Source organism: Theropithecus gelada, chromosome 7b, assembly GCF_003255815.1.
Source record: "Theropithecus gelada isolate Dixy chromosome 7b, Tgel_1.0, whole genome shotgun sequence".
In the NCBI taxonomy this organism is placed as follows: Eukaryota; Metazoa; Chordata; class Mammalia; order Primates; family Cercopithecidae; genus Theropithecus; species Theropithecus gelada.
In genome coordinates, this window is record NC_037675.1 from 20,888,876 (window position 1) to 20,941,350 (window position 52,475).

Here is a 52,475-nt window from a genome sequence, read left to right on the forward strand (position 1 = left end):
AGGGGAACATCACACACCGGGGCCTATCATGGGGAGGGGGGAGGGGGGGAGGGATTGCATTGGGAGTTATACCTGATGTAAATGACGAGTTGATGGGTGCAGTAGACCAACATGGCACAAGTATACATATGTAACAAACCTGCACGTTATGCACATGTACCCTACAACTTAAAGTATAATAATAATAAATACATTTAAAAAAATAAATAAATAAAAAATAAAAAATAAAACAAAAAAAAAAAAAGAAAGTCAAAGTGATTCTCTTTTATACCTGTTGGCTTTCAAGTGTTTTTGCTTAAGTGGCAAGTATGCCAAATTAGTTGAGAAGTTTTGGAAAAAGAGAGCTTAGCTTAGAGGAGGATAAGGAGGAGTAATTGTAGGAAACAGGAGAAACTCAGCTAGATAGGAAACAATGTTTTTTAGTGATGGACTCTTTGATCCTGAATGAATTTTTTTTAAAAAATTGAGTGTTAAGATACCAGTTGAGAAATTAGTCTTATTTGAAGTGCATGATTTTATGGCTGTGGTCAGTTAGTTTTAAGAACAGACTGTTTGAATAATCCCCATAATGTTTGAACATGTTACTACCTAGAGTGCTAGAAAGTATCTTAGCATGCCTTTAAACATGGAGAGCCCATTGGTAACTAAACTTATGTAGATAATTCTGTTTAATGCTGAATACACAAAAGTCAATTAAAATGCATGTGTTGAATACACAAAAGTTAAGTTCAAATGTAAGTGCCAAATAAAAAATAAAGTACATGCTTACCGGGGAGAAGGTTAAACATTCTCTTTATGAAGAGGAAAATCCCTGCCTACAAATCTCATAGCTGAGGTCCAAACCTTGAAGCTGAGTTCAACAGGAGACAAACAAGCCTCTCCAACAGAAGATCTCCCAACCAGCAGGGGGAAAATAAATTCCTCTCAGGAGGGGGAAAGACCTATTTTCTAGCCAAATACCAAATAAAACAGAACTCTACAAAAATTAGAAGTTTTGCACAAGATAGCCTCAAAAGAGTGAAAGCGCAGGATCTACAGAAGTGCGACCTCAAGAGTCCTGAGTATGGGTACTTCTAGTGATAGTTTCAAGGGCCAGTAACCACTCTGAAGTAAATCGACTTTGGATCCCCACCTCTGACACCAAGTATTTTGAGGTCAAAATAAAACATAGAGATAAATCTCTGAATTTATCATTTCATTTTGGGAAGCAAGTATTGCAATTTGGGGTGTACATACAGACCAATTGGTCTTAGGTATGTCTGAAGAACAAAGAGAAGGTTAGGAGTTTTGTTATGAAAATAAAAGTTATGCATTTATTTCTATTTTTATTTTAGGTTCAGGGGAACGTATGTAAGTTTGTTTCATGGGTAAGTTGTATGTCACTGAGGCTTGGCGTACAAATGATCCCATCACCCAGGTAGTGAGGATAGTACCTGATAAGTGGCCTGTCAACCTACATTCTCCTTTCAGTCTCTTCTCTCAAGAAGTCCCCAATGTCTATTGTTCCCATTGCTGTTTCCATGTGTATTTAGTGTTTAGATCCCACTTGTAAGTGGGAGCATGCAGTATCTTGTTTTCTGTTCCTGTGTAGTTTGCTTAGGATAATGGCCTCCAACTGCAGCCATGTTGTTGTGAAGGATGTAATTTCATTCCTTTTTATGACTGCATAGTATCTCCAGATGTATATGTATCACATTTTCTTTATCTGGTCTACCATCAATGGACATTTTTCATTGATTTCATGTCTTTCCTATTGTGAATAGTGCTGTGATGAACATATGAGTGCATTTGTCTTTTTGGTAAAATGATTTCTTTTGTTTTAGGTATATACCCAGGAGCGAGATTGCTGGGTTGAATGCCAGCTCTGTTTTAAGTTCCTTGAGAACTCTCCAAAGTGCTTTCCACAGTAGTTGAACTACTTTGCATTCCCACTCACAGTGTATGTGTTCCCTTTTCTCTACAACATTGCCATTTTCTGTTGTTTTTGACTTTTTAATAATAACAATTCTGACTGATGTGAGATGGTGTTTCAGTGTGGCTTTTATTTGCATTTCTCTTATAATTATTGATGAGCATTCTTCCATATATCTGTTGGCCTCATATATATCTTCTTTTGAGAAGTGTCTATTTTTGTCCTTTGCCCATTTTAATGGGATTGTTTCTTGTTTGTTGAATTGTTTAAGCTTTTCATAGATTCTGGATATTAGACCTTTGTCAGATGCATAATTTTTATGCATAATGAGTTATGCACAATAAGTTAACTTTTGTGTATTGTGAAAGGGAGAGGTCCAGTTCCTTTCATATGGCTAGCCAGTTATCCCAGCACCATTTATTTAATAGAGAGTTTTTTCCCCTTGTTATTATTGTCAACTTTTTCAAAGGTCAGGTGGCTCTAGGTGTGAGGATTTATTTCCAGGATCTCTGTCCTGTTCCATTGGTCTATGTGTCTGATTTCGTACCAATACCATGTTGTTTTGGTTACTGTAGCCTTGTAGTATAGTTTGAAGTCAGGTAATGTCATGTCTGCAGCTTTGTTCTCTTTGCCTAGGATTGCTTTATCTATTTGAGCTTTTTCTTGTCTCCATATTAATTTTAGAATCATTTTTCCAATTCTTTGAAAAATGACCTTGATAGTTTAATAGGAATACCATTAACTCTGCAGATTGTTTTGGGCTTTCCAGGAGCTCACCAAGACTCAGCTCACTAGAATGAAAGATGCTCCTATCACCCAGAAAATTTCAAGAGATTTGGGAGGTCCATGTCAGGAACCAGGTCAAAGATCAAATATTAGAACAACAGATTCTCTTTACTCCCTTACTGTCCAAGAAATTACAAGGGTTTTAGGAGCCTTCTGCCAAAGGCAGGGGGGCATAGACCAATATAAATCTTTCTTATTTCACAGTCCACCTCCTGATTTCTGGCCAGCGACCCATTACAACAAAAGGATCATATAAGTCAAAAGATACTGCTACATTGCTATAATCTCATTCAATCATTAATAATTACATCAGTGCATCATCATATTGTAGGAAAATGTCTCTCAGCGCAAGGCCACTCAGGTTTGTAGGCTTCCTTCAATCTTGTCAGGTTCTATAAGCAGGAGTGGCCTTGGCAAACATATCTTCACCCTTTTAGGCATCTGGTATAATTGAGCTAAGTGATGCTGTCATCTCTTTGTTTGAGCCTTTTTGTAGGGGTTAATGTAATAATGGATTTTTCTCAATTTATAATTCATTCATTCATTTCTTTAACCTCAGCTACCAGGCCCCCTTTTCTTCAATAAACCCAAACCTTTTCATCTTTGGAAGGAATATTAGGTTTGATCATTGTGCTGGTTTAAATTGTGGGCAGTAATACTAATCTAGCAATTATCTCCCCCTTGGTTTGCTTCCATTCTTACAGGGCACAATTGCATAGGTGCAGAACTAATGGAATATTTTTACCATCAGGAAATATAGCTGCATTTACTGTTAACCTCAATTTTGCCAAATAGGATGTAGGTAAAACTGACCCTCACCAGAGCCTTGGAAATTCCGATATAAGTTTTAAAAGCATAATTAAAACTGCTTGCCAAGAAATCATCCCTGCTTCCAACACTTGTAGTTCTGGTCCTGGTTCTGTGACCACTGCATTAGGTATGGCAAGAATAGAGGTAAGAAGAAGAAGAAAGTAAAGAAAAAGTATAGTCATTTTACCAGAAAACTCCTCCTTTGGAAGACTTGAATAGTTTTACCAACATCCTCTCGCAATCCTTCTTCTCCAGGTGCACCAGAAAAACAGTTATATTTAGTAGGGACACTCCTTTAGTCTTACTCATGTCTAGTGTGAGTGCACATGGGTGATGGCATGTAAGCCAGCCCTTCAGGTCTACATATCCCCTTATTTTAGATAACCAATGTTTCAATTGCTCATTCCACTTTCCTATGGAACTATTATTCTGAGGAGAATAACTCTCTGCATGTTGTCTGACCTTGTGGGTTGGACAGTGTGTTTCATGGTCTTCCAAATCAGTGCAATATCTTCTGTTCCAATTATTCTCTAGCACTCTGAGAATTTGAGTCTTCCACCAGGCAGGCAAAACCCAGTCCATAGACAGTGTCTATTCCTGTCAAGACCAATTAGTAGCTTCCCAGAGCTACCAGCATCAGTCTGACTTGCTAACTATGTTTAGGGTCTTTTTACAGGGAAATGTGCCACATATCCATCTTCAGAGTCTCTCTCTTTTGCTGGCAGACAGGATAGTTCTTGGCATTTTGTGCCCTGGTGCAAGAGGAATATGCCTAGATTCAGCCAATATCTACATTGCTACAGCTCTCAAATATCACTAATTTCATGGACCCATGTGACCAACTCAGGTAAGCATGTGGGGATATCTGCTTATTAATTCCGATCATCTTTTGAACCCAGAAGGGAGCCCTAAAGGGCATCGACATGTACTGCTTTAATACCCCCTTCAAACTGTCACAGGACTGTGCCTGTTGCAGACATCCCTTCATTAGGCTGGGTTTCCATTGACTTCCTGCCTACTGTATGGCTAGGACATTGGCTGCTGTCCATGAGTCAGTAAAAACCCAAACATAGGAGCTTTACCACTGTTCAATTCTTCCATCTCTGCTAGGGAAACATCATGCAATTCAGCCCACCAGGCTGATTTGTTATTACGCTATTCAATCAGAGTGGCATCTTTTGAAATAGAATATTGTCTGTTCACCTCAAAACTTCCAGCCACAAGCCAAGTATCTGTTTATTGGTCAGTGGAGGATTGTTTATAGGGAACTGTCCAATTATGTTTAAACCCAGCTGCTCCTCGCACAGTTTCAGAGTCAGTCCTGGGAGAAAAGAGGCTTCCTGCTTGTGAATATCTCCTTGCATTTCTCAGGTAGTATGATCTTGTATAAACTGTTCCCATTTTGTCATGATAATCTTGTGGGTACTACCATTCCTATTAGAGCTTTTGTATGACATCCTATTGACATCATTGATATTTTAGATTTTGAGATTATTTTATGTACTTCAGTCATAGGGCTAGCTTCAATTAATGCCCCACAGTAAGGCTGTAAATGCCTCCAAATGGATATTTTCTGGTCCAAAGTCCCAGTAGTTTTCTAGGGTGGCTCACAGAACTCAGGGAATTACTTTACTTATGTTTACCAATTTACTATAAAGGACATTAAAAAGGAAACAGATGAACAGCCTGCTGGAAGAGATGCACAGGCCAAAGCATATGTGAAGGGATGAAGAGCTTCCATACTCTCTCTGGGCATGTCACTGTCCAGAAACTTCCTTGTGTTCAGCTATCTGGAAGCTCTCTGAACCTAGCCCTTTTGGGTTTTTATAAATGCTTCCTTACACAGCTGTTATTGTTTAAATCATCAACCATTGGTGATCAACTTAACCATCAGTTCTTCTGACCTACATGGAGGTTGGGGATTAGGGCTGAAAGTCCCAATGCTCTTAACTTGCCTAGGTCCTTCTGGTGACTAGCACACATCCTGAAGCTATCTAGGGCCCCCAGTCACCAGTAATCTCATTTGCATATAAAAGAGATTCTTATCAATCTGAAGATTCCAGGTTTTAGGAACTGTCAGGAACCTGAAATAAGACCAGATAAATATGTATTACGTCACAATCTCACACTATCATATGCAAACAGGCTCCCTGAACCCCTGGGTTCTTTGCAATCTCAGGAGGGTGGTTCTGGCTGGTTCACTCCATTAAACTTGTTTGCTCTCATGTTTTATTTGCAGCTATCAATATCGTAAAGGTTCTAGCACCCCCTTACTTACTCTCCAAGGTATCCGTGGTTTTTCACAATGTCTTTAGGCATAGAACTCTCCATGTACAAATGAAGTCAGCCTCTTTTGGCAGATATGTAGAGCTTTATGTCTTTAAAACTTGTTGTTCTCCTTGATCATAATCTCTGCAACACTGCATAAGAATTGGGAGAGAGAATCTTAATTTTCCCCACGTCCATTAGTGTATTTTACATTCCTTTCCTTCTTGAGCTACATAATTCTGAATTCTCTCAACTATCCCTCATATAATGCCATTCTAAGTTTCCCACTCTCCTTTAGTGAACTTCAGAGACCAGCCACTATGTGTGATGCCCTAAGTATCAACTGAATAGCACAGAGTCATAAAAGATGGGAAAGAATGGAAGAAAATAGGTAGTAGAAGAAAACAGTATAGAGGTTTTTATTTTCTTACCTGAATAATCATAGTATTCATGACTTAGAAAGTAATTGCACAAACCTTAAACAAGCCACATTCTCCACTGTTTATATGAAACCAGATAGGAGGTACATAGATATTTTCCTCTTGCAAAATATTTCATCTAAGTACTTCATTAATGTAATTGTTTTAGGTTAACAATATAATTAGCAAAATATCCTGTGATTATCTCGTGGAGGCATCCCAATACAGTTGACTGTTGAACAACATGGGGCTTAGGGATGCCAACACTTTGTGCAGTCAAAATTCCCTGTATAGCTTTTGACTCTCCTGAGACTCAACTACTAATAGCTTACTGTTTATTAAAAGTTTTACTGATAACATAAACAGTTGATTAATATATGTTTTTCTGATGTTATATGTATGTATTATATGCTATATTATTACAATAAAGTAAGTTAGACCAAATATGTTGTTAAGAACATTATAATAGGCCAGGCACAGTGGCTCACACCTGTAATCCTAGCACTTTGGGAGGCTGAGGCAGGTAGATCAGGAGGTCAGGAGATCGAGACCATCCTGGTTAACATGGTGAAACCCCGTCTCTACTAAAAATACAAAAAATTAGCCGGGCATGGTTGTGGGTGCCTGTAGTCCCAGCTGCTTGGGAGGCTGAGGCAGGAGAATGGTGTGAACCCGGGAGGCGGAGCTTGCTGTGAACCGAGATCACTCCACTGCTGTCCAGCCTAAGCAACAGAGCGAGACTCCATCTCAGAAAAATAAATTAAAAAAAAAAAAAAAAGAGAAAATAGATTTACATTTTAGTAAGCAGAAGTGGATTATCATAAAGGTCTTTATTCTTGTCATCTTCACAATGAGTAGGCCAAGGAGAAGGAGAAAGGGGAGAGGTTGGTCTTTTTAGAACAGGTAGTTAGATATGAGCAGGGCAGGAAAAGGCCCCCTAAAATGTCAGGCACTTGGTCAGATGGTCAGGTGGTCGGTCATAAAAATATCCCTCGGAAATGATGAGCAGCCATGACTGGTGCTAAGAGGAAGGGAAGTTCCCTGACAGATAGACAACATCTTGAGCTAGCAAACTGCAATTGCCTGATAAGGTCTTAAGCATGTGTAGTAACGGGAAATATGGCAGAGTTTAACTGGTATATGACCTTCCTCTGGGGTGATCGACTGGTAAGGGAAAATTGTCACAAGTGAGCACGTGCACAAATTCAGCTAACCCAGGATGAATGCATATGACCTCCTAGATACAAGTTACTGTGCCTGTGGTGATTAAGCAACAGTTCATTCCAATGGAGGGACAAAGGAAGGAGAAGAAAAAACTAGGAACCAAGCCAATGTATAAAATCCCAAGCCACTATTGTAAAAGGGGTTCAGTTCTTGATATGATTCTCTGCTTGGTGGCTGTTGGTGTATAGAAGAGCTACTGATTTGTGTATATTAATCTTGTGTCCATAAACTTTGCTGATTTTTTAAATCAGTTAGTTCTAGGAGCTCTCTGGAGGAATCTTTAGGGTTTTCAAGGTAAACAATCATATCATCAGCAGTGACAGCTTGACTTTATTCTTTACCAATTTGGATGCCCTTTATTTCTTTCTCTTGTCTGATTGCTCTGGCTAGGATTCCAGTAGTCAGCAGAGTAAACAGAAAACCCACAGAATGGGAGAAAATCTTCACAATCTATACATCTGACAAAGGACGAATATCCAGAATCTACAATGAACTGAAACAAATCAGCAAGAAAAAATGCAAACAATCCCATGAAAAAGTGGGCTAAGGACACGAGTAGACAATTCTCAAAAGAAGAAATACAAATGGCCAACAAACACATGAAAAAATGCTCAGCATCACTAAAGATCAGGGAAATGCAAATTAAAATCACAATGTGATACCACCTTACTTCTGCAAGAATGGCCATAATCAAAAAATTTAAAACAAAACAATAGATGTTGGCATGGATGTGGTGATCAGGGAACACTTCTAAACTGCTACTGGGAATGTAAACTAGTACAGCTACTATGGAAAACAGTGTGAAGATTCCTTAAAGAACTAAAAGTAGAACTACCATTTGATTCAGCAATCCCAGTACTGGGTATCAACCCAGAGGAAAAGAAGTCATGACGTGAAAAAGATACTTGCACATGCATATTTATAGCAGCACAATTCGCAATTGCAAAATCGTGGAACCAACCCAAATACCCATCAATCAAAGAGTGGATGAAGAAACCATGGTATATGTGTACAATGGAATACTACTCAACCATAAAAGGGAATGAATAAACAGCATTTGCAGCGACCTAGATGAGATTGGAGAGTATTAGTCTAAGTAGAGTAACTCGGGAATGGAAAACCAAACGTTGTATGTTCTCACTGATGTGTGGGAGCTAAGCTATGAGGGCACAAAGGCATAAGAGTGACACAATGGACTTTGGGGACTTGGGGGAATGGGAGGAGTAGGGAGAGGGATAAAAGACTACAAATAGGGTGCAGTGTAGAGTGCTCAGGTGACGGGTACACCAAAATCTCACAAATCACCACTAAATAACTTACTCATGTAACCAGATACCACCTGTACCCCAATAACTTATGGAAAAAATATTCCAAGCCAAAGTCAGAGTGGGGCACTTAATCTCTCAAGCTGCATGCTTGACCCTTTTCCAAGTGTACTTTGCTTTTTTTCAATAAGCCTTTACCTCTGCCTTAAACCCACCTCTGCCTTCTCGGCTGAATTATTTCCTCTGAGAAAGCAAGGACCCAAATTGGTGCACATTGCTGCAGACTCGCTGCTGGTAATAGTCTTACAGTCTCAGGGGTGGCAGAGGCAGGAGAAAATCCATGTATAAGTGAATCTGTACAGTTCAAACCCACGTTCTTCAAGGGTCAACTGTACTTACATACTTGTGTTTCTAAACTTGCAGGTACCCATCTCGTGTTTGTACAGTTAATGAATGTAAAATATTAAAAGGTTTATATATATGTTTATGAGTAAATAAATATATATAGCATCTTTATTAAAATATAAGTTACATACTGTCTGTCAAATATATATTCTGCAATAATGTTGTTCATCCCTACATCCCACAAAATATCATTCTGATTTATTACATTGGTATGGTAGTTCTTACAGGATGTAATAATGAGGAAGAAGGAAGTATTCTTTTGGAGGCCTTAGACATATATGAATCAGATTGGTGATAAACCACCTCGGTAAAGGTTGTGGAGGTCCAGAGGTCATCATTGTACCAGTCTCTGGTAGATGACATATGGCTACACTTGGACAGTAAGTGATTATGTGACTTATACTTCCCATTTGACTTAGATACGGTCATACTCTTCAAGCCAGGAAATTGAGATACAAGAACAGCATTCTGTCATCAAGTGAAAATGACATATAAGACATCACATTTAGCAGGTCCAGGGCCATACATGAGTTGCATTAGCTTATGGCTCAACACCTTCAACAACTGCTCCTACTGAATTGCCTTCTCTCCCTCCATGCACACCTGTGGCTACATGGAGATTTCCTTATAACCGAGGGATTGAAAATAAAAACTTTGGCTTGAAGCTACAGATGGTTTTTATATAATATGTTGGCAGTAATTAGAAGTGAAGATCTGCAGCTTTACAGTTCCAGTTAGGTGTTTATGTCCAAGTATTAATATAGTTAGTATTATGGTTGTGGTCCTATAGACATTGGTAAGGAGAAATTCTGTATCTGGGAAGAAATCAAGGTACTGCATTTGGTTGCTACCCTGGTTTGGCTAGAAAGTAAGCATGGATCTATACTGATTCATGGACAGTTGATAATAGTTTGTTTAGATGGTCATGGCTTAAAACAAACAGAATTGGAAAATTGGTGACAAAGAAAGAAGCCAAGGAAAGAATTATGGTGACAGACCTCTAACACTGAGCACAGATTGTCAAATATGTGTCTCATTTGAATGCTTACCAAGGGACGTCTACTGGAGAGAAAGCTTTATTAATAAGGTATATAAATCACAAGTCCTTTGCTTGTTAGCCTATTTTTTCAGCCACTGCAATGCTTACTCAATGGACCCCTATATAGGGAACACATGATCAGGGTCTGAGGCTATATGCTGCAAAACCATAGGGAATTCCTCAAAGGATTATCTGGCTGTCAATGCTGAAGAGCCTTTTTAATACTGAGCCACTGATATTACACGATATTCTGTGGGGATCTACTTGCCACTTAGAGGCAGGTTTATAGTATTAGAATCCTTCTGTCATGGAATATGTACAATTTCTGCCTCATTGGAATAAACATGTATTCTGGATATGCATATTCTTCCTAACCATAATACTTGAGGTTGCATCACCATCTATGGATTTAAGACCATATCCACCATAATGGTATTCTGTACAAAATTGCTGCTGTTCAAGAAATTTATTTTACAGCAACACAGATGAAGCAATGGGCTCATGACCATAGGATTCACTGGTCTTAACACATACATGATTACGCATAACCAGAAGGTGTAATAGAATAGTGGAATAGTGCATATTGAAGACTCCTATGTGGCTCTTATGGGAGACAAGGTCTTCATTCCCTGGATTTGGAATTGAAGATGTGACAGTAGGAATAGCTTCTCTCACTGTTGTACCGACTTACCCTCCAAAGTTTTGCTTTCCTTTTCCACAGCTTTAAACCCTGTTGGGTTGCAGGTATTTGTTCCTAAGGAAGATATGTTTCCACCAGAGTAGAAAACAGTATTTTCATGAAATTGAAAATTAAGGCTGGCTTTGGCAATTTGAGTTAGTATTTGTAAAGATGATTCTCAAAGAAAGCAGAGGGAATTAATGTATACATAATTTGCTCAGATAGCATAGTAAAAAGTGTCTAAAATATTTGAGCTGAGAGCATTTACTACTGGGATTTTGTCATGACAAATTATGTTACAAAGACAATATAAAGTGTATTTTTCATTCTTATATGCTTTCAGAATTTTCAAAAAATTTGTACAAATAGTACTTAACTATAAAATTTACCTTGTAAGGAAATATGGAGTTATAAAGATATTTGGCACTCTTGGTAGGAAAAAAGTTGCTTAAAATGTAGACTGATGAAAATGCAATGATTGAGTGAATATCTACTTGGGTATGAATTGAGGCTTTAACTGCAATAGAGGTATACTTGACTGCTAGTGCTTTAATACTATCAGTATGCAGGCATGTACTTAGAAGGTGTATCATTTGTTTACAATATACACTACTTGATCACAACTAGATTGCAAATTATGTTATTTACAATAATTTTTTTTAATTCAATAGAAATGTTCCTTTTAAAATTCTTGATACGAATTACTCTTTCACTTATTTTGTAAGAAACAAATTTTCGATTCCATTGTGCTGTGCCAAATGATAAATAAACACTTGTGGAAATCAACTTGATCTCTAAATACTTTAAGAAAAACAAGACTGTGTTACCTTGAAAAAATTTAATTCCTATTTCTGAGTCTTGTTTGCTTATTCACAATTTGAGGATAATAATAAAGGCGTTTAAGGTAACACCCATAACGTGATGGCATAGACTAGGCAGTCAAGGATAATTGCATTATTTTTGTTCTGCCAGTTGTTTTATTCCACTTCCACATTAAAATAAATTAAAACTACAGATGCATCATTTTTATTTTAAGATTTTTATTGTTTATTCTTACAACTGAATTTCAATCCACTTAATTTATAATTCTGGAAAAACAAAAGAAATATTTATTATTTAAAACTTTTCCCATTCTGTAGATTGCCTGTTCACTCTGATGGTAGTTTCTTTTGCTGTGCAGAAGCTTTTTAGTTTAATTAGATCCCATTTGTCAATTTTGGCTTTTGCTGCAGTTGCTTTTGGTGTTTTAGACATGAAGTCTTTGCCCATGCCTATGTCCTGAATGGTACTACCTAGGTAGGGACATGGATGCAGCTGGAAACCATCATTCTTAGCAAACTATCACAAGAACAGAAAACCAAACACCGCATGTTCTCACTCATAGGTGGGAACTGAACAATGAGATCACCTGGACTCGGGAAGGGGGACATCACACACCGGGGCCTATCATGGGGAGGGGGCAGCGGGGAGGGATTGCATTGGGAGTTATACCTGATGTAAATGACGAGTTGTTGGGTGCTGATGAGTTGATGGGTGCAGCACAGCAACATGGCACAAGTATACATATGTAACAAACCTGCACGTTATGCACATGTACCCTAGAACTTAAAGTATAATAATAATAAAAAAATAAAAAATAAAAAATAAATAAAACTTTTAGGATAATTTTTAAATACCAAAAAGCTTATTTATATGTAAAATATAAATTTTATATTTATATTTACTATAACAAATAAATGTCATAGATACTTTAATTAAAGTTGGCTTCTAATGATTTATTAAAATTTTTAAGTACCTATTATATATTAACCATTATACTATTACAGTTTCAATAATTACAGTTTCAATAAATAATGTAAGGCATGGTCCCTGCCTCATGGAGATTACATTTCAAGAATTTTACAAAAGTGGTTAATAATTTAAAGCACAAATGTCAGTATTTGAGACTGAGATAACTAAGGGAAATATCAATAGAATTTATTTTATTTTCTTTTAAGATTGTTATTGAGTGAATAAAAACTTAAGCAGAGAGTAACCTCACTGATATTCCTTATGTACTCTACCACTTTCATTTTATTATTTCTATGGTTTTCTCCTACTTTTTACCATTAGTAGTTGGGTATGAAGCTAGATTAAGAAAAATTATAACAATATTTTGCTTTTTGACAAAAGGTAAGTAAAGTTTAGAATAAGGTATCAATGTTACAGAAACACTTTTGTTTTTGTATTTTTTTTCCAATGGGGTTAAGAGAAAATTCAGAAGAAAGTCATTAAGATGCAATCCATCAGAATGGATGTATGGCTTTGTGAAATAACTTAGAGCATTTTGCTTAATGTAGTTAAAGGCATAGGAAGATTGATTGGATAATTCCCCCATAACAAAAGATCTGTAGTGTCTGGGTTTTAGAAAAAGATTTCCTGGTGTTTGCTGGTTGATTAGGAAATATTGAAATTCTCCTAATTTTATTAACTCTATTCCTGTGTCTGAAGCCAGGACTAACATATAGATAAGCTAAATGCTCTGAATTCTCAACCTATTTTTCAATGACAATATAGTCAATTTGAAGTACTCCCATTGAGGCTTGTGGGCATTAAATATTTACCTTGGAATCTATGTAATAGCTTCTAAACCTCTTCATAGCATTTTTCATCTCCTTATTTCTCAGGGTATAAATGGCTGGATTTAGGAGAGGGGTAATAACAGAGTAGAACACAGCAAGAAATTTGTCCACCCAGGTGATGCTGAGTGGCCACACATAGATGAAGATGCAGGGCCCAAAGAAAAGCACCACCACTGTGATGTGGGCAGTGCAGGTAGAGAGTGCCTTAAAAGCCCCAGTTTTAGAGCCTCGATGGACAGTGAGAAGAATATATGAGTAGGAGGTCAGCAAGAGAATAAAGCAAGTCATGGCCAGAATTCCACTGTCACCATTCATTAACATTTCCAAGTTAGAGGAATCCACACAGGCTAGCTTGATTACCAGTGGTATATCACAGAAGAAGCTGTCTATTTCCCTGGGGCCACAGAATGGCAGCTGAACAATCACAACCAGTTGACTCATGGCATGCACAAAGCCAATAGTCCAGGAAGTCAACACCAGTCCAATACACCTTTGCAGGCTCATAATGGTGGAGTAGTGGAGTGGTTTGCAGATTGCCACATAGCGATCATAGGCCATTATCACCAGTAGCACCATCTCACCTCCTCCAACAAAATGCACAAAAATGATCTGGGACATGCAGCCTCCAAAGGAAATGGTCTTTTCCACCCTGAGAAAGTCTGTAATCATCTTAGGAGTGGTGATGGAGGAAAGCCACATATCAACAAAGGACAGGTTGGCCACTAAGAAGTACATTGGTGAATGGAGATGCGAATCACTGATGATTAAGATCATAATGACAGTATTTCCAGATACAATGATCAGGTAAAGCATAAAAAATATTATTAAGAGTATAACCTGAATATTCCATGAATGGCAAAGTCCCAGAAGCACAAATTCTGAAATTACAGACTGATTTCTATTATCTATTTTATTCAGTGTGAACCTAGAGAGAACAGATGATCAGTTAGTATGATGAAGAGTACTTAGTTTTTAGAATTTGGTGTTCATATTAAAATTTAGATCTATATCTGATAGCAAAAAGCATAATTGTGAAGATAAATCCTGGCCTAATATACATAGTATTATTCCCAAAAGAGAAGCTGTCTACAATTGGCTTTCTAAGAGACAAAGCCTGAGATGAGATTGTTATGAAAATGATTTATTGAGTTTATTGAGAAGGTAGTCCTCACAAGAAGAAGATCAAGAAAGCAGGATAGCAAATTGAAAGGCTAAAAAGATTGTGGTGTCCCCAGAAACTAGCGATTCCTCTAGTTCAGAAAGAAGAATCTAATGGAGCACCACCGCCAACCATTATACTAGTAACTAAAACTTAAGTTATACACTTAGAAAGATGATGGTGAAGGGACGTTGGAATTCAGTACAAATTACATAATACAACATTATAGTTTCTCTGTATCATTTATATAAGGCATCATAAAACTAATTTTTTAGCTTATCACTCTAAAATATATGTTGAGACAATCTCTTAGATAGAAGCTACATAGAAGGTCATATCTTGCATGATAATATTTTTATTATACTTTAAGCTCTGGGATACATGTGCAGAACATGCAGGTTTGTTACATAGGTATACACGTGCCATGGTGGTTTGTTGCACCCATCAACTTGTCATCTACCTTAGGTATTTCTCCTAATGTTATCCCTCCCCTAGCGCCTAACCCCCTGACAGGTTCTGTTGTGTGATGTTCCCCTCCCTGTGTCCATGTATTCTCATTGTTCAACTCCCACTTATGAGTGAGAACATTGCATGATAATTTAAATACAAAACCAGGCACATAACTTATCATTAATTAAAATCTACAATTAAATAAAATTTACCTAGTAAACAAAATAGATTACGAAAAATCTGTGAAGAGTCATGTAAAAATGAGACTAGCCAAAGTGGAAGGCCACTAGATTCATATTCTGAACTTAACTCTGAATGGAAGCTCCTTATAACTCTATCATCACCCAGTATGAACATCAAATTGAACAAATATCCACACATGAGAACATCTTTACAAGAGATAAACAAGCCAGGTGAGATATCACAGTTTCTAGTTTTAGCTTCTTAACAAGAAAAGATGCATTAAAGAAGGTAGGAACAAGAATCTTGCATTGCCTACATTACCTCTCCTCCAACCTCAAGCAGTGCAGCATGGAAAGATAATCTGTCCATTTAGAAGAAGAAGCTGAAGTTTGCAGGGGATTTTGCCTTGGAACTCATTACCAGTGACACCACAGCAAAATAACAGCAGGCAGAACCCCACAGCCCCTACTTCTGGGCTGCTGCCCACAAGTCAGCTTAAACCTGCCTAGGCCAGACAGGAATCCACCACCATAGTGGAAGGAACACAAGTTTCAACCTAGCTTCACTGCTGAAGGACTAACATGGATTCATACCATGAGTAAATTTCAATGGCAGGCAGGTCCTTGTGACTGCAACCCTCGGACAAACCGCAATGATGTGCTGCCCTGGAAAGCTGTGGGCATTAGGTGCAACTCAGTGAAACATCAGTTGTGGTAGTCATTAGATTGTCTGCATCCAGGCAGTGCAGTCAGGAAAGACTTCTTTTACTTTGGGGAATAAGAGGAAGTATGCAGAGGACTTTGCCTTGGAACTCAGCACCAGCTTCACCACAGTAAAACATCACTGGGAAGAAATCTGTGACTCCTGATGGCAGGCTAGAACTTTCAGATAGAAATTTTAGACCCACCCTGGGCCAGAAAAAAAAAATCTTCAGCCCGGGTGGGATGGACCTAAGTACCAACCAGCTTCACCACCAGCCTGCAAAGTGGCCTCAGGCTCTGAATAAATATCAGTGGCAGTCAGGCAGCAATGGCTGCAGACCTCAGGTAAACTGCAGTACTGTTCTAGTCTGGAAGACTGTGGGATTCAGGTGCAACTTACCATGGTGCTAGCTGACTTGATAAGCAAAATTAAAAAAGTGATGAGCTTGAAGACAGGCTATTTGAAAATACACAGTCAGAAAAGAAAAAAGAAAGAATGAAAACAATTAAAAAACACTTACAAAATCTATGATATAGCATCAAAAGAGCAAATATAAGAATAATTGGCCTTTAAGGGAGAGTAGAGAAAGAAAAGGTATAGGAGAATTATGCAAAGAAATAATATCAGAAAACTTTTCAAACCCAGAGAAAGATGTAAATATCCAAGTACAAGAATGTTTAAGATTATCAAGAAGATCAATCGAATAAGACTCCCAGGGCATATAATAAATTCTCAAAGATCAATACAAAGAGAGGATTTTAAAAGCAACAAGAGAAAAGAAGCAAATAGCATATGAAGGAGTTTTGATATGTCTGGCAGCAGAATTCTTAGCAGAAATCTTACAAGGCAGGAGGGAGTGAGATGACATATTTATAATGCTGACAGAAAAAAAAAATCTGTCAGTCAGCTGAGAGTGCTGTACCCAGCAAAGCAATACTTCAAACATGATGGAGAGACATTTCTCAGACAAAAAACAGTTGAGGAACTTTTTTCAACACCAGACATGTCTTACAAGAAATTCTAAAGGGAGTTCTTCAATATGAAAGAAAAGAATGCTAGAGTTCATAAAAAATCTGAAGGTATAAAAGTAATAATAAAAATAAGTACAACGATAAGTTTAGAGTACTCTAATATTGTAATTGTGTGTAAACCATTGATGTCCTTAGCATATAGGCTAAAAGACAAAACTATTAAAGTAACAGTAACTACAAAAATTTGTTAAGATATAGGTAACATAAAAAGATGTAACTTGAGGGCCCTTTCCAAGATGGCCAAATAGGAACAGCTGCGGTCTGTAGCTCCCAGTGTGATTGATGCAGAAGACGGGTGATTTCTGCATTTCCAACTGCAGTACCTGGTTCATCTCACTGGGACTGGTTGGACAGGGGGTCGCACCCACAGAGGATGAGCCAAAGCAGGGCAGGGCATTGCCTCACCCAGGAAGCACAAGGGATGAGGGAATTTTCCTTTCCTAGCCAAGGGAAGCCATGACAGACTGTACTGGGAAAATCAGTACACTCTCACCTTAATACTGCGCTTTTCCAATGGTCTTAGCAAATGGCACACCAGGAGATTATATCCCGCACCTGGCTTAGCGGGTCCCACGCCCATGGAGCCTTGCTCACTGCTAGTGCAGCAGTCTGAGATCGAACTGCTAGGCAGCAGCCTGGCTGGGAGAGGGGCGTCACCTTTGCTGAGGTTTGAGTAGGTAAACAATGCGGCCAGAAAGCTCAAACTGGGTGGAACCCACCGCAGCTCAAGGAAGCCTGCCTGCCACTGTAGACTCCACCACTGGGAGCAGGGCATAGCTGAACAAAAGGCAGCAGAAACTTCTGCAGACTTAAACATCCTTGTCTAACAGCTCTGAAGAGACCAGTGGTTCTCTCAGCACAGTGTTTGAGCTCTGAGAACAGACAGACTGCCTGTTCAAGTGGGTACCTGACCCCTGTGTAGTCTAACTTGTCAGTCGGCTCCCAGTAAGGGCCGACTGACACCTCAGACAACTGAGTGCCCCTCTGAGACAAAGCTTCCAGAGGAAGGATCAGGCAGCAATATTTGCTGTTCTGCAGCTACTGCTGGTGATACCTAGGCAAACAGAGTCTGGAGTGGACCTCCAACAAACTCCAACAGACCTGCAGCTGAGGGACCTGACTGTTAGAAGGAAAACTAACAAACAGAAAGGAATAGCATCAACATTAAAAAAAAGGACATCCACACCAAAACCCCATCTGCAGGTCACCATTATCAAAGACCAAAGGTAGATAAAACCACAAAGATGGGGAGAAACCACAGCAGGAAAGCTGAAAATTCTAAAAACCAGAGTGACTCTTTTCCAAAGGATTGCAGCTCCTAACCAGCAACAGTACAAACCTCAATGGAGAATGACTTTGATGAGTTGACAGAAGTAGGCTTCAGAAGGTCAGTAATAACAGATATCTCCAAGCTAAAGGAGGATGTTTGAACCCATCACAAGAAAGCTAAAAACCTTGAAAAAAGATTAGACAAATGGCTAACTAGAATAAACAGTGTAGAGAAGACCTTAAATTACCTGATGGAGCTGAAAACCATGGCATGGGAACTACGTGATGCATGCAGGAACTTCAGTAGCCAATTCGATCAAGTTGAAGAAAGGGTATCAGTGATTGAAGATCAAATTAATGAAATGAAGTGAGAAGATAAGTTTAGAGAAAGAAGAGTAAACAGAAAGGAACAAAGGCTCTAAGAAATATGGGACTATGTGAAAAGACCAAATCAACGTCTGATTGCTGTACCTGAAAGTGATGGCGAGAATGGAACCAACCTGGAAAACACTCTTCAGGATATTATCCAGGAGAACTTCCCCAATGTAGCAAGGCAGGCCAGCATTCAAATTCAGGAAATACAGAGAACAATACAAAGATACTCCTCGAGAAGAGCAACCCCAAAACACATAATTATCAGGTTCACCAAGGTTGAAATGAAGGAAAAAATATTAAGGGCAGTCAGAGAGAAAGGTTGGGTTACCCACAAAAGGAAACCCATCAGACTAATGGCAGATCTCTCGGCAGAAATTCTACAAGCCAGAAGAGAGTTGGGGCCAATATTCAACATTCTTGAAGAAAAGAATTTTCAACCCTGAATTTCATATCCAGCCAAACTAAGCTTCATAAGTGAAGGAAAAATAAAATCCTTTATAGAGAAACAAATGCTGAGAGATTTTGTCAGCACCAGGCCTGCCTTACAAGAGCTCCTGAAGGAAGCACTAAACATGGAAAGGAACAACCAGTACCAGCCACTGCAAGAACATGCCAAATTGTAAAGACCATCAGTGCTAGAAAGAAACTGCATCAACTAACGGGCAAAGTAACCAGTTAACATCATAATGCCAGGATCAAATTCACACCTAACAATATTAACCTTAAATGTAAATGAGCTAAATACCCCAATTAAAAGACACGGACTGGCAAATTGGATAGAGTCAATACCCACCAGTGTGTTGTGTTCAGGAGACCCATATCATGGAGAGACACACATTGGCTCAAAATAAATGGATGGAGAAAGATCTACCAAGCAAATGAAAACCAGAAAAAAAAAAAAAAAAAGAAAAAAAAAACAGCAAGGGTTGCAATCCTAGTCTCTGATAAAACAGACTTTAAACCAACAAAGATCAATAGAGGTAAAGAAGGCCATTACATAATGGTAAAGGGATCAATTCAACAAGAAGAGCTAACTATCCTAAATATATATGCACCCAATACAGGAGCACCCAGATTCGTAAAGCAAGTCCTTTGAGACCTCCAAATAGACTTAGACTCCCACACAATAATAATAGGAGACTTTAACACTCCACTGTCAATATTAGACAGATCAATGAGTCAGAAAGTTAACAAAGATATCCAGGACTTGAACTCAGCTCTGCACCAAGAAGACCTAAGACATCTACAGAACTCTCCATCCCAAATCAACAGAATATACATTCTTCTTAGCACCATGTCACACTTATTACAAAATTGACCACATAGTTGGACGTAAAGCACTCCTCAGCAAATATAAAAGAGCAGGAATCACAATAAACTGTCTCTCACACCACAGTGCAATCAAATTAGAAGTCAGGACTAAGAAACTCACTCAAAACTGCACAATCACATGGAAACTGAACAACCTGCTCCTGAATGACTACTAGGTAAATAACGAAATGAAGGCAGAAATAAAGATGTTCTTTGAAATAAATGAGAACAAAGAGACAAGATTCCAGAATCTCTGGGACACATTTAAAGCAGTGTGTAGAAGGAAATTTATAGCACTAAATACCCACAAGAGAAAGCAGAAAAGATCTAAAATCAACACCCTAATATCACAATTAAAAGAACTAGAGAAGCAAGAGGAAACACATTCAAAAGCTAGCAGAAGGCAAGAAATAACTAAGATCGGAGCAGAACTGAAGGAGTTGGAGACACAAAACACTCCTCAAAAAAATCATGAATCGAGGAGCTGGTTTTTTGAAAAGATCAACAAAATAGATCGTCTACTAGTAAGACTAATAAAGAAGAAAAGAGAGAAGAATCAAATAGATGCAATAAAAAATGGTAACGGGATATCACCACTGATCCCACGGAAATACAAACTACCATCAGAGAATACTATAAACACTTCTACACAAATAAACTAGAAAATCTAGAAGAAATGGATAAATTCCTGGACACATACACCCTCCCAAGACTAAACCAGGAAGAAGTTGAATCCCTGAATAGACCAATAGCAGGCTCTGAAATTGAGGCAATAATTAATAGCCTGCCAACCAAAAAAAGTCCAGGACCAGACTGATTCACAGCTGAATTCTACCAGAGGTACAAAGAGGAGTTGGTACCATTCCTTCTGAAACTATTTCAATCAACAGAAAAAGAGGGAATCGTCCATAACTCATTTTATGAGGCCAGCATCATCTTGATACCAAAGCCTGGCAGAGACACAAGAAAAAAAAGAGTATTTAGACCAGTATCCCTGGTGAACATTTATGCGAAAATCCTCAATAAAATACTGGCAAACTGAATCCAGCAACACTTCAAAAAGCTTATCCACCAAGAACAAGTTGGCTTCATCCTTGTGATGCAAGGCTGGTTCAAGATATGCAAATCAATAAACGTAATTCATCACATAAACAAAACCAAAGACAAAAACCACGTGATTATTTCAATAGATGCAGAAAAGGCCTTTGACAAAATTCAACAGCCCTTCATGCTAAAAACTCTCAATAAACTAGGTGTTGATGGAATGTATCTCAAAATAATCAGAGCTATTTTTGGAAAACCCACAGCCAAATATCATACTGAAAAGGCAAAACCTGGAAGCATTCCCTTTGAAAAGTGGCACAAGACAGGGATGCCCTCTCTCACCACTTCTATTCAACATAGTGTTGGAAGTTCTGACCAGGGCAACCAGGCAAGAGAAAGAAATAAAGGGCATTCAATTAGGAAAAGAGGAAATCAAATTGTCCCTGTTTGCAGATGACATGATTGTATATTTAGAAAACCCCATCGTCTCAGCCCAAAATCTCCTTAAGCTGATAAGCAACTTCAGCTAAGTCTCAGGATACAAAATCAATGTGCAAAAATCACAAGCATTCCTATACACCAATAACAGACAAACAGAGAGCCAAATCATGAGTGAACTCCTGTTCACAGTTGCTACAAAGGGAATAAAATACCTAGGAATCCAACTTACAAGGGATGTAAAGGACCTCTTCAAGGAGAACTACGAACCACTGCTCAATTAAATAAAAGAGGACACAAACAAATGGAAGAATATCCCATGCTCATGAATAGGAAGAATCAATATCGTGAAAATGGCCATACTGCCCAAGGTTATTTATAGATTCAATGTCATCCCCATCAAGCTATCAATGACTTTCTTCACAGAATTGGAATAAAACTAAAGTTCATATGGAACCGAAAAAGAGCCCACATTGCCAAGACAATCCTAAGCAAAAATAACAAAGCTCAAAATTCATGTCCTTTGCAGGGGCATGGATGAAACTGGAAACCATCAATTTCAGCAAACTATCACAAGGACAGAAAACCAAACACCACATGCTCTCACTCATAGGTGGGAATTGAACAATGAGCTTTGACATAGGGGAACATCACACACTGGGGCCTGTCATGGGTTCGGGGGATGTGGGAGGGAAAGCATTAGGAGATACACCTAATGTAAATAACGACTTAATTAGTGCAGCAAACCAACATGTCACATGTATACATATGTAACACACCTGCACGTTGTGCACATGTACCCTAGAACTTAACGTATAATAATAACAATAAAATATGTAAATTGAAACATCAACAAGTAAAAATGTGGGGGCATGGAGCCAAAGTGTAGAGATTTTTGTTTATCATTTTCTTTGTGATCTAAGTTATTATCAGTTTAAAGTTACTGTAATTACAAGATAATTACTTATAACTATAAGATACTTTTTGTATGCCTCATGGTAACAAGAAAAGAAAAGCCTATAATAAACTAACAATAGAAAAGCAAGAGTTCAAAGCATACAACTAGAGAAAATTACTTAATCACAAAGGAAGATAGTAAGAAAGGAAGAAACACAGGAGTTAAACAATTAGAAAACAAGTAACAACCTGGCAGTAGTAATTCCTTGCTTATCAATACAGCAGGAGGATATAACAATTGTAAATATATATGCACCTAACACTGGTGCACCTTAATATATAAATCAAATATTTACAACCTAAAAGGAGAAGTCAACTGCAATACTATAATAATAGGGGACTTCAACACCCAATTTTCAGCAATAAACAGATCACCCAGATAGAAAATCAACAAAGAAACATTAGAATTCAACTGCACTCTAGACTATATAGACCTCACAGATATTTACAGAACATTCTACCAAAGAAGTGCAGATTAAACATTTTCCTCAATAGTATATGGAACATTCTCCAAAATAGACCATATTTTAGACCACAACCAAGTTTTAACAAAGAAATCTACAGAACCGTGCAATCCCTATTGAAATACTAATGACATTCTCCAGAGAAATAGAAAAAAAAATCCTAAATTTGTATGGAAAGGCACATGACCCCAAAAAGGCAAGGCAATATTGAACAAAAAGAACAAAGCTGGAAGCATCACACTACCTGACTTCATAATACACTATAAGATATTGTAACCCAAGCAGCATGGTACTGACATGAAAAGAGACACATAGACCAACAGAACAGAATACAGAACCCCATAAATAAACTCATGCTTTATAGTCAACTGATTTTTGACAAAGATCCCAAGAGTACATTGGGGAAAGGACAGTCTCTTCAATAAATTGTACTGGGAAAACTGAATATCCACGTGCAGAAGAATGAAACTTGACCCCTATCTCTTATAATACACAAAACTCAACTCTAGATGGATTAAAACAATTAAATGTAAGACCTGAAACTGTGAAATTACTAGAAGAAAACATAGGAGAAACGCAATATGAAACTGAGCTTGGCAAGAATACTTTTGAATTAGACCTCAAAAGCATAGGCTACAAAAGCAAAAATAGACAAATGGGATTACATCAAACTAACTACAAAAGCAAAAATAGACAAATGGGATTACATCAAACTAAAATTCTTCTGCATAGCAAAGGAAACAATCAACAGAGTGATGGGACAACCTACAGAATGGGAGACAGTATTTGCCAACTATGCATTTGACAAGGGATTAGTAACCAGAATATATAAGGAACTCAAACAATTCAATAGCAAACAAAAAATCTGATTTAGAAATGGACAAAAGACCTGAATAAACAGTTATCAAAAGAAGATACACACGTGGCCAACAGATATATGAAAATATGCTTAGCATTACTAATTATGAAGAAAATACAAATCAAAATCACAATGTGATATCATCTAATCCCAGTTAGAATGGCTATCATCAAAAAGACAAAAAATAACATGCTGATGTGGATGTGAGGAAAAGGGACTCGTTTGCACTGTTTATTGGTATGTAAATTACTGTGCAGCCATTATGGAAAACGGTATAGTGGTTTCCCAAAACATTAAAAATGGTACTACCACGTGATTCAACAATTGCATTACTGGGTATATATTTAAAGGAAATGAAATCAGTATGTCAACGAGATAGCCACATTCTTATGTTTATTGCAGCACTACTCAAAATACCCAAAGTACGAAATCAACCTAAATGCCCTCTACAGATGACTGGATAAAGACATTGTGGTACATACATAGAATAGAATACTGTTTAGCCACAAAACAGAATAAAATTCTGTAATTTGCAGCAACAGTAATGAACTAGGAGGACATTACATTAAGTGAAGTAAGCCAGCTACAGAAAGACAGCATCACATGGTCTCACTCATGTGGATTCTAAAAAAGTGAATTTAATAGAAGTAGAGTGTAGAATAGTGGTTACCAAATGCTGGAGATGGTAGGAGGGAGGGGAAGATCAAGAGAGGTTGGTCAATGAATATAAAGTTACAGTTAAAAAAGAATAAGTTTTCATGTTCTATTACACAGTAGGGTGACTGTAGTTAATAGCAAGGTAGTGTATATTTCAAGATAGCCAGAAGTGACTTTTTTGGTTTTTTTTGAGATGGAGTCTTGCTCTTGTTGCACAGGCTGGAGGGCAATGGCGCGATCTCAACTCACTGCAAACTCCACCTCCAGGGTTCAAGTGATTCTCCTGCCTCAGCCTCTCGAGTAGCTGGGATTACAGGTGCCCACCACACCTGGCTAATTTTTTTATTTTTAGTAGAGACATATTGGCCGGGTTGGTCTCAAACTCCTCACCTCAGGTGATCCACCTGCCTTGGCCTTCCAAAGTGCTGGGATTGTAGGCGTGAGCCATCGTGCCTGGCCCAGAAGTGAAGATTTTGAATGTTAATACCCCAAATAAATGATAAATGTTTAAAGTGATGTATATAGTAATTACCCTAATTTGATCATAATATGATGTATACATGCATTGAAACCTCACACTACACTCCATAAATATGCACAATTACTGTGTCAAGTATAAATAAAAACTAATAAAAAAATAAAAGCATTGAACTCCCTTTTAAAAAAAATTAACTTCAATTATATAAATGGATACTGGAAAGTCTCTAGGCTTTAAGATATTACCATCTTCTGATCATCAAGGTTAGAAAAGTTATCTAATTTGGAGCCGGGCACGATGGCTCACGTCTGCTATCCCAGCACTTTGGGAGGCCTAGGTGGGCAGAACACTTGAGGCCAGGAGTTTGAGACCAGTCCGGCCAACATGGTGAAAACCTGTCTGTACCTAAATAAATAAATAAATAAATAAATAAATAAATAAATAAGTAAGTAAGTAAGTAAGTAAGCCAGGCATGGTGGTGGGTGTCTGTAATCCCATCTACTCAGGAGGCTGAGGCAAGAGAATTGCTTGAATGTAGGAGGCAGGTGGGGAGGCTGAGGCAGGAGAATTACTTGAACCTGGGAGCTGGAGGTTGCAACTCACTGAGATCATGCCTCTGCATTCCAGCCTGGGCAACAGAGTGAGACTCCATCTCAAAAAAATAGAAAAGGAAATGTTATCTATTTTTATCTACCTATCTATCTATTATCTATCTATCTCTCTATCTATCTATCAATCATCTATATCTAATCTATTATTTATCTTTTCTAAGGTAATAATTATATATATTACATCAACTTCTCTTGATCTTCCCCTCCCTCCTATCATCTCCAACCTTTGGTAACCACTATTCTATACTTCTATTAAATTCACTTATTTATTACCTTAGAAAATAAATATTTTATTTGTTTTTTAGTACACATTTCCTTAGAAAACATGTATTTTAAAGTACTTAAAGTAAAAAGTAAAGTACATAAAGTAAAAATTTCAATGATCACCAATTATTTACCTCCAAATATAATATTGATATTGCTTTTGTTTATTCTTAAGTAAACTTATAATTCTTCTCAAACTGGATATTGGAAAGATAATTGCCTAGTTCCCTTCTTCCTTTATTAATTCTCTCCCTTGGCATGTTTTCACTTTTTAAATTTTCATTTTTTATCCATTGAAATCTTCAAGGCGGTACCAGTGTGAGCAAGCAAACAATGAAAACCATTACCACATCGTAAGCATTATTTTCCCCTCCCCTTATAAGCATAGATTAAGTATAAAAATAATTCTCGTAAGGAAACTAGGTAAAGCATACATTTGTTGTGGAAAAGAAGATACATAAAAGCCTCAAATTACAAATAAGCATATCTTCCATAATAGAGATTTACCTAATTTCTAAAGATAATATTCTCATATTACACCCAGTAGAGTTATGTACCCAAGAAACTGCAACAATCTCACTTTGATTTTGAAACTTAATTTCCTATCAAGACGAAGTTATCCAGATAAGTTTTCAGTAGCTATTTCTATACCTGTTGGAATAAGTGACAGAGAATATAGCTAATTTCAAAGTAAAATGCTGATTTCAAAGTAAAATTTCAGTTGTGTTTGAGAGAGGAATTTGCTAAAAGATGGACGTGTATATTCCTAGAAAAACAGTTTACCAAGAATAAATCAACTTTTTTATCATTTAAAAATTATGAATATTACATATTTATGGAGTACTTGTATTACTCAATTAATATTAGCCCTATATTTAAAATAATTAGTAGCATAGCCATAGACTTTTTAATCACTCAAACCTGATTCTGAAAACTTATTCTATTACTTCTTAACCTTGTGATCTTGATCTAAACCTATTTTCTGTTCCCATTTCCTTTTCTGTAAAAATAAGACAAATATTTTAATAGATGTCTTGCAAAGATACACAGAAAGCATTTAAACATTTCTGGTACTCTGTGAATGTTAATAAATATTAATTATTTCCCCTCTCTATTCTTTAAGGCGAATCTTAAAGGTGTAGAGTTTCCAAAGTGTTTTGGACATAACCACTACTTACATTTTCTCTAAGTTAACATACACATACTCAGCAACTCTATAGGATGCACAAAGGCAAAAAACATAAGACATACCTCTTGCTTCCCAGGAACATAATGACTTTTTCACCATTCACTTTGCTCTTGCCCAGATGGGGTTATTAAGTTTCAAAGATGACCTACAAGAGGCAGTAGGACATTCTGTTAAAGCATCTTTGGAATTTGTGACTTTAACTCAGAGAGAATTTTCAGAAACTGGGGTAATAATAATTCTGGAATTTGTAAAATTGAAAAGTTAGGAACTGGAGACAAGTTAAATTACTCTTTTAAGAGGTGTTAAATATAGCAATATAATGTCCTTTGGGTTCAAAAGCTAGCCACAGAAAGATAAATACTGCATGATCTCACTTATGGGTTGAATCTAAAATGTCAGAAACATAGAAATATTTTAAGAATTATCTTAAGAAAGAGAGTCAGAGCAATGAGATGACTTAGCACACATTTTCTCTATGATACCCTATTAGCCTTCTCTTAGGTGTGCTTGAGATGACATCCTTCTTGGCTGAAGACAGTGTCTAGAACTGCTTTCCCTCTGCCTGAAATGTATTCATAATTTGAATGACTCCTTTGGGTGAAATTTCCCTATTCTATGTTGTGGACAGAATAGGAATCATGGAGATAATTATCTTGGACATCGCTTGGGGACTTCTTTGTTAAAAGTTATACCAAATGTTACATATGCCGGAAACCAGGACAGGGAGACAAGTAGAACATTATTTAAGTCAGCCCAGCATTAAAAATTAGTAAAGTTTTGAAATATACAATAAATTATTGTTAACTATAGTAATCCTATTGTGCTACTGAAGACTTGACCTTATTCCTTCTAATTGTATATTGTATTTTTGTACCCATTAACCATCATCTTCCTCTTTATCCTCCCATCTCCACCATTCTTCCCAGCCTCTGGTATTCATTTTTCAACTCTACCTCTGTAAGAGGTTTTTTTTTTTTTTTTTTTTTGTAAGCTTCAACATGTTAGCCATAATGTGATGTTTATCTTTCTTTGCCTGGCTTATTTCACTTAACATAAAGTCTTTTTAGTTTCATCCATGTAGTTGCAGATAACTAAAAAATGGAATTAGAATGCTCCTAACACAAAGAAATGATAAACGCTTCATTACACACTGTATAGTTATATCAAAATATCACATGTATCTCACAAATACATAAAACTGTTATGTATTCATAATAGTTAAAAAATAAAAAAGTAGTAAGGTTTAAAAAAATTCATTTGACCTATAAGCACTGAGGCAATGTCTTGTACAATCTTGATATGTAACTCTATCTATGCCATAAGATTCAATTAAGATTTTGTTTCAGTTGCAACAGAATTTGTATTCCCACTGGTGTAATGTATGACCACCAACAAACAATTATTATAGGGATGGAATGCCCTAATATATGTAAATGTTTTCTAAATAGGCAGATAATGGTCAGATGACTGATGTGTTTCCATATGTTCTATGATTGCTTGAGTTTCTCAGAGTTATGCACTGAATGTCAAGTTATTGATATATTTAGATCCAGGGGTCCCCAACCCCTGGGCCAGAGGCGGGTGCTAGTCTGTGGCTGGCCACACAGCAGGAGGTGAGCCACTGGGAGAGCAAGCACTACTGCCTGAGCCCCGCCTCCTGTCAGATCAGCTCTGCATTAGATTCTCATAGGAGTGTGAACCTTATTGTAAACCGCACATTCTAGGGATCTAGGTTTTGTGGTCCTTATGAAAATCTAATGCCTGATGGATCTGAGGTGAAACAATTTCATCCCAAAACCATCCCTCACTCCCATTCTGTGGAAAAGTTATCTTTCATGAAATCAGTCCCTGTTGCCTAAAATGTTGGGGACCGCTGTTGAGATCTTTAAACAAGAAAATAGAAGTCAGTTTAAAATATATTTATTTTGCCTTCTTAGATTTTAAGACAACATTCTTGAAGTCCAATTGACATATAATAAACTATCCATATTTAATATGTTCAATTTAATATGTTTTGACATGTATATAACTATTAAAATATCATTGCAATCAAGATAGACATATGCCTCAGTCCCCAAAGTATCCTATTGTTCCTTGATAACCCCTTTTAATAATCCCGCCTCACATCTTTCCTCCCAAACACTAAAATGTGTTCTATTACTAATTATTTGTTTGCATGTTTTATAGTTTTATGGCATGTAAAATCTAGTATTATGTACTCTTATTTTTATGGCTTCTTTTAATCAGCATACTTATTTTGATACTTATCATACTGTTGTGTGTTAGAATGGTGCATTCCTTTTATTTCTCAGTATTCCATATGTATATACTACAATTCAGTTATTGATTCATCTTTTGAGGGACATTTGGGTGGTTTCCAATCTTTGGCTACTACAAAAAAAGCTGTTATGTTTGTGTACAAATCTCTATGTCACTTGAACACTTTTAAATTTATTGAGACTTGTTTTATCTATGATAAAATATGGTCTAACTTGATAAATATTCTGTGTGCACTTGAAAAGGAGTATTCCAATGTTTCTAGTGAAAGTGTTTTATAGTGTCATTAACTTCTAATTGGTTCATGGTGTTCTCCAGGTCAACTACAACTCTGATAAATTTTTGATTACCACTTCTATTAATTAATGAGGGAGGTATATTGAAGTGTTTGATTACATTTTTTTGGTAATCTGAGGAAGTTTATCACTACTTGATTCTCTTTATAAGAAAGTTAAACAAAGGATGATAATTAGCAACATTAGAAATAAAGCATGAAACTCACTGGTAAAGGTATGTAATCAACTTCAGATGACTCTAATACTGTAATGTGGATGCACACAACTATTTTAACTATAGTATATAAATTAAGAGAGAAAATAATTAAAAATATAGTTACACAATATGTTAATGGTTGCACAATTTAAAAAAGAGGTAAATTGTGACATCAATAACATAAAATTTGGGCTCAGAGAGAAGTATAGTAATAAATGACTACATTAGGAAAAATATGAATTCAAATAAACAACCTAACATTATGCCCAAAGGAACTAGAAAAAGAGCACACTGTGCCTAAAACTAGTAGAAAAAAGGGATAATAAAAATTAAAGCTAATTTAAATGAAATAGAGACTAGAAAGACAACAGAAAAAAATAAATGAAATTGAGTCTTTTTTTAAAAAAAAAAAGGAAAAAAATTGAGAAACCTTTGGCTATACTAGCCAAGAAAAAAAAAAAAGTTGACTCTGAAGAATATAATTATAGTCAAAAGAGGCAACTTACTACTTATACTGCAGAAATACAAAGGATCATGAAAGACTGCTATAAGCAGTTACATTCCAACCAGTTGGAGAGTCCAGAAGAAATGGATAAATTTCTAAGAAACATACAACTTGTGGTTAAAAATTTTCCCCCAAAATGCTGACTAGAAGCATTTCCAGCATGCCTCATCCACTTATATGAACCAAAATGGGTTGTAGACAATCATATTTTTAATACATTATTCAAGGAGGAACATGAGAATTCAACAGGAAACTGAAAGGAAACTTTAAAATCTAGGAAACAGAAAACAAGCAGCCACGTTGCCAAGACGTGCTGGTTATGCTGGAGTAAATCCCAGTCAGTGAAAGAGTGAGTGAGTGCCTTTCTGTGGTCCACTTTCTTACCAGGTAATCATGCAGTGTAGCCCATGGAAGAGCATTTTGACCCTCCCAAATCCTGAATCTAATTTAGGGAGCAACCAGGAGATTATAAGAAGAAACTGCCTAGGAGGTGTCACATGACCTTTTTGGAACCTAAGTGGCTACCATAAGATGCCATTCTTGACTCTAGCTTTTAGCAAACTGTGCAGGATCCTAGAAGCAGTGATGTCATTCCTAGCCAATAGGGAAAACAGGTATTGCTTGCAGAATCAGGGCTTGAAAAGGGAATGAGCTCCCACAACTCAGCCTGAGAAGTGAGCATGGTGTGGGCTCCAGCTGCTGGCACTGGAAGTGGGAACCCCAATCCCAGCATCACTGCCCCACCCACCCTTGAGACAGTGTGGGATTCAGATTCCTGAGTGTTCCACATCCCAGTATGCCACCCGGGAAACTGAAGCACTTTTCTTGGGGAGCAGAGGTAGGACATAAATGTCCTACCAATACCATGCCGCTGACTCTTAACTGAAAGTGTCACCTACTTGCCTGGACCACTGCTAACACAAGAGCACAGAACTCAAAAACTTGAAGAGCATCTTGTGTCCACTGCTACTGCTATTGCCTAGGCCACACTGGCTGCCAAGGAAGTCAAGAGCCCACTCACCCACCCAATATACTGCTACTGCAACTGGCAGTCAAGAAATCCATCCAGAAGCTCAAGAATCAGCCTGCCTGCCACTGCCAAGCAGACACGAGGAAACATTGTCCGAGATAACAAGAATAGACTCACTTAGCCCAACACCTTTACCACTGAAATCTGAAGATAGGGCCATGTGGCATTCCCGTCCCTAGCACACCTTCACCACAGCCCCACAAATCACTATACCATAATAAGCCAAGGAAAGCACACATACCACCAATGCTATTTATAGCCAACGAAGTTATACAGAATATTCATTACTGTGCTAAGAAGCTAAACCAAATGCCCCTACCCAACCAGCATCATAGTCATGTCTTCAAGAAAAAGGACCCTCCCCAATGAACGTAAATTTGAAAATAAGAAGTTACTGTCACTCCAGATGTGCAAAAATCAATGTAAAGTTACAAGAAACATTAAAAAGCAAGGTTATATGACACACTCAAAGGAACACAATAATTATCCAGCAATAGATTCTAGCCAAAGAGAAATTCTAGAAATACCATATCAAGAATTCAAAGTATTGATTTTAAAGAAACTCAGTGAGATGTAAGATAAATCTGAAAACCAATACAAAGAAATCAGAAAATGTATTTAGGAAATGAATGAGAAATTTAAAAAGATACATATTTTAAAAGGACATTGTGAAACAAAAAAATTTATTGAAGGACATACAAAATACACTTGAAAGCTTCAACAATAGGCTAGACCAACCAAGCAGAAGAAACAATTTTAGAACATGAGGATAGGTCTCTTGAAATAATTTAGTCAGACAAAAAAAAAAAAAAAGAATAAAAAGAACAAACAAAGCCTTTGAGACATTTAGGACTACTTAAAGTAATATAGTATACAAATTATTGGTATTCTTGAGGAGGAAGAAAGATAAAAAGGCTTATAAAATGCAGTTTATAAAATAATAAATGAAAACTTCCCAAGTCTAGCAAGAGATTTAGACATCCAGATCCCAGAGTACCAACAAACTCCAGTGAATACATCATACACACACACACACACACACACACACACTCACTCACCATGTAATATAATCATCAGGCTGTCTAAACTCAAAATGAAAGAAAGAATTCTAAAATCAGCACTAGAAAAGCCTGCAGTCACTTAAAAAGGTAACCACATTAGACTAACAGCAATATTTTTCAGCAGAAACCTTACAGGTCAGAAGAGAATGAGATGGCATAACTAAAATGCTGAAAGGAAAAAAAGAAAACATGCTAGCCAAGAATTCTAAATACAACAAGATCAAGCTTCATAAATGAAGGAGAAATAAATTACTTCCCAGACAGGCAAATGATGAAGGAATCTGTCACCAGACTAGACCTACAAGAAATTCTTGAAGAAGTTCTAAACTTGGAAACAAAAGCACAATACCAAATGTCCATCAGTGACAGATTGGATTAAGAAAATGTGGCACATATACACCATGGAATACTATGCAGCCATAAAAAAGGATGAGTTTGCGTCCTTTGTAGGGACATGGATGCAGCTGGAAACCATCATTCTTAGCAAACTATCACAAGAACAGAAAACCAAACACCGCATGTTCTCACTCATAGGTGGGAACTGAACAATGAGATCACTTGGACTCAGGAAGGGGAACATCACACACCGGGGCCTATCATGGGGAGGGGGGAGGGGGGAGGGATTGCATTGGGAGTTATACCTGATGTAAATGACGAGTTGATGGGTGCAGCAGACCAACATGGCACAAGTATACATATGTAACAAACCTGCACGTTATGCACATGTACCCTACAACTTAAAGTATAATAATAATAAATAAATTTAAAAAAAAAAAAAAAAAAAAGAAAACACATGAGAGTATAAAACTCTCAGGTCTTATAGAAAAAAATCACACAATGGAGAAAGAAAAAGGAATCAAATTCTATCAAACACAAGAAGAAATAATATTCATCCTCCTGAAGCTGTTCCAAAAAATTGAGGAGGAGGGAATTTTCCCTAATGCATTGTATCAGGCTAATATTACCCTGATACAAAGACCAGACAAGAACACAACAAAAGAAGAAACTACAGACCAGTATTGCTAATAAATTTATATGCAGAAATCCTCAACAAAATACTAACAAACTGAACTCAATGACACATCAAAAAGAGAATACACCATGATTTAGTGAGTTTATTTTGTTAGCAGAGATCAAAAATGATAGTAAATAAAATATATATGATGTAATGAAAAGGAAAGAAAAACTGTCAACTGAGACTTCTACACATAGGAAAATGTTTTTTATAAATAATGACAAAGTAAAATATTTTCAGAAAAGGATTTGTTTCCAGAAGATTTTTTACATTACAAATAATGGTAGTTTTTTGGACTAAAAGAAATGATGCCAAATGGAAAAATAAAACTGCAGGAAAATGGAGGAGAACCAGAAATTATAAAAATTGGGTTAAAATGATGTATATTCTCAAAATTGTAATAAAACAATAAATTATGTGATTTACATAAATGTAAAAGTGAACTTTTTGAAAACAATAAAAGTAAGTGCAAATGTATAATCAAAATTGAAATATTCTCCTTTTTCAATTGTTTAGAAAATTAATTATAATATTCTCAGGTAAATTATAACAAATTCAGTGTGTATAAATAAAAGAACATACAAATAAAATAGAATAAAAGGAAAATTAAATAATAAAAAAGTCTATGCAAAAGTAAGAATAAAAGAAGTAATAAGAATTTTAAAAGATTTCAAAAAATGCCAAAATGATGTATTTAAATACAATAATATTCATAATTAAATTAAAGAGTCAGTACTCCAATTAAAAGGTATTTCACGACTAGATTTTTGAAAGATTATACAATATCCTTTTTAAAGGCATCTAGTTTTAAACAAGAATACAATAAGGGCCGGGCACTGTGGCTCATGGCTGTAATCCCAGCACTTTGGGAGGCTGGGGTGGATGGATCACGAGGTCAAGAAATCAAGACCATCTTGCCCAATATGGTGAAATCCCATCTCTACTAAAAATACAAAAAATTTTAGCTGGGCATGGTGGCACATACCCGTAGTCCCAGCTACTTGGGAGGCTGAGGTAAGAGAATTGCTTGAACCTGGGAGGCAGAAGTTGCAGTGAGCTGTGGTTATGCCACTGCACTCCAGCCTGGTGACAGAACAAGACTCCATCTCAAAATAAATAAATAAATAAATAAATTGCTGGGTGTGGTGCCTTATGCATGTAGTCCTAGCTACTCAGCAGGCCGAGGTGGAGGATTGATTGCGCTCGGGAGACCAAGGCTGTAGTGGGCCATGATCATGTCACAGCACTCCAGCCTGGACCTGGGAAACAGAGTGGGACATATTTTGAAAAAAGATAAATAGAAAAGAAAAAGACCCACGATTCAGATGGTAAATTAAAGAGTGATGGATAAGTATAGGTGTCTATCTCAGCATTCTCTTCTCTCCCCACTCCATTCCCAAAAAAAGGAATACAATAAATTTTAAAGTAAAAGGATGAAATGAGAGATCAAATTCAATCACTATATAAAAGAAAATCTAGGTATTACTCAGTTGTACAAAGGCCAACTCATTAGAAAGAAACACATATTCCACATTTATATGTAGCTAATAGCATCCAAAATATTTAAATTTTTTAACAGGATAGAACTACCGTTTGTCCAACAATCCCATACCTGGGTATCTACCCAAAGGAAAATAAATCATTATATTAAAGATACCTTCACTTGTATGTTTATCACAATGCTATTCACAATATTAAAGATATGGAATTACTTAAATGTTCATCAATGGATGATTGGATAAACAAAATGTGATATATACTACTCAGCCATAACAAAAATATTTTTTTACAACAACATGGGTGGTACTGGAGGCCATTGTTGTAAGTGAAATAATAAGAAACAGTCAAATATTGCATGTTCTCACTTAAAAGTGGGAGCTAAATAATCTGGACACATGGCATAAGATGTGGAATAACAGATATCGGCGATTTAGAAGAGTGGGAAGGTGGAAGGAGGGTGAGGGATGAGAAATGAGTACAATATACACTATTAAGGTGATAATTACACTGAAACCCAGATTTTCCCAGTAGGCAATATATTAATGTATCAAAACTGAACTTGTCCCCCTTAAATTTATACAAAACAATTTTGGCAGGTGATGTGGTTTGGCTCTGTGTCCCCACCCAAATCTCACCTTGAATCATGATCCCCATGTGTCAAGGCCGGGACTAGGTGGAGGTAATTGAATCATGGGGGAGGTTCCCCAATTCTGTTCTCATGATAGTGAGTGAGTCTCATGACATCTGATGGTTTTATAAGCATCTAGCATTTCCTGTGCTTGCACTCACTCCATCCTGCCACTCTGTGAAGAAGGTGCCCGTTTCTCCTTTACCTTCCACCATGATTGTAATTTTCTGGAGGCCTCCCCAGCGATGCTGAACACTGAGTCAGTTAAATCTCTTTCCTTTTACGGTATCCAGTGTTTGGTATTTATTCATAGCAACGTGAGACCAGACTAATACAATAATACAATTGGTACCAAGGTAGTGGGGTGCTATTATAAAGATACCCAAAAATGTGAAAATGACTTTGGAACTGGGTAACAGGCAGAGGGTGGAATAGTTTAGAGGGCTCAGAAGAAGACAGGAAAACGTGGGAAAGTGTGGAACTTTCTAGGGACTTAGAGGGCTCAGAAGACAGGAAGAAGTGGGAAAGTTCGGAACTTCCTAGAGACTTGTTGAATGGCTTTGACCAAAATGCTGATAGTGATATGGACAATAAAGCCCACACTGAGGTGGTCTCAGATGGAGATGAGAAACTTCTTGGGAAATGGAGGAAAGGTGACGCTTGCTATACTTTAGCAAAGAGATTGGCAGCATTCTGCCCCAGCTTTAGAAATCTGTGAAACATTGAACTTGAGAGAGATGATTTAGGGTATCTGACAGAAGAAATTTCTGAGTGGCAAAGTGTTCAAGAGGAAGCAGAGCATAAAAGTTTGGAAAATTTGCAGCCTGATGATGTGATGGTAAAGAAGAACTCATTTTGTTTTTCTGCGGAGAAATTCAAGCCTGCTGCAGAAATTTGCTTAAGTAACAAGGAACTTAATGTTAATCACCATAACAATGGGCAATATGTCTCCAGGGCATGTCAGGGACTTTCCCAGCAGCCCCTCTCATCACAGGCCCACAGACCTAGGAGGGAAAAATGATTTTATGGATGGGCCCAGGGCCCCCCTGCTCTATGCAGCCTCAGGACATGGTAAACCCATGACAAGAAGGTTTTTTGTACAAATTAGTACCAGGTATTAAGCCTACTACCCATTAGTTATTTTTCCCAGATCATATCCCTCTCCCAGTCTCCACACCCCATTAGGCCCGAGCATTTGTTGTTTCCCTATATATATCCATGTCTTCTCATTATTTAGCTCCCAATTATGAGTGAGAACACACGGTATTTTTTTTTCTGTTCTTTTGTTAGGTTGCTAAGAATAATGGCCTGCAGCACCATCCATGCTCCAAAAAGAATATGATTTTGTTCTTTTTTATGCCTGCATAGTATTTCATGGTGTATATGTACTACATTTTCTTTATGCAGTCTACTGTTGATAGGCATTTAGGCTGATTTCATGTCTTTGCTATTGTGAATAGTGCTGCAATGAACATAAGTGTGAATGTGTCTTCATGACAGAATTATTTACATTTCTTTGGGTGTATACTCAGTAATGGGATTGCTAAGTGAAATGGTATTTCTGTTTTTAGGTCTTCAAGGAATCACCACACTGTTTTCCACAATAGTTGAACTAATTTACACTCCCACCAACATAGTATAAGTGTTCCTTTTTCTCTGCTTCCTCACCAGCATCTGTGATTTTTTGACTTTTTAATAACAGCCATTCTGACTGGTGTGAGATGGTCTCATCGTGATTTTGATTTGCATTTCTCCAATTATCAGTGATGTAGAACTTTTTTTTCATATGCTTGTTGGTTGCATGTATGTCTTCTCTTGAGAAGCATCTGTTCATGTCCTTTGCTCATTTTTAATGGGTTTGTTTGCCCTTCTTGTAAATTTGTCTGATTTCCTTATAGATGCTGAATATTAGAACGTTAAAACCCAAAACTATAAAAACTCTGAAAGACAACCTAGGCAATACCATTCTGGACACTGGAATGGGTAAAGATTTCATGATGGAGATGCCAAAAGCAATTGCAACAAAAACAAAAATTGACAAATGATAGCTAATTAAATTAAAGAACTTCTACACAACAAAAGGAACTATCAGCAGAGTAAACATGTAACTTACAGAATTGGAGAAATTTTTTGCAAAGAACTCTTAAACCCCCTAAAACTCAACAATGAGAAAATGAATGACCTGACCTGACTAGAGCACTCACTAAAGAATACAAATAGATGGTAAATAAGAATATGAAAAGATGCTCAACAACATACATCATTAAGAAATTGCAATTAAGGGATACCACTACATATCTATTATAACAGCCAAAACATATGAAAACACGTAATAGTGACAGAACCAAATGCTGGCAAGGATGTGGAACAATAGGGACTCTCATTCACTACTAATGGAAATGCACAATGGTACAACCACTTTGGAAGACATAAAAATCATTAGCAAATTGCAAATTAAGAGATACCACTACATACCTATTAGAACAGCCAAAACATAACAATGACAGCACCAAATGCTGGCAAGGATGTAAAGCAACAAGAACTCTCATTCACTACTGATGGAAATGCAAAATGGTACAACCACTTTGGAAGACAGTTTAGCAGTTTCTCATTAAACCAAACATTTTTACAATAAGATCCAACAGTTATGCCCCTTGATATTCACCCAAATGAGCTGAATACTTATGTCAACAGAAAACCTTGCACACAAATGTATAAATCATTCAATTTTGAATGATCCATCATTCATAATTACTGAATCTTGGAAACAACCAAGATGTCCTTCAATAGGTGAAGTGATACTACTAATCCATTTTCTGCATCTATGTGTTTGTCTATTCTGGACATTTTACATAAATCAAATCATATACTATGTGGCCTTTTTCATGTCTTGTTTCTTTCACTTAGCATAATCTTTTGACAATTCATCCACATTTCAGCATGTATCAGAATTCCATTCATTTTTTATGACTCAATAGTATTCTACGATATGAACATATCACTTTTTGCTTATCCATTCATCAGCTGATGTTCTACCTTTTGTTATTGTGAATAGTTCTGCTAAAAATATTTGTCCGAACAATTTTTTTTGAGCATCTGTTTTCAATGCTCTTGGGTATATATGTACTAGTAGAATTGCTGGATCATATAGTAACTTTATGTTTAAAAATGAGGAACTGCCAATTTATTTTCCACAGTGACTGCAGCATGTTACATTCTTACCTGCAGCAGGTTATTACTTCTGTTTCTTCACACTCACCAATATTTATTTTATTATTTCTTATTTTTAATTATGGCTGATTAATGGTGAATAGTGGATGTAAAGTGATATCTCACTGTGGTTTTGATATGAGCTTCCCATATGACTAAGGATGTTGAACATCTCTCCATGTGCTTCTTGGTTGGCAATTTGTATATCTTTTTCAGAGAAATCTCTATTTAAATATTTGGGTCATTTTTAGTGGGTTGCCTTTGTATTGTTGAATTATAAGAGTTATTTATATAGTCTACATATTAGACCTGTACTGGTTTTCTAGGGGTGCCATAACAAATTACTGCAAACTTGGTAGCTTCACACAGCAGAAATTCCTTATTTCCCATTTCTGGAGGCTAGAAGTCCGATGTTGACAGGGCCAGGCTCCCTCCAAAGGTTCTCAGGAAAAGTTTTTCTTGCCACTTCAAGCTTCTGGTGACTTTAGGTGTTTATTGGCTTTTGGTTGCATAAATACAACCTCTACCACCAGCTGTACACGACCTTCTTCTCTGTATTATTGTCTTCTCTTCTTTCTCTTGTACAGACACTTGTCATTGGATTTAGAGCCCTCTCAAGTTCTCCAGACCAATCACCTAAAGATTCTTAATTACTTCAACAAATATTTTTCCCAAACAGGGTCACATTTGCAGTTTAGAAAGTGAGAACATGAACATACCTTTCTGATGGGCCCCGTTCAACCCGCTACAAGACACTTACCAGATATATGATTTATAAATAGGTTCTCCTATCTGTGGGTTATCTTTTCCCTTTCTTGATTGTCTTTTGATGTGCAAAAATTTTTAGTTTTATTGAAGTTTCATTTTTTGTTGATTGTGACTGGTGTCATTTTGAGGAAATCATTGCCTACATTAAATTTTAAAAATGTTACTATAACCAACTAAATATGTTCTTTGGGTGCATATTATATACTTCTATGACTATATAATCTTTTTTAAAAAATAGTTTAGGCCTTGGAAAAATGAGGTGATGAAGAGGAGGGTGGTATGAGATGAGGCTAGCAGGTAGAAACCACATTATGTAGGTTGCTTTGTTCTTGGCAAAATCACATTTTAAACTTTATACTAAGAATAGCATATATTCTTAGGATATCCATTTGTAGTGTGGGTGTGTTTATAATGCATAAGACACTGTTAAGAGTTTTACACAAATTATGCATTTAATCCTTAACATATCATCAGGATGAGCTGGTGTTTTTCAGAAGCTAACTTAGAGAATTTGTGCTTCTTTCGTAACATATTAGCACCAGCTATTGTTGTCATTTTATAGGTCTGAGTTTCAGATACATGGCGCCCTTCTCCAAGCTTCTAGGTTTTAAAAAAACACAACATTCTTCCCTGTATTTCTTCAGTCTTAGAGGGTATTTTGTTTCTTTTTAAATGAACTCTCAGTGTGTGTTTTTTTCTTTTCTTTTCTTTTCTTTTCTTTTCTTTTTTTTTTTTGAGTCTTGCTCTTTTGCCCAGGGTGGAGTGCAGTAGCACAGTCTTGACTCACTACAACATCTGCCTCCCGGGTTCAAGTGATTCTTGTCTCTCGGCCTCCCAAGTAGCTGGGATTATAGGCATGCACCACCATGCCTGGCTAATTTTTGCATTTTTAGTCAAGAAGAGTTTTTGCCATGTTGGTCAGGCTGGTATCAAACTCCTGGCCTCAGGTGATCTGCTCACCTCGGTCTCCCAAAGTGCTGGTATTACAGGAATGAGCCACTGTGCCTGGCCTTTCAGTGTTTTTTTTTTTTAAGATTATCATTTTACTTCTCTAATACCTAGTTTACCATCTCTAAATAAAAACAATTTGTGAAACCACTGGTTTAGTTTCTCTTTCCTGACTGAACCCTAACTACACAGAAATTTGTAAGAGAAGAATTAGTACTAGAACACATACCCTCAAATATGGAGTTTGAAAATTTTCTTGGTTTTGTTATACCAGTAATTAGGTTATTACTGGTATAGGATAAATTATTCTGCCAAGAACAAACAGTGTTAGGATTATTACTGGTGTAAGATAACTAAAATTTATTACTGGCATAAGGTCCTGGCCAATGTGAAATGGGATACCAATAATCTTATTACTAGCAAGTATCAGAATCATGAATAACTGCGTTGATTGTACTAAAGTGCCAAATGAAGCAAGTACCTATTAGACTTGACCATTTTGGCAGTAATGATGCTTATAAGCAGCATGGTGTATTATGTAGTCTTCTGAAACTTAGAAAAAGAAAATGACAAGCTCAGATTTTTAAACATTCATTTCAAATAATAGCGTGAGAATCAAAAAAATTATATGGCAATATATACATGACATCCTTTTATTTTTGCTACAAAAGTAGTCATGCTGTAATTAGCTATAAAATCTAATTTTGTAGGTGGCAGCATTTCAATTTTAATTTGTAAAATGTGTGAAATTAAAAGCATTGCTTAGAAATAAATGGCATCATGTTTGAAATTAAGCATGCACAGAAACTTCCAGGCTTCTTTGGATATGAGTAATTTTAAAAATACGTTGTCTTCCTAGGAGTTGTCTCTAGATTAGAGTAAGTTGTTTTGCAGCCAGTGTTTGTTCGGAGGTTGTGCTTACATCCTGGTGCCTATGAATCTTTACCTTTCATTCGATTTATGTGTGGCTTTGAAGATGCCTTCATGTCTGCTTCATGTCCTACTCATTACTCCTGAGTGGGTGCAGCCTAGCACATCTAACAGGCTTTCTATCCCCTTGGTTGATTGCAATCTCAGAAGAATTTTCAGGTGGGTCTCTCCTTGAAATTTCTTCTTTTCCACTGTTTAGCTTGTAGCTACCACTATTGCAGAGCTTCCAGCACCTTCTTGATTGCTGGAAGGTCTACGGTTTCCACCTTCATGGTTTTTGACAATGTCCTTAAGCATGCAACTTTTCTTTTCTTTTTTTTTTTTCAATTATACTTTAAGTTCTAGGGTACATGTGCACAAAGTGCAGGTTTGTTACGTATGTATGCATGTGCCATGTTGGTGTGCTGCACCCATTAACTTGTTATTAACGTTAGGTATATCTCCTAATGCTATCCATCCCCTATTCCCCCTCCCACAATAGACCCCGATGTGTGATGTTCCCCTTCCTTTGTCCAAGTAATCTCATTGTTCAATTCCCACCTATGAGTGAGAACACACGGTGTTTGGTTTTCTGTTCTTGCAGTAGTTTGCTGAGAATGATGGTTTCCAGCTGCATCCATGTCCCTACAAAGGACACAAATTCATCCTTTTTTATGGCTGCATAGTATTCCATGGTGTATATGTGCCACATTTCCTTAATCCAGTCTGTCACTGATGGACATTTGGGTTGATTCCAAGTCTTTGCTAGTGTGAATAGTGCCGCAATAAACATACGTGTGCATGTGTCTTTATAGCAGCATGATTTATAATCCTTTGGGTATATACCCAGTAATGGGATGACTGGGTCAAATGGTATTTCTAGTTCTAAATCCTTGAGGAATTGTCACACTGGTTGTTTTTTTTTGGTTGAAGTAGTTTACAGTCCCACCAACAGTGTAAAAGTGTTCCTATTTTTCCACATCCTCTCCAATACCTGTTGTTTCCTGACTTTTTAATGATTGCCATTCTAACTGGTGTGAGATGGTGTCTCATCGTGGTTTTGATTTGCATTTCTCTAATGGCGAGTGATGATGAGCATTTTTTCATGTGTCTGTTGGCTGTATAAATGTCTTCTTTTGAGAAGTGTCTGTTCATATTCTTTGCCCACATTTTGATGGGGTTGTTTGTTTTTTTCTTGTAAATTTGTTTGAGTTCTTTGTAGGTTCTGGATATTAGCCCTTTGTCAGATGAGTAGATTGCAAAGATTTTCTCCCATTCTGTAGGTTGCCTGTTCACTCTGACGATAGTTTCTTTTGCTTTGCAGAAGCTCTTTAGTTTAATTAAATCCCATTTGTCAATTTTTGCTTTTGTTGCCATTGCTTTTGGTGTTTTAGACATGAAGTCCTTGCCCATGCCTATGTCCTGAATGGTATTACCTAGGTTTTCTTCTAGGGTTTTTATGGTTTTAGGTCTAACATTTAAGTCTCTAATCCATCTTGATTAATTTTTGTATAAGGAGTAAGGAATGGATCCAGTTTCAGCTTTCTACTTATGGCTAGCCAATTTTCCCAGCACCATTTATTAAATAGGGAATCCTTTCCCCATTTCTTGTTTTTCTCAGGTTTGTCAAAGATAAGATGGCTGTAGATGTGTGGTATTATTTCTGAGGGCTCTGTTCTGTTCCATTGGTTTATATCTCTGTTTTGCTACCGGTACCATGGTGTTTTGGTTACTGTAGCCTTATAGTATAGTTTAAAGTCAGGTAGTATGATGCCTCCAGCTTTGTTCTTTTAGTTTAGGATTGTCTTGGCAATGAGGGCTGTTTTTTGGTTCCATATGAACTTTAAAGCAGTTTTTTTTTCCAATTCTGTGAAGAAAGTCATTGGTAGCTTAATGGGGATGACATTGAATCCATAAATTACCTTGGGCAGTATGGCCATTTTCACGATATTGATTCTTCCTATCCATGAGCATGGTATGTTCTTCCATTTGTTTGGGTCCTCTTTTATTTCACTGAGCAGTGGTTTGTAGTTCTCCTTGAAGAGGTCCTTTACATCCCTTGTAAGTTGGATTCCTAGGTATTTTATTCTCTTTGAAGCAATTGTGAATGGAAGTTCATTCATGATTTGGCTCTCTGTTTGTCTGTTTTTGGTGTATAAGAATGCTTGTGATTTTTCACATTAATTTTGTATCCTGAGACTTTGCTGAAGTTGCTTATCAGCTTAAGGAGATTTTGGGCTGAGACAATGGGGTTTTCTAAATATACAATCATGTCATCTGCAAACAGGGACAATTTGTTTCCTAACTGAATATCCTTTATTTCTGTTTCTTGCCTGATTGCCCCAGCCAGCACTTCCAACACTGTGTTGAATAGGAGTGGTGAGAGAGGGCATCCCTGTCTTGTGCCACTTTTCAAAGGGAATGCTACCAGTTTTTGCCCATTCAGTATGATATTGGCTGTGGGTTTGTCAGAAATAGCTCTTATTATTTTGAGATACATTCCATCAGTACCGAATTTATTGAGAGTTTTTAGCATGAAGGGCTGTTGAATTTTGTCAAAGGCCTTTTCTGCATCTCTTGAGAAAATCATGTGGTTTTTGTCTTTGGTTCTGTTTATATGCTGGATTACATTTACTGATTTGCAATGTTGAACCAGCCTTGCATCGCAGGGATGAAGCCCACTTGATCATGGTGGATAAGCTTTTTGATATGCTGCTGAATCCAGTTTGCCAGTATTTTATGAGGATGTTTGCATCGATGTTCATCAGTGATATTGGTCTAAAATTCTCTTTTTTTGTTGTGTCTCTGCCAGGCTTTGGTATCACGATGATGTTGGCCTCATAAAATGAGTTAGGGAGGATTCTCTCTTTTTGTACTGATTGGAATAGTTTCAGAAGGAATGGTACCAGCTCCTCCTTGTACCTCTGGTAGAATTCGGCTGTGACTCCATCTGGTTCTGAACTTTTTTTTGGTTGGTAGGCTATTAATTATTACCTCAATTTCAGAGCCTGCTATTGGTCTATTCAGGGATTCAACTTCTTCCTGGTTTAGTCTTGGGAGAGTGTAAGTGTCCAGGAAATTATGCATTTCTTCTAGGTTTTCTAGTTCATTTGCGTAGAGGTGTTTATAGTATTCTCTGATGGTAGTTTGTATTTCTGTGGGGTTGGTGGTGATATCCCCTTTATCATTTTTTATTGCATCTATTTGATTCTTCTCTCTTTTCTTCTTTATTAGTCTTGCTAGTGGTCTATCAATTTTGTTGATCTTTTCAAAAAACCAACTCCTGGATTCATTGCTTTTTCAAAGGGTTTTTTTTTGTCTCTATCTCCGTCAATTCTGCTCTGATCTTAGTTATTTTTACCTTCTGCTAGCTTTTGAATGTGTTTGCTCTTGCTTCTCTAGTTCTTTTAATTGTGATGTTAGAATGTCAATTTTAGATCTTTCCAGCTTTCTTTTGTGAGCATTTAGTGCTATAAATTTCCCTCTACACACTGCTTTAAATGTGTCCCAGAGATTCTGGTATGTTGTATCTTTGTTCTCATTGGTTTCAAAGAACATCTTTATTTCTGCCTTCATTTTGTTATGTACCCCGTAGTCATTCAAGAACAGGTTGTTCAGTTTCCATGTAGTTGAGTGGTTTTGATTGGGTTTCTTAGTCCTGAGTTCTAGTTTGATTGCACTGTGGTCTGAGAGACAGTTTGTTATAATTTCTGTTCTTGTACATTTGCTGAGGAGTGCTTTACTTCCAATTATGTGGTCAATTTTGGAATTAGTGCGATGTGGGGCTGAGAATGTATATTCTGTTGATTTGGGGTGGAGAGTTCTGTAGATGTCTATTAGGTTCGCTTGGTGCAGAGTTGAGTTCAATTCCTGGATACCCTTGTTTACTATCTGTCTTGTTGATCTGTCTAATGTTGACAGTGGGGTGTTAACGTCTCCCATTATTATTGTATGGGAGTCTAAGTCTCTTTGTAAGTCTCTAAGGACTTGCTTTATGAATCTGGGTGCTCCTGTATTGGGTGCATATATATTTAGGATAGTTAGCTCTTCCTGTTGAATTGATCCCTTTACCATTATGTAATGGCCTTCTTTGTCTCTTTTGATCTTTGATGGTTTAAAGTCTGTTTTATCAGAGACTAGTATTGCAACCCCTGCTTTTTTTGGGTCTCCATTTGCTTGGTAGATCTTCCTCTATCCCTTTATTTTGAGCCTATGTATGTCTCTGCATGTGAGATGGGTCTCCTGAATACAGCAAAGTGATGGGTCTTGCCTCTTTATCAGTTTGCCAGTCTGTGTCTTTTAATTGGAGCATTTAGTCCATTTACATTTAAGGTTAAGATTGTTATGTGTGAACTTGATCCTGCCATTATGATATTAACTGGTTATTTTGCTCATTAGTTGATGCAGTTTCTTCCTAGCCTCAATGGTCTTTACATTTTGGCATGTTTTTGCAATGGGTGGTACCGGTTGTTCCTTTCCATGTTGAGTGCTTCCTTCAGGGTCTCTTGTAAGGCAGGCCTGGTGGTGACAAAATCTCTAAGCATTTGCTTCTCTGTAAAGGATTTTATTTCTCCTTCACTTATGAAACTTAGTTTGGCTGGATATGAAATTCTGGGTTTAAAATTCTTTTCTTTAAGAATGTTGAATATTGGCCCCCACTCTCTTCTGGCTTGTAGAGTTTCTGCCGAGAGATCTGCTGTGAGTCTGATGGGCTTCCCTTTGTGGGTAACCCGACCTTTCTCTCTGGCTGCCCTTAAGATTTTTTCCTTCATTTCAACTTTGGTGAATCTGGCAATTATGTGTCTTGGAGTTGCTCTTCTCGAGGAGTATCTTTGTGGCGTTCTCTGTATTTCTTGAATTTGAATGTTGGCCTGCCCTACTGGGTTGGGGAAATTCTCCTGGATGATATCCTGAAGAGTGTTTTCCAACTTGTTTCCATTTTCCCCCTCACTTTCAGGCACCCCAATCAGACGTAGATTTGGTCTTTTTACATAATCACATACTTCTTGCAGGCTTTGTTCATTTCTTTTTCTTCTTTTTTCTTTTGGTTTCTCTTCTCGCTTCATTTCATTCATTTGATCCTCAATCGCTGATACTCTTTCATCCAGTTGATCGAATCGGTTACTGAATCTTGTGCATTTGTCACGTATTTCTCGTGTCATGGTTTTCATCTCTGTCAGTTCGTTTATGGCCTTCTCTGCATTAATTATTCTAGTTATCAATTCTTCCACTCTTTTTTCAAGACTTTTAGTTACTTTGCGCTGGGTACGTAATTCTTCTTTAGCTCTGAGAAGTTTGATGGACTGAAGCCTTCTTCTCTCATCTCGTTAGTCATTCTCCATCCGGCTTTGATCCATTGCTGGCGATGAGCTGTGTTCCTTAGTTGAAAATGCAGAAATCACCTGTCTTCTGTGTCTCTCGCGCTGGGAGCTGTAGACTGGAGCTGTTCCTATTCGGCCATCTTGCTCCACCCCAATAGGTATATTTTCTGATACTCTCTCTCCTCCAGTCATCCTCCCTCAAGTAGGCCCATGTCTGTTGTTCCCCTCTTTGTGTCATGTGTTCTCATTGTTGAGTTCCCACTTGTAAGTGAAAACATGTGACATTTGGTTTTCTATTCCTGCATTAGTTTGCTTAGATAATGGTCTCCAGCTCCATCTATGTTGCTGCAAAGAACATGATCTCATTCTTTTCCATGACTGTATAGTATTCCATGGTGTATATGTACCACATTTTCTTTATCCAGTCTACCATTTTGGGACATTTAGGTTGATTCCATGGCTTTCTTATTGTGAATAGTGGTACAACGAACATAGGCATGCATGTGTATTTATGGCAGAACAATTTTTATTCTTTTGGGTATCTACTCAATAATGGGGTTACTGGGTTGAATAGCAATTCTGTTTCAAGTTATTTGAGGAATCAACACATTGCTTCCTACAATGGCTGAACTAATTTACAGTCCCACCAGCAGTGTATAAGCATTCACTTTTCTCTGCAACCTTGCCAGACTGTGTTATTTTCGAGTTTTTAATAATAGCCATTCTGACTGGTGGACATTTTCTGTTGCACTATATAGTATTGTTTAATAAAGGAATAGTCTTTGAAATAAATTTTATCTCCACATGCTTTAAATAAAGAAGAAATAAAGATGTGCTACTTTGAGAAAATTCAATTCACATTTTTGAGTCTCATACACTCACTCAAAATTTGGAGATAATAATAAAAGTACTTAAGGTAATACTATAACATGATGACACAGAGTTGGCAGTCAAGCATAATAACTTTATTTTTACCCTGCCACTGTGTTTTGTATTTTGATTCCACGTTAAAATAAACAAAAACTGAATTTGTGCCATACTTATGCTTTAGGCCTTTTACTGTTGATTCTTACAACTACAATTGAATTATTCTTTCAATTGACTTAGTTACTAATTCTAGAAGACAGAAAGTAAACATAATTTATGATTTGAAACTTTAGGAATTCTTTTTAATGCAAAAACTGTACTTAAATAACACCTTGACAAATAAATGTTATGAATATTTTAAAAGAATAATTGACCTCTAATATTTTATTGAAATATAATTACTATCTGGTATATATTAATCACAGTAGTATATTAAACATTGCAGTTTCATAATTAACCATTTAAGACATGACTCCAGGCCTCAGGAAGATTATATTTTATAAGTTTACACTGAATACATTTAAAGAATAAATGTTAGTTATTGAAACTGAAATAACAGAGAAATAGCATTAAGTTTTAATGTTTTAAAAACGTTTATTGAGTTAGTGAAATCTAAGTAAGAGTAATCTCTTTTATCCTCTCTTTATTTTTATTTTTTATTTTTTGTTTTTCCCATTCGTATTTGGGTAGGATGCTAGGATGAAATGGAAAAACCGTTTCATTGCCTTTTGACAATATGTACGTGAACATTTTGAAGGTGCCAATGTTACTGACACATTTTTCTTCCAAATGAAATTAGGAGAAAATTCAAGATAAGTGTATTAAGATACTATTCAGCAGGATGGAGGCATGCTTTTGTAAAAACAATTTTTATATAATTAAACATAGTTGAAGGCATAGGAAGACAGATTGGATAATTCCTTCCATAATGAAGGATCATTAGGCTTCTAGGCATTAAATATTTCCCTTGCGTTCCATGTAGTAGCTTCTGAACCTCGTCAAAGCATATTTTATCTCTTTTTTCTCAGGGTATAAATGGCTAGATTTAGGAGAGGTGTAAAAACATGATAAAACACAGCAAGAAATTTGTTCACCCAGATGATGCTAAGTGGCCCCACGTAGATGAAGATGGAGGGCCCAAATAAGAGCACCACCACTGTGATGTGGGCAGTGCAGGTAGAGAGTGCCTTAGAAGCCCCAGTTTTAGAGCCTCGATGTACAGTGAGAAGAATATACATGTAGATGTCAGTACTAGAACAGAGCATGTTACGGCCAGAACCCCACAGTCAAGATTCATGAAAATGTATAAATTATGGGAATCCATGCAGGCAAGCTTGATTTCCAGTGGTGTATCACAGAAGAAGCTGTCTATTTCCATGGGACCACAGAAAGCCAGCTGAACAATCATAACCATTTGGCTCATGGAATGGACAAAGCCAATGATCCAGGAAGTCACCACCAACCAAATGCACATTCACAGGCTCATAATGGTGGAGTAGTGGAGTGGTTTGCAGATTGCCACATAGCGGTCATAGGCCATTACCGCCAGTAGCACCATCTCAAACCCTGCAATAAAATGTGCAAAGAAGATCTGGGACATGCAGCCTACAAAGGAAATGGTCTTACTCTCCTTAAGAAAGGCTGCTATCATCTTAGGAATGGTAATTGAAGAAAGCCACATATCAACAAAGGACAGGCTGGCCAATAAGAAGTACATGGGGGAATGGAGATGGGAATCAGTGATGATTAAGATCATGATGACAGTATTTCCAGATACAATAATCAGGTAAAACATTAAAAATGTCATCACAAGTAAGACCTGAGTATTCCGTAAGTGGCAAAGTCCCAGAAGCACAAATTCTGACACTACCGACTGATTTCCTTCATCCATTTTATTCAGTGTGTCTTCTAAAATAATGAAGATAGAAAAATAGATTATTAGTTAGTGGGATGACACAGTGTATTTAATTTTTGAAAAGTCGTGTTCACGTTGAAATTTAGCATCTATATTTGAGAGTGAAATGCATAATTGTGAAGAGAAATGTTGGCCAAATATATATAGTATTATGACCAAAAGAGAAGCTGACTGCCTAAGATTGACTTTCCAAGAAACAGAACCTGAAATGAGATAGTTATTCAAATGCTTTACTGAGAGGCTACTCTCATAAAAAGGGGGTGAGGAAATCAGAACTCCGAGTAAGGTTTAAGAAGGTAGTAGTGTCACCTGGATTAACTTCAGTCCACTAATGCTGTGAAAAGAATGTAGGTGGAACACCAACCACAATTATTACAGTAAATAATTATAATTAGGTCATCAACTTAGGAAGGTGAATGTAAACTGATACTGAAATTCAGTACAAATGACATAATACACAACATAATTTCTCTGTACAGACATTCTTCCTTTTATTTAATTTCATTATATTGCATTTTTCAGACATTGCTTTTTTTTTTTTTTAAACAAATTCACTGTTTGTGGCAACTCTGTGTCAAGCAAGTCTATTAGCATCATTTTTCCAATAGCATGTGCTCACTTTGTGTCTTTGTGTCACGTTTTGGTAATTCTTACAATATTTCAAACTTTTACAATATTGTATTGTCTGCTGTGGTGATCTGTAATCTATGATCTTTGATGTTACTCTTCTAATTGTTTTGGGGGCATTGCAAACTGTGCCCATATAAGACTTAGTTGATAAATGTTGTGTGTGTTCTGACTGCTCCACCAACTGGCTATTTCTTCCTCTTTCTCTGTTTAGGCCTGGCTATTCCCCGAGACACAACAACATTGAAATTAGGCCAATTAATAATCCTGCAGTGGCCTCTAAGTGTTCAAGTAAAAGGAAGAGTTGCATGTATTTTACTTTAAATTAAGAGCTAGAGGCGGGCACGGTGGCTCACGCCTGTAATCCCAGCACTTTGGGAGGCCAAGGCAGGCAGATCATGAGGTCAGGAGATCAAGACCATCCTGACTAACACGGTGAAACCCTGTCTCTACTAAAAAAAATACAAAAAAAACTAGCCAGGCAAGGTAGCAGGTGCCTGTAGTCCCAGCTACTCGGGAGGCTGAGGCAGGAGAATGGCGTAAACCCGGGAGGCGAAACCTGCAGTGAGCTGAGATCCGATCACTGCACTCCAGCCTGGGTGACACAGTGAGACTCCGTCTCAAAAAAAAAAAAAAAAAAAAATACAAAAATACAAAAAATTAGCCTGCCATGGTAGCATGCAACTGTAGTCCCAGCTACTCAGGAGGCTGAGGCAGGAGAATTGCTTGAACCCAGGAGGCAGAGGTTGCAGTGAGCTGAGATCGTGCCACTGCACTCCAGCCTGGCAACAGAGCAAGACCCCATCTCAGAAAAAAAAAAAAAAAAAAAAAAAAAAAAAAAGCTAGAAATAATTAAGCTTAGAGAAGAAGGCACATTGAAAGCCAAGATAAGCCAAAAGGTAAGCCTCCTTGTGCCAAACAGCCAAGTTGTGAATACAAAGACAAAGTTTTGGAAGGAAATTAAAAGTGCTATTCCAGTGCATACAGAAATGATAAAAAAATAAAAATAAAAGCAAAACATTGTTATTCCTAGTATTGAGTAAGTGTTAGTGGTCTATAAAAAAGATCAAGTCAGCTATAACATTCCCTTATGCCAAAGCCTAATCCACAGCAAAGCCCTAACTCTCTTCAGTTCTATGAAGGATGAGAGAAGTGAGGAAGCTACAGAAAAAAAATTGGAAACTAGCTGAGATTGGTTCATAAGGTTTAAGGAAGGAAGCTATCTCCATAAAATAAAAGTGCAGGGTAAAGTAGCAAGTGCTAATGTAGAAGCTGCAGCAAGTTATCCAGAAGATCTAGCTAAGATAACTGATGAATTTGGCTACACTAAACAACAGATTTTCAGTGCAGACAAAACAGACTTAAATTGGAAGAAGATTCAATGTAGGACTGTCATAGCTAGAGAGGAGAAGCCAATACCTGGCTTCAAAGCTTCAAAGGACAAGCTGATTCTCCTGTTAGGGCTAATGCAACTGGTGACTTTCAGTTGAAGCCGATGCTCATTTAGCATTCTGAAAATCCTTAGGGCCTTTAAGAATTATGAAAATATACTCTGCCTGTGCTCATTTTTATAAATATGAAAACAAGGCCTGGATAATAGCACGTTTGTTTGTAGCATAGTGTACTGAATATTTTAAGTCCATTTTTGACATCTACTGTTCAGAAAAAAGATTCTTTTCAAAATATTTCTGTTCATTGACAATGCACTTGGACACCCAAGAGCTCTGGTTGAGATGCACACAGAGATTAATGTTGTTTTCATGCCTGCTAACACAACATTTATTCTGCACCCCATGGATCAGGAGAAATTTTGACTTTCAAGTCTTATTGTTTAATTAATATATTTTGTAAGGGCATAGCTGCCATATACAGTGATTCCTCTGATTAATTTAGGGAGAGTAAATTGAAACCATTCTGGGAAGAAGTCCCCATTCTAGATTCCATTAAGAACATTCATGGTTCATAAGAAGAGGTCAAATGTCAACAGTAACAGGAGTTGGGAAGAAATTTATTTCAGCTCTCATGGATGACTTTGAAGGATTCAAGATTTCAGTCGAAGAAGTAAGTGCAGATATGGTGGAAATATTAGAAAAAGAGAATTAGAAGTGAAGCCTGAAGATGTGACTGAATTGCTGCAATCTCATAAAACTTTAATGAATGAGGAGTTATTTCTTATGAATCAGCAAATAAACTGGTTTCTTGAGATGGAGTCTACTCCTGGTGAAGATGCTATGAACACTGTAAAATTTCAAGAAAGGATTAAGAATATTACATAAACTTAGTTGATAAAGCAGTGGCAGGGTTTGGGAGGATTGACTCCAATTTTGAAAGAATTTCTAATGCAGGTAAAATACTATCAAACAGCATCACATGCTATATATAAATCTTTTGTGAAAAGAAGAGTCAATCAATGCAGCAAACTAACTAAAGAGCTTCTGCACAGCAAAAGAAACTACCATCAGAGTGAACAGGCAACCTACAGAATGGGAGAAAATTTTTGCAATCTACTCATCTGACAAAGGGCTAATATCCA

General features: G+C 37.0%; 1 protein-coding gene and 1 pseudogene across 1 annotated transcript; both read right to left on the reverse strand.

The window, feature by feature from the left end:
• Window positions 1-13,398: 13,398 nt before the first annotated feature.
• Window positions 13,399-26,951, reverse strand: LOC112628348 (olfactory receptor 4K14-like). Its single transcript, XM_025391114.1, has 2 exons — window positions 26,932-26,951; window positions 13,399-14,353 (listed from the first exon to the last, which is right to left on the reverse strand). Exons 1-2 carry the CDS (start codon window positions 26,949-26,951, stop codon window positions 13,399-13,401), a joined length of 975 nt encoding a protein of 324 aa, XP_025246899.1.
• Window positions 26,952-48,354: 21,403 nt separating this feature from the next.
• On the reverse strand, window positions 48,355-49,294 carry LOC112628350 (annotated as a pseudogene).
• Between the last annotated feature and the right edge of the window lie 3,181 nt (window positions 49,295-52,475).

Excerpts from the sequence above, each read along its gene's own strand:
- LOC112628348 (XM_025391114.1), bottom strand. The coding sequence starts at position 26,951 with ATGTTCCTGGGAAGCAAGAG. Across the intron at positions 14,354-26,931 it reads ATGTTCCTGGGAAGCAAGAG|GTTCACACTGAATAAAATAG; the intron begins GTATGTCTTATG and ends TGTTCTCTCTAG.